Source organism: Cupressus sempervirens, chromosome 4, assembly GCF_028749045.1.
Source record: "Cupressus sempervirens isolate cs-2001-9-10 chromosome 4, ASM2874904v1, whole genome shotgun sequence".
Taxonomy (NCBI): Eukaryota; Viridiplantae; Streptophyta; class Pinopsida; order Cupressales; family Cupressaceae; genus Cupressus; species Cupressus sempervirens.
In genome coordinates, this window is record NC_143121.1 from 184,715,369 (window position 1) to 184,787,457 (window position 72,089).

The 72,089-nt window shown below is 35.2% G+C and overlaps 1 protein-coding gene and 1 pseudogene across 2 annotated transcripts; one reads left to right on the forward strand and one right to left on the reverse strand.

Annotated features, from left to right (window-relative positions):
• Nucleotides 1–28,299: 28,299 nt before the first annotated feature.
• Nucleotides 28,300–33,436, forward strand: LOC149560615 (putative disease resistance protein At5g47280). Of its 2 annotated transcripts, none has more exons than XM_089824748.1 (5): nt 28,300–29,050; nt 30,699–31,105; nt 31,384–31,739; nt 31,827–32,038; nt 32,257–33,436. In XM_089824748.1, exons 1-5 carry the CDS (start codon nt 28,429–28,431, stop codon nt 33,072–33,074), a joined length of 2,415 nt encoding a protein of 804 aa, XP_089680874.1. In that variant the 5' UTR covers nt 28,300–28,428; the 3' UTR covers nt 33,075–33,436. The 2 variants fall into 2 exon arrangements, with proteins under 2 accessions (XP_089680874.1, XP_089680875.1); XM_089824749.1 differs by lacking the exon at nt 28,300–29,050 and adding an exon at nt 30,497–30,586.
• Nucleotides 33,437–40,639: 7,203 nt separating this feature from the next.
• LOC149560616 (putative disease resistance protein RGA3) lies at nt 40,640–49,607 on the reverse strand (annotated as a pseudogene).
• Between the last annotated feature and the right edge of the window lie 22,482 nt (nt 49,608–72,089).

The window sequence follows — 72,089 nt, forward strand, 5'->3', positions numbered from 1 at the left end:
CCAGCAACACTCTGACTATGAATTTTGAACAATGTTAATACATGCTAATTAATTAATTGTTCACTACACATACAAAAAGTGATCAAATTAGTTTATTATAATTGCAATTTACATGTGCGTCAATGCCAAATGTGTCATTCAAGAACTCATCAGTGACTAGCTCATCATCCATACTATCTCCAACATGACTACCCAATGTGCATAAGGATCCACATTATGTGTACATATGATCACGATGCACAGAAGGCTCCTCCTCAACTAATGGATTGGTGCAATGAATGAGGTTCTATGTCAAAGCATTGATAGTCCCTAGAGTGTTGGTCTCTACATGTTCCTTCACAATTGAAGAAAGAATCACATGCTCACCTTGTGGCTTGACAATAGGTGCCCTAACTACATTAGGGTCATGATGTGCCCTCAACCTCTCAAATGATGACCCCCCACCTCTACCCTGAGATTCTAATATATCAAAATAATTGAGGATCTCTCCAAGGACAAATTCACAATACAATTTGTTTAAGAAATACATTGGAACCTCGTGATTATTACAGGGAGGGGCATCAAAGACCATCCACCATCTATCCCAAAAGTTATTTCTAATACCATTGTGTATGCACCACTGGATGGGGAACCTTTTAGTTGTATGTTTAACAGTATCTTGTTCTCCAAGATTTTTAAACAATAAAAAAATGCTACCTTTTTCTATTTCCTTTTTTTTACATCTTGATATGATAATTTGTTTGCATAATATCTTCTTTGTTCATCCCTTTTAACACGCCAAATATCCAACTGACCGCTAACAAAAGCTACATGGGTCATAATGGACTCAAGGGAGGATGCCAATTGTGCTCTCATCGGATTGGTTTTACCACAAGTTTTCAACCTACCAATGAGTGCTTCTAATTCATTTTTCCCTCTTTCTATTTCATTCATTATGTTGTCTTGGGTGTCAGGAGGAGGTCTTCCAATCGATGCAAGTTGCATAATTTCTTGCTCTTCTTGTGGAGGGTTTTGATTTTCATCTTGTGGAGAGTTCTGATTTGGATCTTGTGGAGGGTTTTCATTTTGATTTTGTTGATCCGGCTAGGGATTTGGTGGTTCATTATTCACATTTCCTGATAAGAAACCAATTGCAATCTAAATAAATAAACAAATTTAAAGCAAAATTGAAAAAACCTAATGCAAAAAAAAGAGTAGAAAACATATGACGTGATTACGATCTTGATCTTCCACAACAACGAGGTATTTTGAGGGGGCAAGTAACAAAATTCTTCAATGTTTCCAATTCGTGTGTACGTTGTTGAGGAGAAACAATGTAAAAACAAAAAAATAAAATGGGTTGTGGGTTTGCATCCCATATATAAAATTTTTTGATTTCACAAAGTGCATACGCACTATAGTGCACACGCACTTTGTGAAATTTAAAAAAAAAACTTTTATGTGTCATGTTTTTGGCACCACAACTTTGTGCACTTACCCACTTCTTCTTTTCTTCCTCAATTTCAATTTGTAGTTTCTTGTTAGCAATAGGTTTTTCTTCCTTTTCTCCATCTTTCACTATTTTATTGCCCTATTCTATCTTTTTCCTCTATGTGACCTTAGACTTCTTAGGGAGAGGGCCTTGGTCCTTTTACTTCTTCCTTTTCTTCCTCTTAGCCTCACTCTTTATAGGTTTCTCTATCTTTGCTAAGGTGGAGTCCTTGTAGATATCCTTGTTACACTGACAGGTTTAGGTGTAACCTCTACTACTTTGATCTCAACATCTATAACTTGTACATCAACTACCTCTAGAATAATCTCCTCTATAGGTTCACTACTTGTGCCTTCAATCTTGGTTCTAGAGGGAATTTCGCTCATTTTTTTAATCTCTTCCCACTTTTCTTTTGTTATCCCTTCTTGAATAAAAACTCTTTTAACATTTTTTTCCACTTTTCTCTTCCTTTTACCCTTGTACAATTATTCTCTCACTTGCTTAAAATTCTCTTTGAAAGTGCCCTATTTCTCAAATTATTTATCTCTAACTGATGCAAGCATCACATATGCATAACCTCCAGGTACCTCTTTATCAAATTCATATCACATGGGATAGATGAATATCTCTCTTGGTTCTAATGCCTTCAAGCAAGCTACATCTATTTATACCATGAAACATATATTGTCTACATACTTCTCCAAAACTAATCTAGGGATTCTAAAGCTTTACTTCATTTCTTTTTGGAATCCTTTGAACATCCCAAACAAATCTACAGTAATATCACCTTTGTATTGCATATTATAGTGTCTATATTTAAATCCATGGTACATCTATCATTAGTCCATGCATTATGGTACATGGTTGGGAATTTGTGCATAATATGAAAGAAAATATGTAGAATGAGTGACCCAAATCTAAAAAGTTGGTATTTATCATGCTTAATCCTCCTTAAGATCTCAAACATTAATTGTCTCAAATTTCACACGCATCAAATTTTTCTTTCTTATCAACCATGTTATAGGCAATTTAAATTACACTAGCTTAAATTACATTTTACCTTGTACCACAGTGCATTTGTAACCTAGGATCTTAGCTATGACTCTAACATCAGTTTTCCTTACGTTAGAGAGTGTCATGGCTCTCCTATCCCATTTTGTACAAGTATTTTCTTCAGCTTCTTTCTCAATCATCTTGGTTGATACATGTACAACTCCAACATTATCTAGGCCAGTCACTAAATGAATTAACTCCTTAGTTATCATAGATGGCTTGTCTATAAACCAAAATATTGCTATGACTTCGATCTTTCTGTTGTTGAAAATTTTGAAGGCATAGCTCAGGCATATATAGGTCTTGCCAGGCAAGACACATCAGTGGATAGTTGTAAATGTTGGTCACTTGTGGAAATCAATCAAAGACAGAAACTATATTCTATAAATCGTCCAATGGCCACCTGCTGTGGGAGTAGCCGTTAGTTTAATTCAATTGTACTGTGTGCCCTTGGCTTTTTGCCATGCATTTTATTTAGTGTTTTATTTCGAAAGAACTTGCCTAGGGGAGAGAACCCGATACTTGAACAGGTATTAATAGTTGTGAATTCCATTAAGATAATCTGAGCCAACTACTGTATCAATATAGCCTATTAATTGTACAATAAGACACTAATTTTGTTGTTTGAAATTTACCAACGTTTACTTCAAACTAAATAACTTCAGAATGTTCATGGCTAGATCATTGATTTAGTATATCTAATACCACTTGTGGACAAAAACATTCATTCCATGATTTATATAAAACCCATTTAAATGTTATTTTGCATAAGTCAAACTACTGTGTACACAATATCAAGGTACATGCAATAAATGTTATATTTAAAATGACACAAAATCTACAAAATAGTTGTCCAAACTTATGCACAAGATGTCAACTCATGCCTTGATGTCTAGTTGATGACTAGACTATTGTTGTTCAACTACCAACACATATAGAAATGTACATGAATCAACTTTCTTTAACAACTCATCCCATCTCTGACAATATCTCATCCCAACTCTAACAAAAACTGAAACCATTTCTGACATATTTTGAAACCATCATGTTGGAATTGGAGTCTTCGATCAACACATCTGGAGAAGTTTGCAAGCAAAGTTGGAGTATTTTATAAGCAAAGCTGGAGGAGATGCAATAACTTGGAGTACTCGCAACCATAATGGTGGATTTTTTTGAGCTCCCCAATCCATTCAAATCAAACAATTAATGCAACATAATTCAAAATCTGTTCTTGAAAACCAAAGAATTAAATGAAAGCCAATCAAATTACAGAGTTTGAAAGCCATGGATCAACCATTTCCAATAGTCTTAGAAAAAGGCCAGAGTTTGTAAGCCACGATCAACCATTTTCAAATTTCAAATTCTAATTAGTGGGAGGGAAAAATTTCTAGGTATTAATATGACATGCGATGAAATAGTTCTTTTACAAATGTGTTTGCATTCTCTGTGACTACATTGAACTTAGTTGCTTAGGATATCAGAGGGCCCAATAGCATCAGTTTCTCACAATATTAGAGGGCCTAGTAGCATCAGTTTGTCACTATCAGAGGGCCCAATAGCATCCAACCATCAAGGTATTTTAAATCTGCTATTATTTTAAGGTATGCTATTATAATCCAATCATATAGTCTTTGCTGATCTTCTTTTCATATAGTGTAACCAGTTCTTCTTATCATATAGTGTACGTTGATCTTCTTTTCATATTGTGTATGATGTTCTTCTTTTCATATAGTGTATTTTGTAACTGTCAACTATTAAATAACAGCTTACAACGTTCCAAAAAAATAACAGCATACTTCACTAATTTTGTTATAGTTCTACTATAGAATAGTATGTTGTTATTTATAGATTTGAATCTACAAAATAAATACATACAACATTTTTAAAAATAACAACATACTATAGAAATCTATACAGTCCATCGTAAGATGTTTGGATCATAGTATTATAACAACATACTATAGAAATCTGTATAGTCCATCATAAGATGTTTGCATCATAGTATTATAATAGCATACTATAGAAATCTATACAATCCATCATAAAATGTTTGAATCATAGTATGTTGTTATTCTTTTCAAATGTCATAGTAAGTTCAAATGTAAAAATAACAATGAACTATAACAGAAATATCAAAGTCATTTTTAAGTATGTTGTTATTCTTTTCAAATGTTGTAGTAGCTGAGCATACACTATCACATTACTATTCTAATGTATGTTGTTCTGTTTAGGCATTATGGCACCAGGGAAGAGAAGAAGCAAAAGAACTGCTCGAAAAGTTAGAAATCGTTATCCACGAGGTGTTAAATTACATGTTATTGAGTCTGATGATGGAGATAGTTCAGCCAAGCCAACTCCTGATAACACAATTCCTAACTCTGAAAGCCAAAAGAATAAGAAAAGGTTGCAAGGAAAGCAATGGACAGAAGAGGATATGGAACATGCAATTAAAAATGTCGAAGATAATTATTTTTCAATAAGAGGAGCAACTAAGAAGTGGGGAATCCTTGTTAGTAGTTTATCTTATTGGTTAGCAGGACTCACAACAACAAAAATCAAGGGACCCCCGACAATTCTTTCCTTGGAAGAAGAGCTAGAAGTTGCTGAGTGGTGTAAGGATTTAGCTCAACTTGGTCGTGGACTGGGGGTGATTCAACTGAAGTCACATGTGGCTCACATTTTCCAAACAAGGCCAAATGCATTCAAAAATGGATTACTTGGCAGATCCTGGTGGGTTGGATTTCGCAAATGCCATCCAGATTTGACTATAAGGACTGCAAAGGGTCTAGATAAGGATAGAGCAGTGATGCTACGACCACGTATTGTGGTAGATTTTTATAATAATTTGTCAACATTGTATGATACTAACCATTATGAAACAACACACATTTGGAACTGTGATGAAACAGGAGTGCAAGCAGGTAGAAACTGTGGGATGAAAGTGATTGCAAAGTTGGGAAGTCGAAGTGTGCCTCAAATCTTATCTAAAAGTAGAGAATGGATTATAGTACTATGTTGCATCAATGTTGCAGGTAACAGCATACCAGGGTTTTATCCTTTTAAAGAAAAAAGAAGACTTAAAAATTACATTGCTAATTGTGAAGCTGGAGCTTGCATGGCAGCACAAGAACATGCTTGGATGACAAAAGAATTATTCTTAAATTGGCTCCATCATTTTGCTAGATCTGTTCCTGGTGGTGCTTCACCCAAGAATAGGCATCTCCTTATTTTTGATGGACATGGAAGCCATGTTGCCTTTGCTACAATCCAAGAGGCAAGATCATTAGGCATAGATCTTCTTACATTGGCTGCTCACACTAGTCATTGACTACAACCTTTGGATGTAAGTGTATTTTCTCCATTCAAGTCATATTTCAAATGTGAGAGGTCAAAATGGATGTCTAAACATCCACACATCAAAATAAGGAGAATGGAATTAGTAGAACTAGCAAGCAAAGCTTTCAAACTTTCCCTTGTACCTGATAATATTATAGCCTGACTGGAATTTGGCCATTGAATAGTGATGCTCTTCATAATGACATGAAGCCAAGTGATGCATTCAATGTGGAAGATGAAAGTGTTGCTAAAGGAATTGCAAGCATTTTAAGGCTAGCTAGTTATGATGATGATGCTTTCATTGAAGATTGTGTGGTACAAATGGCAAAATAGCAACAAGATGCTTCATTTGAAAGCCAATATCCACCAGCAAATATTGTGCCCATTGAAGATTAGCAAGAAGATGCTTCATTTGAAAGCCAAAATCCACCAGCAGATGTTGTACCGTCAACTCAATTTGAAACTGGCATGCATGATGATATGAGTTTGCCAACACAGTTTGATCCACTTGATTGGGTTAAAGAAGGAGCAAAAGAATTGAGAGTGCAGATTGACTTTCAAAATGAATACATTTCATTATCCATTCCTTCTCCACCTTCAATGTGAAGAGAAGAGGTGGTTCATTACTATGTTGAAGCAAAAATTTGGGAAACTACAGATCATAACAAGAACGAAGTTGGATGCACTGAAGATGAAGGTGGACTAGGTGAACATACTCTAGATGCATTGAATGGATCTCTAGTGATGGAGACAGAAGATGAATAAATGTTATGCAATCAGGGGTCATTAAGAAGTTTTTTGAAGCTACCAATTGAAAGGGTTACAAAGAGATCTTTGCCATCTGATAATGCTACTCTTAGATTGGGAAGAAAATCTCAAATACTTACATCTAATGAGTACATAATGCCGCAGGAGCAACAAGAAGCAAGGAAGTTGAACTTCAAGAGCTAAAAGAAAGGAAGAAACAATAGTTGGAGGAAAAGAAAACACTACAAACTGAGCTGAGAAAAAGGAAAGATGAGCAGAAACTTGAAAGAAAGACAATAAAGCAACAAAAGAAAGAGGAAAAGTTGTAGCAACAAAAAGAGAGGGAGTTGAAGAAGAAAGAAAAGGTAAATTCTACAAAAGGTAGGTCGGCAAAAGAGAAAGACAACAGAGGAATTGAAAATATATCCCCTATGGAACTTGATTACAACATCAGTATTTCAGAACCAAATGCACACAAAGCAGGCCACAATAGTACTCCAACAACCCCCTTACCTGAGCATCATCAGATTTTGCGGGACATGTACAACATTCTATCCCCTACCTATGCTGCCCTCCATAACATCCAATCTGTTGCTAGCCAAAGCCCCCCTCATTCTCCAATCAAGCAATTCCCAATTGGTAGATTGTTAGATGAAAATATGTTTGAGCGTATGACTCCCATCACCCCACAAGTTGATTCAGCTAGTCCAAAATATCCTACGATAGATAGTACTAAGGGGGAACCTGAACCCTTCCCTAGCTTTATGGCAAGTTAATGATCCTATAGAAATATTTATATGGAGTACCTCTATATTCACAAGCTAGTCATTTTGTTATATACTACAGACTAGTCCTCTTTTACAATAGCAGTCCAATCTTATTTTCCAGTGACAAGTTTGGCATTTTGTAATGTTCTATTGACTAGTCCTTATCTCCTACCTCCTCTACTATTTCCAACTATGTAATTTCTTTTGTCATGCTTATGTTCCAACTACTAGAAGCTGAAAAATGTTGTATTGTAGCACAACAGCAAAAATGTGTTACAACTTACACAACTTAATCACAAAATGCATGTTGTTTGAGCTGCAATGATAAAGAGGGAGCCATATTTGATTTCCATATTCTAAAATGTAGTTTTTTGTGCTTTTGGAGATCTAGACTAGGCTATTGACTTGATTGAAATCAGATGCATGATATGCAATATGCTATCCCTGCCTAATGATACTGAAGAACATTTGTTATATGTTGTTTTAAAATTTTATGATACCATGAATGTGTCATAACATCAAACTCGAAATTTTCATTCATATTATACCATGAATGTGTCATAACTATGTTAATTGTTCAATGTATTATAAATCATCCGATGTTTCTTAATTGAACTTCAATTAGTGTAGTAGCCTAAATTATATTTTTACTTAGTGCTGGCTGTAATGTTAGAATGCTGCACTATTTAATTTCCTTTATCAATGAAAAAATGTGGTTTTCCTCTAATCTGATATCATGAAACTGTAATCAAAGTATGAAGGGGCATTTGACGATAGGGATCAAACTTTTAATAAAAGTAGGGGTGAGTGGAGCTGGTTGTAAATTGCAAACTACATATGCCAGATTATTAAGAATCTAAAGGAAACATACACAATACAATGGTGGAAAAAACCAATGGATGTAGTATAAGGTTCGGTTGGTCCTTTATTCAATTAAAAAAAGAGGTTACTGAATACAATACCCAACCGATTTTAACTAAATACAATACTATTTCATTAAATACAATATCATCAATCAGTTAACTAAATTTCATAACATGATAATATCATGTTCCTAATTGGGGCAAAAAAATGCAACATGATAATAGAGATTTCTACAATTATATGCTACTTTGTAATGTTCCCCAACATGAGTGGTGCCTGTGGATTTTTTGAGGAACCTGTTGGTGTATAAAGCCAAAAGTAAACATTGTGTTGGAAGTAAGGAAGGGTGATAGCCAATGACTATCTTTAGGATAATGATTCCCCCATTACAGAGAGGATAACGATTCCTCAAGGAGATGTACTCATGAAGTGCAATTATATAAACATAATCAAAAAATAAATTGGGGGCAAGGGTTTATAAAATTCCAAAAATGCATGAAAAAATATTATTTACAAAATATACAACCCGTCCGAGCCGTTCCCTTTCAATGCCTAATATAAGCTTTTAAACACTGTAGATCCAAAAAATCACAGGAATACATAACCAAACAATTCTTGGTCACATAGATCCAAACGATCACAGGAATACACCAAATCTCACACATTGAAGCATGGAACAACAATTTGATTAATGAAAAGACAAAACCCCTTTAGATCTGGAATCAGATAATAAAAACTTAGGGTTATGACAAGGGTTAAACTTGAAATATAAACTAACAAATCCATGAAACGATGCAAAAATAAAAATCTATGACCACCCATAATTGTAAAAACGAACAGCTAGGTCACTTTCCCAATAAGGTCTGATAAAGACCTTACCTGCTCGAAAAATGCCAAATCCCTGAGAGTTTTGTGTGTCCATAAACACATTTTTAGAAATCTCCATCTCCTCTGTTTTGCATTTGACTATGAAGCTTCCCTGCCCAAATACAGAGTAAGGCAAAAATCATGAAAAAATATAGGAAATCTGTAGAAAGTAGTAAGTTATAACAATGAATCGCCACTGTTAATTGGTGCACCTACCCTTAATGTGCCATAGTAGGGGCCAAACCCTATTGGAGTAGATTTTATGAACAATATACCCAATCTACTGAAGGCTAAAGCATTTACTATATAGACCCATAAACACTCCATGTCTTCTACAATGGATTTGCAGAGCCATTTTCATGTCTTCTCACATGGAGTTGCAAAGAGAATATCGTGTCTACTCCCCTCGATGTCCATCTTTGCTGCCACACGGCATGAGATTTTAACAACACTGGCCGTGACAGACATTCCATACAAAGTCAAAAACAAAATGCAAGCAAAATGTAAAAACCCTCACCAAAGAAACAAAGCACAGAAGAAAACGCAAGGTTTGGTTTTTCGTGAAAATTAAATCACTTGAAATGTGTCCACTGAAGTACCTGCATGCACCTCAAAATAGCCACATTCACAACAAACTGCATCTGATAAAGATGTAGAAAGATCTAGCGTTAGATGTAGAAAGATGTAGGTTAAATGTTATAAAATAGAATTAGGGTTAGGTTATAAGAGCTTTAATAATATGTTTTTTAATAATAATTATTAGTTCTTAAAAAAAATTTATATGCTCATTTTTGTTATTTAATTAAATATATAATAATTAAATATAGCTCAAAATCATTTATGTATAAATATTATAGTATGCAACTAATAAAGTCGGAATGTTTATATAAGGTCATATATATGGTCAATTAACATGTTGGAATGTTCAACTTATGGGACATTGATAATAAAAGATATGGGGTGGTAATTAACTATGAATGATAGGGGGTCCAAAAAATGGCGAATTGAACACCATACAATATCGAGTTAAATGGACATCAATTTTGATAGTCGTGACTCGAGACCTTAGTTTTAAACACTTAACTACCTGAGGAAGATGATGTAAAAAATTAATCATTTTTTTTTTTCGTTTCAACATATTTTGAACTCTCCAAAGTTAGGGTGCATGACTTTTGGGTCCTCTCCCCTAGTGTCTTATACTGAAATGTGAAGGAAATAGATATTGTTTCTTGGGAAGATGACTTTGGTCAAACTGTGTATGAAAAGTCTAACAGCATAGAAGTCTGGATAACTATTAGCCGCATCTTGTCGATTCACGTTCCTAATGCATTGGAAGAAAATGGCATAAGCCCATAGGTCAGAATGATTAAAAAATAATATTTTTAGATTCTTGAAGATACCAACTGGTATCGAGGAAGCGAGATTGTTGTTTCTTACAATGGGAAGCTACTCAATGGGTTCTGGCTAAGAGACAACTTATTTGCACCCCTTCCCAATGTGTTTTGTGTTGAGCCTCATTTATAAGAGGTGCATTTTTGTGGCACCATAGACTGCTCCTACTCTTTATTTTCTTCTATAATGGTTAGAAATTGCATCTATTTTTTTTTTAGATGGGAAGTTGCTAGATTCCTTCAATATTACACCCATGTATTTTTCAGAAATCATATTTTTGAACTTTCCCTTTCTCATAGAAACTTTTTAGATTTTTAGATTTTATTTTTATTTTTTTTTGAAAATTATATTCATATCTTTTTTTCTTATGATTGGAAGCTGGTAGACTATTTTCATTCAAATATCACAATCATGCATTTTTTGGATATAACATTTATGAACTTTCTCTTTGTATTGAAAAACTATTGGATTCTTTCTTCTATAATGGTTGGAAATTGCATCCATATATTTGCTCTTGGAATGAGAATCTTTTAGGTTCTTTCTAATACAATGGTTGGAGATTGCATCCATGCATTTCCCTCAAATGACTGGAAGCTATTGGATTCTTTCCCTTGAAAGCGTATTCATGCATTTTGTTGAAAATTACATCTATACATTTCCCCTTACATTTATCTTTAGTGTAATACTTAGCATATAAGAGACATCTATGAGAATTTATTTGTACTTGAATCAATTCCATGATCTTACTTAATGACTAGCTTACTTACTAACCCGATCATACCATCTTGTTGACTGATCATATATTGCCATTGATGGAAACATATCTCATTATCATGATTGGTTGAGTTAACAATAAATGTGAAAAATGCCTATGTCCTAGTTTAGGAAATGCACAATATGGTTAGAGAATGCTTGTAAGCGATGATAGTAGACTTATCATTTTATAGTTTTGTCTAATTGTTGATTTAAAAATTAAAATGGCTTCAAGGTATCTAAAAGTTAAACTTATGTGGATTGGATTTAAGTGAAATTTTAAATTAATTATTATGAGGATTTAAGTTTCAAGTATGATAATTTGAATGATGTTATACTTAATGACAAAACTTAATTCATTTCTAATGTGGTAGCCTTTTTCAAGATTTTTAAAAAGCTCTTGTGATTTTAATGATTTTTCTTTAGGTGTTCTCAAAATAAATTAGCAAGTTTTGTGATTTAGTGGCTTTTTGACATCTCAGCATAGCACATTGCATGTATCAGTTATTTTATGAATAAAGAGTTTTGATTTAGTATCAGATCTTGCACTGTTGTTGTGTTTCTATTGTGTGGTTATTTGCTGGGGGTTAGGACATTTACATTGGGGATTATTTCACCTTGTATTGCATCAATACCTCAATTAATTTAGATTACATACCTCAATTTTTTAAAATTCTTTAGGATTCTATATAGTATATAACCTATTTTTCTCCTTCTGCAATTTTACTTCTTTTGTTTGTAATTATGTGATAGCATAAGTCAAGTCCAACTACATGCTCTTGCCTATTGAAGCTACTAATAGTAGTGTATTCAATGTAGCTAGATAACTAATTACATGACTGTATCCATTAATAAATATTTCCTAAGGTATGTAGCAAGTTGTACCTCAACATCGTTATCAACTATGTTGTAATTTACCTAGGTCCAAGAATCAATTGCATAGTACTTTTCAAACATTTGGAAACCTTCAAGCCTAGTTCTATATGATTATAGATATGTCACAACATTGTTGGGAGCTTCATAATATAACCTATAGTTTCAAGTTAACAATCTATTTATTAACAAAGAGGTACTTAATAGATATACAATTTTGTATATGATTAAAGATACTATGTTGAGATACACTTAAGGTGTTCCATAATATGATGTAGGTGGAATATGCTCTTGAAATAAGATCAACATTTGAAAATACTTTAACATTTGAAATCTTCTCTTATTTATACCACAACCCTATAAAATAGATCCGATGGATTTGAATTACATCAAGAAATCCTCAATATAGGGAATGGGATCAGGTACCAAGGAAATCAATTCTTCCTCAATCTAAAGTGCTATGAACTCATTGATGGTGATAATAATTCCATCAAACTTTGTCCATATAGCTTGAGGAGTGAGACACCCATCTAGATGAAAAAATAGATTATATGTAACATGTAAAGATAACAAGCCCATGGCCTAATCCATATTGTTCATCTGATGTATAACCTTTCATGTAAACTAAGGTTGAACCTCATCCAAACATGACCATAACCCTCGTGACCTAAGAAGTCTTGTCATATAATATTTCTAGATGCGATAGTTGTGTAGGATAAGGGGCTCAATAAAAGAGGAGTTTTCCATGTTGTGAACTATGCCTCAACTACTCTATTTTCTTATTACTTTATTAATGATCTTTTAGAACTTGACATAAGATACGAAAGGGTTTTTTTGTGTGTTTGTATATCCCAATTTGTTGATACAAATGATAAAAATAAAGACAAAAAATAACCCCCACAATACAAAAATCCAAGCCCTAGTACAATCTAAAAGAAAGAAAAAATAACAATCTAAAAGCAAGAAAAAATAATAAATTCTTTTGACAATTCTCTGTGTACCTAATGAAATGTTTGAAGAAAAAAACTACATTTATGGATAGAACACTCCAGGACTTTTCCAGTGCCTATTTGTTTGCGCAATATAGAGTATGGACACTAAAAATATGCCTCATAGATTGCAAACATAAAATTTTGTCTTTGAATGTGAAAATTATAAAAACTGCAAAGTCGGGAGATTATAATTGCACCACTGGAAAGTATTCAGAACCACCTTTCTAACAATAACTTGTTTGCCCAATTTTGACACAATATGCCCAAGCTATCGTCAAGACATCATTAATTTTTTATATGAGAAAACAAATCAAATACATGATGGTTTAAAGATCATCAAACTTCTTATCTAAATTTAATAATGTCACAACCTATACATGCAGTCATCCTTGCTTATGTACCCCTGATGTCAATGGTTGTATGTTGATGTAGGGACTATTTTGAAAAAACAAAAGAAAAAGATTTTTAAAGGGCATGCACTTTGAGCTTCTTTTTTAAGTGCATGCAAGAGTGTTTTTTAATTCAATTTGTTTTCCATGATTTAATTTTTTTAACATAAAAATTAAATTTCCACTTTGGGAAGCATGCTTAGGTCATATGGCCTAGGTGCAAAAACAATTGCCTCACTAGTCAATTGTGTTCAAATTAGACAAAATGTATATTAAAATAGGGGTTTCTAGGAACTACAAATCCAACCATATGTTTCTTTTAGGCCCAAAGTGGTTCAAAAAAAAGTTCACCTCCATATCCAATAAAAAAACCTCTAAAACTTTCAAACTCTTGAAGCTCCAAAATTCTTCAAAAAGAAGAACTGACAATAATAGATCCAAGCTCTGATACCATGTAGAAGTCATCAACACCAACTTCATAGAGTCCAAGAATCACTTGCATACAAAATAACATGTCACAAGGAAGAATGGAGCAAAAGGAAAGAAGATGAGTCTGAAAATATGGAAGAATAATTTATCAGAGAATGGAATAAATGAAAAATACAACGGATCAATCCTTATAGAAGGAGATCATGCAACCTTAAAGGGTAAAATATTTAATAATTAAAAACAATTATTAAATGTGAGCAATGCTTAAAGTGAAATCTTAAGAAGGCATAAAAGGTAACTTAATAAAATTATTAGGTCAAAACCTTTTAACCTAACAATTAGAATTTTCTTTATTTATCCATAATTACATTCTCAAATAGACATAGTGCCCCAAGCAGTAGTAAATGTAATCTTGTGTTGTTTTAAATTCTTGACCACCATCATTTGTATCTATAGAATCCATCCATAATGTTATAGGCTTTGGATCTATAGAACCCATCCATATTGCTATAGCCTTTGGATTTGAATTGTTAGAGGGTTGTATTTCTTGTAATAAGATAAGCATGTTTTTCTTTGAGTAGGCCCTCAATACCAAGCCATAATATAAAACAAATAATCAAAAGGTGTAGGAAAAGTATAATGATGTCTACAATATTAATTTAAGTGGTCGATGTAATATTGACACTATATGAATGCTCTCTGAATGATATGGATAAAATTTGTGAATTGGTGGCCATGAGTTTAGATTATTCAGAATAGATGCAACCAAACCTACAATAACTAATTCATCATTAACAATTAGAAAATAATTTTAAAAAAAACATATATAAAGAGTTCAAGAAATGGCGTTAATGATTGTCTTCCTCCAATCTCCTTATAATGGAAAAAATGAATCCTTAAATATCTCCTCTAGAGTTCCCTCAAAAATCTAAATTTATACAAACCTATTATTTTCTAATTATTAACCATGTAGACTTGTTAAATGCAACTTAAGAATATCTCAAAAAATTACTAATAATTCAAAATAACTTTCTAATCTCCTATTAGAATATCTAACCTTGGAAATCATTAAAGTCTCAAAAAAAACAGTAAGATCTCAAAAAGCCACTAAATCTAAAGAAATTATTAAAATTTCAAGGGCTTTTAAAAAATCTTGAAAAAAACTCCTATATTAGAAATGAATTATGTGTTGTTTTTAAATTCATGGAGATTAACAAACTTGTAACTTAAATCCTCATAATAATTAAATATTAAAATTTGTCCAATCTAAATAAGTTTAACTTTTAGGTACCTTGAAGGCATTTTAAGTTTTAAATCAACAACCTAACAAGAACATAAAATGATGAGATTAAAAGTAAAATATAATTGTAAAAAAATAAACAAATTATTGCATGGATGCAATTTCTAGTAAAATCCATGAATGCAATTTCAAGGGAAAGAATCCAATAGCTTCACTTTGTAAGAGAGAAATACATGGATGCAATTTCCAACCATTTATAGAAGAAATGACCTAATAGCTTCTCATTTCAAGAGAAAAATACATGGATGCAATTTCCAACCATTATAGAAGAAAGAATCCAATAGCTTCCCATTGCTAAGGAAAAGTTCATAAATGTCATTTCCAAAGAATGTATGACTACAATATTTGAATGAAAAGAATATCCCATCATAAGAAAATCTATATGAATTCAATTTCAAACTATTATAGAAGAAAGAATCCAATAACTTCAGATTTCAGCGGGAAATTTCAAAGATGTAATTTCAAAAAAATACATGATTGCAATAGTGAAAGAATCTAGCAGATTCCCATCTAAGAAATATACATAGATACAATTACCAACCATTGTAAAAGAAAGAATCAAGTAGCTTTCCAATATAAGAAATAATAATCACCTACCCAATACCAATAAAAATAATTGAGAATATATGAATATTATTAATTTAGATTCCATACATGATGCAAGAGCATCCTAGGGTAGTTGACAATCCTGCATGTTGGAGGGATTTTGGCTTGGATTTGTGGACTTAGTCACCAAAGGAGTGGTGTTCGATCGTTATTGAGTGTAGTGTTGGTCGAGGTGCTTAGCCACTAAAGGGGCTCAATCACTAAAAGTGCTCGACATATGTTATTGCTTGGAATGGGCCATGTCACTCGGCAATGCTTGTGGGAGCTTGATGATGCTTGTGGTTTTGCTAATGCTCAACACTTTGGCTTGCGAGATGGAGTTTTCATGGATTTATTTGGATGATTTGGTGCATTTATTGCATGAGGATTGAGATCTTGATGTGGATCAATTGTTGGAGTTTGTGTGGACCTATTTTTCTCTTGGTTAATTTTCTTGATGTATTTAGCAAGTGTATTTAGCCTTTAAGACATTTGGTATTTAATAATTGTTAGAGGTCAACTTGTAGCTCAACATGTATTTAATGTAAGGGTATATTTAATTTGTAGCTTACTGGGCTAACTTGTGGCTTAGCTTGGTATAAGTAGGGTGTCTTGTGGAGTCTTTAGGGATTAATCATCCAGCTTGGAGAAGAGGATGTGGCAAAGGAGTGAATTTTGAAGAGCTAGTAGCTACAACTTGGGGAACAAGGAGATTTCTTGGTTGGGTTGCAAGCACAAGTTGAGATCTTCCTTAGAGATTTCTACCAGAGTGTAGATCTGGACTAGCTAGGGTTTGGATTGGATCTTGAAGGATCTTGTAGAACTATTACTTACCTTGTATTGGGTTATAACCAGGAAGGCCTTATAACCTGAAACATTGCATGTAATCAATTATTCTATGAATAAAAAATTATGATTTGGTATTAGATCTTGCATTGTTGTTGTGTTTCCATTGTTTGGTTATTTGTTGGGGGCTAGGACATCTCCATTGGGAATTCTTCTACCTTGCACTATATCAAATGATATTAGAGTAAAGGTTTTCATGAGCAAGTCGACAGATTGTCAAAGCTAAGGCAGTTTGCACCAAGACCTGTGGTGTAGATTATTTGATCAAATGTTTGATTTGGTTGATTTTCTGTGGAGGGTTTACAAAAATCTTGGAAGCTGCCTCTAAGACAATTGGAACCTAGGGTGATTGAAGATCTTCATGATGTTGTGGAAGCAACGATCTCAGAGAAGATTAAAGTAGAATCCAAACCTAAGATGGTGTTGATGAAGAGTGATATGATCGTTGAGATCTTAAGTATTATAGGTGGTGTACCTCAATATGTGGGTATTGAAGATGGTTATGAGGAAGTTGCAGAAGACTTTGAGGTTGTTTGATCAAGTGGTGAAGACAGAACTGATCGTGTGGAGAGACCTATGAGAAATAGGGATGCTTAGTTTGATAGACCTAGGGATGGTTAGTTTGATAGACCTAGATCTCAGCTAAAACTATAACATAAGATGGAGGTTTCTAATTTATCAGGTACTTTGAATCCTGATGACCTGATTGATTGGATTTTTGAATTAGAAAACTACTTTGAGTTAGAGGATATTGGAGATTGGCTTAGAGAGAGGTTGGCATAGACTAAGCTAAAGGGACATGTTTTTCTTTGGTGGAAGGAATTGCAAAGAGATAGAGAAGAGGAAGGTGAAATGAATATTGCTAGATGGAGATTGATGGTGACTAAACTGAAGGCTAAGTTCATTCCTCTAGATTATGAACTTGAGTTGTTTAAGAAGTTTCAAAATCTAAAACAGAAGGATATAAATATGAAAGATTACATAGAGGAGCTTTACAAGTTGACTATTCAGTCTAGGCATAGAGAATTGTCCAAGGAGAAGGTGGCTAGATATATTAACGATTTGTGATGCAATATTTAAGATGAGGTTGGTATGATGAATATTGCTTCGGTTGAGGACCCTTATCAATATGATTTGAGAGTAGAAGAGAAGTTGAAGAGGAAAAATAAAGGTAGTTCCTAAGGGAAGGAGAAGCAAGACTACATGACAGAGGCTAAATTGAGTGCAGAAGATGAACAAAAACCTGTTGATTAGAAGAGAACGATAGGTAGAGGTGAGTTTAAGGGTACTTGTTTCAGATGTCATGAAGAAGGACATAGAGCTTATGAATGTCCTAAGGCTAGTGACATGAGAGCTAATGTTATGAATGAAGTTGAAAATCATACCAATGAACCTGAGCAAGGAGAGAATTTACTAGCTTGGTGAATACTGGTTGGTCAGAGGACATTGGAATCTTGTTACAGGAGTAATTTTTCCAAGACTCGTTGTACGTCTGGTGGTAAAGTCTACAATATGATTCTAGATAGTGGTAGTATTAACAACCTTGTTGCTGAGGAGATGGTTCAGAAACTTGGTTTGAGAAGAGTGAGACATCCTTGTCCATATAGGATTGGTTGATTACAATATGAACATGCTTTATAAGTGAGGGAGAAATGTCTTATTGATTTTCAGATTGAGCAGTATAAAGATCAAGTGTTGTGTGATATTGTGGACATGAGTAGTTATCACATATTACTTGGTAGACCTTGGCAGTATGATTGCAGGGCTATGCATGATTATGTCAAGAATGTGATTACTATTGAGAAAGGTGGTAGGAAGCATTCCCCAATTCCTTTGCAGAATGAAGAACTTGGTAGGAGGAACCTGAGTATTGGCAGCTGAGTTGAGCTGAAGGATTCTAAAAGGGTTAGAGATTAGCATGGACAACAAACATTTGGAACACTAAGGATGGATGTGAAGAAGCAAAAGTGGAACAAGGGAAAGAGTGTACAAGTTGAGGAATTGGAGGACATGTATGTGAAGAACTATTTTGGGATTTATGTGTTGAATCCCAGAAGATGTTCTTCTAGCTACTAAGAACATCTTTTCACACCTGGGGTATCTAATGTAGGAGCATCCTAGGGTAGTTGGCAATCCTACATGTTGGAGGGATTTTTGCTTGGAGTTGTGGACTCAGTCACCAAAGGAGTGGTGCTTGGTTGTTATTGAGTGTAATGTTGGCCAAGGTGCTTAGTCACTGAAGGGGCTTGGTCACTAAAGGTGCTCAACATGGGCCATGTTGCTCGATAATGCTTGTGGGAGCTCGGTGATGCTTGTAGTTTTTCCAACGCTCAACATTGTGGCTCATGGGATGGAGTTCTTGTGGATTTATTTAGATGATTTGGTGCATTTATTGCATGAGGATTGAGATTGTGATGTGGATTGATCATTGGAGTTTGTGTGGACATATTTTGCTCTTGGTTAATTGTTCTTGATGTATTTAATAAGTGTTGTAAGCCTTTTAAGGCATTTGGTATTTAATATCTATTGGAGGTTGACTTGTGGCTCAATATATATTTAATGTCAGGGTATATTTAATTTGTAGCTTACTATGATGACTTGTGGCTTAGTTGGGTATAAGTAGGGGGTCTAGTGGAGTCTTTAGCTATTAATCATCCAACTTGGAGAAGAGGATGTGGAAGAGGAGTGAACTTTGAAGAGCTAGTAGCTACAGCTTGAGGAACAAGGAGATTGTTTGGTGGCATTACGAGAACAAGTTGAGATCTTCCTTGGAGGTTTCTACCAAAGTGTGGATCTAGACTAGCTATGGTTTGGATTGGATCTTGAGGGATCTTGCAGAACTATTACTTGCTTTGTATTTGGTCATAACTGGGAAGGTCTTACAGCTTGGCACATTGCATGTATCAGTTATTTTATGAATAAAGAGTTGTGATTTAGTATCAGATCTTGCACTATTGTTGTGTTTCTATTGTGTGGTTATTTGTTGGGGGTCAGGACATTTACATTGGGGATTCTTTTACCTTGTATTTCATCAATAACTCAATTAATTTAGATTACATACCTCAATTTTTAAAAATTCTTTAGGATTCTATATAGTATATAACCTATTTTTCTCCTTCTGCAATTTTACTTCTTTTGTTTGCAATTATGTGATAGCATAAGTCAAGTCCAACTACATGCTCTTGCCTATTGAAGCTACTAATAGTAGTGTATTCAATGTAGCTAGATAACTAATTACATGATTATATCCATTAATAAATATTTCCTAAGGTATGTAGCAAGTTGTACCTCAACATCGTTATCAACTATGTTGGAATTTACCTAGATCCAAGAATCAATTGCATAGTACTTTTCAAACGTTTGGAAACCTTCAAGCCTAGTTCTATATGATTTTAGATATGTCACAACATTGTTGGGAGCTTCATAATATAACCTATAGTTTCAAGTTAACAATCTATTTATTAACAAAGAGGTACTTAATAGATATACAATTTTGTCTATGATTAAAGATACTATGTTGAGATACACTTAAGGTGTTCCATAATATTGGTCATCTTCTTAAAATTATCCTAAATATCACTTTAGGAATCATAAATTTAATCAAATATGGTTAAATCATTGATAGACTATAAGCTTCTTAGGGGTCTTAGTGTTTATAGATTACTAGGATTTGAACTTTTAATTAGCTTAGTGTTAGAGTTATGCATGTTTAGCTAATTTAGAAGTAGAATAGACAATAGATTTTTATAGAAAATTTATCACAAATAAAAGGCATTAATTTATTCATCAATAGTATTATCCTTTCCTTTCATTATACCTCTAACTCCTTTAGTTACATTTTTTATATTCACATGACATCATCATTATTTGGTTTGCATGACATATATATTGCTATAGCCTTTGGATCTATAGTATTAAAGGGTTGTGTTGGGACTAAAAATTGCATGGCTAATTTTGAGTCGCACATTGAAAATTTTGAGATTTCAAGCCCTCTAACTGCCCGTAAATGCATTTGTACCCGACTATCAGTCTGAGGCCTAAGAGGTGTTTAATGCTTCTAACACCTTTCATTTAGTGCATCTACTTGTTCCATAGTGATAAATTGCCATTCCGAGCTATTCTGTAAGATCCCGTTTTGAGCAATTGTTAAATCTGTATTTTGCACCTAAGTGTCAAATAACAATAGGAGGCCATGTTTGCAACTGAATATCTTGCATCCAAAAATGTTTCATGACTCGCCACTTTGGGAGTGTTTAGTGTCCATACCAGAGAGCCTATGTTTCAGATTTTGAGTCATTTTGAGTATATTTACCTAGGTTTTGAATCCCTAAAAGTTGGTCAATTATCAATGTCATGCTGATGCACTTTGCACATAATTCTGAGAAGCCCTGTTTGACGAGCCATAACTTTGACCTAGTTGACCGAAATGTGAAATTTCCTTTTGTGTTACATTCTAGACGTTAGAGACTTGTTATGTTTCAAGTTTTAGCTTATGACGAATCTGTTTGAACAGTTTTCAAATGCAATTTATAACTTTTTACTTGTGTCAACATTTGCAGATTGATTGGAACCCCTTGTTCGTGAAGTTATAACTTGAGATTCGTGATTGCCTAGATTAAATGGATTGTACCACTGTGTTGGACTCTGAAAATACTTTAAGTGTGCCAGTTTACAAGCTTTGACGAATCCATTTGCACACTTTTCTAGGTCAATTCCATTTGTAAAAATCACTTTTCTGTCATTGTCGCCAGTCTGCAATTCTGAGTAGCTCACTTTGACTGCTCACCATTCACGCCCAGTTATTCGTCATGAGCCTAGATCACAAATCCATATTGTCCTCTTGACAAAGAATCAACGCCCCAATTTTCATTCTTCCAAGTATCCATTTGCCCAGTTTTCTTAAGCCGATATTGAACCCAGTTTAGTGTTTTCTGACATGTTTCCTTGCAGGTAGTCCTGAGAGGTCAACTTTGATAGCAAATATATTTTGATTAGAAATTCGTCATGAGACAAAATTTGACGAGATGCAAGTATGTATAACAAAGAATCAGTGTGCCGACTTTCAAAGCTCAGCCAGGTGTTTGGATCAGTTTTTAAGGCCAGTCAAATGACCTCCTGGCACAAAGTCGACAAGCTGCAAGAGAATGATAAAATGAGTTTTTAAAGGCAGTGCATTGATCAAATTCGAATCTAGTCAATGTTGAATGTTCAATAAGGTAGTTTGAGAACTAAGTTGTTTGGAAAGGAAAAAAAATTTAGTCAGACCCGCTTTGGGGCTTGATTGTTTTCATCTAATTACAATTATATGAAGAGTATTACAATCCCTATCCAATACACAATATGGAAGCTCAATAGCCACACAAATGGCAGGGCTAAAGGAATATTAGGGTGTCTAAATTTGAGTATGATATGCCCGTATCGTTGTGCTCTAAAATAGTTTATAATGATAATAGATCACGACTTCTCTCATATGGAACAAGCAAAGAAGAAAACAACTTTGTTGCCTTGCACTAAAATAATTCAGAATTAGATTCATTATCATTCTATGATAATAAGAAGATAAAATGGCAAAAAAATAACAAGATAAAGTCAAATAGATCCAAATTTAATGGATAAAAGCCAACATTAGTCAATGGCCCCAGTGTTCGGCAAAAGAGCACAAAGAATGTTGTTACTTTAAAACATCTTTCTCGCTGATGGAAGATATGATTATTACTGTGGATTCAATAATTATTTGGTAAAAGGTTTGGATTTCTTGCACCAAACTTTTCATTTGCCGTAAAGATGTGTGGAATCTGTGAAAGATGTGGAGCTTGTTTGGTAACAAATTTCGAGTGAAGAGCTTTAATGTGAAGCACAGCAAGGAGAGCTTTATGTCTATGTATGATTATCAGACCACTGAGCTTGTTCATGAGAACAGGGATGGAACATTAACAATGTTGGAGATAGCCAGAGAGTAATGGACAAATACACTTCTAAGATCTTCATGAGAGAAGGAAGACGCATCAGAGGAGGGAGACGCCTTTGAATACACTAAAGAGGATCAGTCGCAGGCATAAGAGAAATAAATCAAAAGGAAATGTTGAAGATCCCTCACAAGGGAAATGAGCAAGCAACCGCTCACGCAATGCTAAAAGAGGCAGCGTTTTGAGTATAGGCAGAGAGACGCCATGAAGGAGCAGAGGCGCCTTTGGACAGTGAAAGGCAAGAACAACGAGACCATCCACGTTTTCAAAGGAGAGTTCAGCAGGTAGTTAAATGGAGCATGTCAAACAAAAGACCCTGCGCCATTTTCCAAGCAAGTCCCCACGCAATAGAAGGTAGCCTACATTAATAAAAAGGCCCGTGTAGATACAGAGCAGCCTCCCAACAACAAAGAAAGACCGCCCTTGTCTGGAAGGTGACAAGGAAAATAGAAGAGGCAACGATATATAAAAGGAAGCATCTACATTGCAGGGGAATACTAGTCAATGACATACAAGGAAAGAGCACGCCAAAAGCAAGAGGCGGCATATGAAGACCAGTGCAGGGGCAGAATACAAAGAGTCTACGCAGATCCAAAGCAAGATAGGAGCGAACAATGACCAAATTCGCGGGTCCCAAATGGCACTACAAGGAACGGTGAAGTTTGGAATAAAGAAGAAGAGCAACTCAGCAAAATAAGAGCCGCAGGAGCAAATAGAAAAGGCTCACGCCAGGCAAAGGCAAGGTCATTCATGACAATGCAAAGGAGACTCCAATATTTGAACTGTGGGGTATCCATATCTGCAGGGTGCAGCAAAAAGAGTAAGAACCCAACACGTGAGCAAGGAAGCCACGTGAAGGAAGACGCAGGTTAAAGAAAAGGTAGATTTAAAAGGCAAAAATCATGGCACCACTCGCAGGAAGGGTCTCCATGCCAAAGCAAAATAGGAAGCCGCCATTGAAAAGAGATACGTAAAGCAGTGCAGTCATTAGATTAGGCCAATCCACACCTTGTTTAAAGGAATCCCCACATGAAGCAGAGGCATCAAAATGCCCACATGTGAAGGAGGTTTGGGGAGACAATGCTAAGAGATCCCTACCTTCACGCAAGTCAGAGGAAAAACTAGTAAAAACAATATATCCCACATGGGTCGTGGGAGAGAGATTTTAAAACTTTAAATACTATTCATTTCACAAGCATAGTGCTTTAAAAAAGGTGCTTTTTGAAAGGGCACCCATGTGGTGGGGTCCACGGCTATGATGTCAATCGAGTGATCAAATGTAAAATTTTAAACAGAAGTGCAATGATGTCGGGGTCGTTGTATGAGATCTTGCCATGTGGCTAGATCAACGGCTCACACATCTCCGCTAGATTAAGATGCTCACGAGTTAAATAATGCGGGAATGCCTCTGATTGACACGTGGTGACAGGTCTCGACTAATGATGAGGTGGTGCAAAAAGAGCATTCTAAGATCGATGCACAGGGTGCTGCCACGTGGCAAATATGATGGATAGTGCATTTTCGCAAAATAGAAGTGCTCATAGGATAAATAATGCAGGATTGCGGAATGGCAACATGTGGCGTGGGTCCCACAGATGATGATGTGGCATCTAATGAGTAGTGGTCGGCCAATCAGAGGCTGCCACATGGCAGAAAGGCAAAGGTCAAACTAGGGTTGACCATGTATTTGAAGGAAAAGGAAAAAATTTAAAGTCATAAAAACTTTATTATTTTAAATTCCTTCTAGAATAGGTCACGTGTGGACTTTTAAATGCAAAACTGGTTTTTTTATAAAGTTTGAACATTAGGACATTTTTTGAAATTTAAAATCAAAGATGTTGTAGACCTAATAGTTATAGCAGGGGATTGTTTTTCAAATTGACTTTCAGGGGGTTTCTTGTAGGAAAAATATGCACTCCAATATACCGTTGGAATCAACAAAAGACGAACTATCCATTTCTAAAGTCAGTTTGTGCATAGGTGCTCACCAGTTTGAGCTATAAGCCAAATTGTAAAATCTGAGGTATTCTCAGCAGAATAGGCAAAACTCATCATTGATTAGCAGAATTGGTTAAAGGATAGATATTAAGGCTTGGTGAGATGTGAAAGTGAAGAAAATCAATTCTATGATGTTTTCTTGGTTCCTAAAGGTCATATAACTGATTTTTCACTTTTTACTTTAAGTTCAAATGCAACATCAGAAATCAGTTATATATTTTTTTACCAAATATCTAATATTCTTTATGCTTCTAAGAGCTAGAATCATGGGGATTTGATTTTCAGTTACATAGAGAAGGTAGAGAGAGGCTTTTGATCTTCTTAGGAAGGAATTCAGAGGGGACACTTGTCAGTTGCAGATTCAATCCGAGAATTGCCCTCTTGATATTTATTTCTTTCTTCTTCTCTTTTGTAGGGTTGGAAAATTTGGAAAGTTTCTCTAGTATGAAGATAGTTAGTAGGACTGGCCCTGGAATTGAGGTATTTTGAATGGAAGACCTGGGATGTGCTGGTTCCAGACCATGAAGCTCTGCTTTGGCTATGATACCCCCTTCCCATCCTATCAATTTCTCATTCCCGCCATTTTCTCTCTTGTATAACAGCATATGTTATTGTACAGTCTGGTTTATTAGGTGATTGTGAGTCTTTTCATGTATTTTCATGTGTTATTTCAAGGAAATTAATACAATGAGCAGTAGGTGTTTAGTTTCAGTCTAAATATTGTCTCCTTTCTCTGTTGAGCTATGATGTTTTATGGTCTTTGAACAAAGAGCCTAGATCATAAGTGCAGTCCCTTAAGGCTATATGTTGCTTTATTGTTGCTTGTAATTCAAGGAATTATGTAAATGCTTCAGAGATTTAACAAGGTTGCAGTTTTATTGAGGAGGATATCAGGTAAGAATGAGATTTAGATTGAACATTGATGTCTATTTACAAGGTGAATGGATAGATCATATATCTGAATATATAAATAAGTATTAGATATCCAAAATACATGAGGGAGATTCATGAATTTGCCCAATGGATCAGGCACTGATCAGCTACAAGGTCATTAAGTTGTTGTCTATACATGGTTTTCATCCACTTTCCCCACCCACATAAAATCAAATCAAATTCAAATCATCTTTACAATTTTATGTTGAAGAGCTAGAACAAGTTAACCCTCACTCATCTTATGAGATTCATAGATCTGCATTTAGCTATTGTAGATTGATGTTATTTCATGAGTTACTAGGAGATATAAGGGTAAAATCTTCTTAATAGATTCAGGGATATGTTTTTGCACTGGTATGGTATCGATTGAATCTTAGGTCCACCCGCCTAGGTTTTGCAGACCTTGAAGTAGAAGAAGAGTCAAGCCTTATAGTTGGCCCGATGTTTGAAATGACATGTTGAAAATGGGATTTAGTTGCCCCTAGATATGTCATATTCTCATTGGGATAATTGAAAACCCTCCAGCGTTTTCAAACACCAATAGTTTGTATTTCTTTTAATGCGATGAGAACGTTCTCCTTTGAGTAAGCCCTCAATACCAAATCAACAAAATAAAACAAATGATCAAAATGTGTAGGAAAAGTATAATGAGGTTGGAACAATATGAACTTAGTGGTTGATGTAATATTGATGCTTTATTAATGTTGTTTGAATGATATGAGTATAACATGTGAATTGATGGTTGTATATTTAGATTATTCAAAATTGATGCAACCAAACTCACAACCAATTCATCATTAACATTTAGAAAATGTACTTTAAAAACAACAAATATAAAGATCTCATGAAATGAGATTAATGGTTTTCTTTCATTATTCTTCCTCTAAACTATTTATGACAATACAAATCTTTATATCTCCTTAAGTTCCATTAAAAATCCAAATTGATACTTGAACCTATTGTTTTGTAATTATCAACCTTCTAAACTATTTACACACCTTGAGAATATCTCAAGAAATCATGAATAACTCAAAAAGCCTTTCTAATCTCCTATGAGAATATATAAGGAGAACATTGAAATCTTTAAAAAATCATTAAGATGTCAAAAAGCCACTAAAGCACAAAACTTGCTAATTTATTTTGAGAACATCTAAAGAAAAAATCATTAAAATCATGAGAGCTTTTTAAAAATATTGAAAAAGGCTACCACATTAGAAATGAATTAAGTTTTGGCGTTAAGTATAACATCATCCAAAGTAACATACTTGAAACTTAAATCCTCATAACAATTAATTTAAAATTTGACTTAAATCCAATCCACATAAGTTTAACTTATAGATACCTTGAAGCCATTTTAATTTTTAAATCAACAATTAGACAAAACTATAAAATGATAAGTCTATTATCATCGCTTACCAACATTCTCTAACTATATCATGCATTTCCTTCTAGGACATAGGCATTTTTCACATTTATTGTTAACTCAATCAATCATAATAATGAGATATGTTTCCATCAATGACAATATATGATCACTCACCAAGATGGTATGATTGGGTTAGTAAGTAAGCTAGTCATTAAGTAAGATAGAATTGATTCAGGTACAAATAAATTCTCATAGACATCTCTTATGTGCTAAGTATTGTACTAAAGATAAATGTAAGGGGAAATGTATAGATGTAATTTTCAACAAAATGCATGAATACACTTTCAAGGGAAAGAATCCAATAGCTTCAAGTCATTTGAGGGAAATGCATGGATGCAATTTCCAACCATTATATTCGAAAGAACTTAAAAGCTTCTCATTCCAAGAGGAAATATATGAATGCAATTTCCAACCATTATGGAAGAAAGAATTTAATAGTTTTCCATTACAAAGAGAAAGTTTATAGATGTTATATCCAAAAAATTGCATGATTGTGATATTCGAATGAAAATAGTCTAGCAACTTCCAATCACAAGAAAAAATATATGAATGTAATTTTTAACTATTATTAAAAAAAAAAAAAAACAAGGGGGGCATGTACAAAAGTTCTTGCCTTCATGTTTTTATGGTTGACTGAAGTAGCTTTTGTAATAATCTCTATCTTGTTAACGCCTCTGTGTTTTATTGATGAAAACTTATGGCTCAAGATTAGTTTTTTGTGTTTAGTGAGGAACTAATGGAAAATGTTGAAGTGTCTTTTAAAATGGAAACGTTCATAACATTTTTCTGTAAATATACAAATAAGTTACTCGAGTAGGTTCCCATTGTAAGAAACAACAATCTCGCTTCCCCGATACCAGTCGGTATCTTCAAGAATCTGCAAATATTATTTATTAATCATTCTGACCTATGGGGTTATGCCATTTTCTTCCTACGCATTAGGAACGTGAATCGACAAGACGCGGCTAATAGTTATCCAGACTTCTGTGCTGTCAGACTCTTCATACACAGTTTGACCAAAGTCATCTTCCCAGTAAACAATATCTATTTCCTTCGCATTTCAGTATAAGACACTAGGCAAGTTCTTTCGAGCTAAAACGCTAAATAAAACGCGTGGCAGAAAGCCAAGGGCGCACAGTACAACTGAAATAAACTAACGGCTACTCCCACAGCAGGTGGCCGTTGGACGATTTATAGAATATAGTTTTTGTCTTTGATTGATTACCGCAAGTGACCGACATTTACACCCATCCACTGATGTGTCTTACCTGGCAAGACCTATATATGCCTGAGCTATGCCTTTAAACTTTTCAACAAGAGAAAGATCGAAGCTATAGCAATATAACCAGCTACAAGACTGAAATTTCGCTGAGTTACAGAACTCCTTAGCATAATTTGAATCTTCTACTGACTGACTTTGTAGGTTTTAGGAGTATACAGAATGGAGAGTTTCAATAACAAGGCTGTGTGCGGTAGAACCGATGCTCTGCTGAAATCCCTTATCCCAGCAATCCAACAATTTTGTGAATGTGACCTGCAATTACCCAAAGATCAGCAAAATCCCACTTTTCACCAGTTTCTAAACACTCTTATTAGGGGCTCAGAGCTGGTTAAATCTTGTGAGAGCATTGGCTCTTCAAATATATTTTGTAGACGTAGATATGCTTCACAGATACTCAAGCTAGAAGTGGAGATCAATGGCTTCATGAGTTCCATCCCAGCCCAAATCGAGTCAGATGCTAGGAATCTTGTGGCAGCCCTGAAAGATATGTACAAGGAGTTGCAGCCTCCAGATAAAAGTAGTACGCTTAATAACATGATTCAACAGCAAATGAGTTTAGGTAACCTGTGTCAAACTACTGAAATGGAAGAGTCTGATAAATGGTCCGCTCTAAGTAATTTTCCTGTGAAGTCTCGGTTTTATGCGGGATTGGAGAAGCCTGTTGAGGATTTGAAGGAGATTTTGTTAAAGAGCGAGGTGTCGGTTGTTGGGGTTCATTGTATGGGGGGTGGTGGGAAAACTACTTTGGCCTCTGCTCTCTGTAGTGATCCCCATATCAAAGGTAATGTTTCTTTCTTCTTTCTTCTTATTTTTGACGTTTTTCTGAAGCCGCTTAATTTTTTTAGGCCTATTATAAAAGAATGCATGAAGATTCTGGGCAAAGGACTATTATGTTAAGGTCGTCAAGGTTAAATTGATCTGTGCTATTTTAAGGCTACTATCATCTTTTAGGGCAATTTCTCCACTGTTCATTAGTTTCAATGGGTACAGAGTTTCAAAATTAGTTCTCATGACATTTTATATAGGGGGCATAGCACTAACTATGTATTGAGTCAGATAAGTGAGAAAAGTACTATTGTTTGTCGAATTGCATCATTTAGTTTGCAACCTCACATATTTTCTGTTCCCGAGGTGTTCATGTGGGTAGGCCTACCATTTCCTCTGTTTAATTTGTACACTCTTAAATCTTCAGTCATGAATTTTCTTGTCGCTTTTCACTATTATTCCAATCCTTTGAGGAGACTGTTAAATTGTTTTTGGCCCATCTCCTCAATGCCTTAGATTTTGGGCAAAGGTTTTTGCTGTTTATGTCATCGAGGTTAAACTGATCTGTGTTCATTTAAGGCAATAGTGGACACGCCTAGGCAGTTGTTCCCCTGATCTTCAGCTTCAATTGGTATAGGATTTCAAAATTAAAATCTCGTGGCGTTTCATATAGAGTGTGCAATGGCTCTGGATATTGTCATATAAGTGAGGAAAGTAGTTGTGTTTGTTGAATTGCACTATTTAGTTTGTTATTCTTTACGCATTCGCTCTTCCTAAGGTGTTTCTCATGTGGGTCGGCCAACAAATTCTTGTGTTTAATATGTACACTTGGATTTTCGATCATGACGTTTCTTTGTCATTTTTACTAATGTTCTAGTCCTTTGAGGAAATCGGTGAACGTTTTTGGCCCATCCCATCAATACCTGAGATTTTGGTTGAACGGCTTTGGTGTTTAGGTCATCGAGGTTAAACTTGATATGTGGACTTCCAAGGCTAAGATCGTATTTAGGACATGTAGTCTACATGCCTATATGATTGTTCCACTATTCGTAAGTTCCAGTGGATATTTACTATTAAATCTCTTGACATTTCATTTATGTTGTGCGTCAGATAAATGAGAAAAGTAATAGTGTTTGTTGAATTGTACCATTTCGTTTGTGGCATTTTCAAATTCTCTGTTCCTGAGCTGTTTTTCACGTGGGTCAACCTAACATTTCCCGTACTAAATGTGCACTCGCTTAGATTGCCAATCATGATTTGTTTCCTTGATTCTCTGGTTTAGGATACAGAGCGATTATATATTATTTCTGGTTTTGATTGTAATGCAGTTTTTTCATCAACATGAATAATCTGAAATGTTGATTAACTATTGAGCAGCATTGTGAATTGTAAAAACTTATATGTTATGTTCCAACATACTGAAAATTTATTGATCTTTTCTGTGGGCAATGCTGCGCATCAGGAAATGTACATTTCATTATTGTTTCGCATATTCAAATCTGAAGGAAATTTTTCGGACATCAGGTTATTGTGGAAATGTACATTTCATCAGGTTGTGTGGGCCGGCCTACCATTTCTAGTGATGAATTTGTATGCTCTTAAATTTCCAATCATTTTTGTTTTGCAGCCTACTGAAAAACAATTGTTTTCTTCTGTGACATCAGGTTATTTTGGAAATGTACATTTTATCACTGTTTCAAAGTCTCCAAATCTGCAGGGAATTATAGAGAGAATGTGGGAGAAGATCGTTGGAAGGAAGAAGCCCGAGTTTCAGAATGTAGAAGATGCGCGCATACAGCTAAAGCAGCAGCTTTCTACTCAATACAAGCGGACCCTGATGATATTAGATGATGTCTGGTCCAGGGCTCACTTGGAGGAACTACTATTTGAAGCGCCAGGGTACAAAACTATTGTCACAACGAGAGACAGTTCTACCATCCCCCTAAACCCCTGTACTCAACTGTATCAGTTGCCATTGTTGGGTCACAAGGACGCTCTCTCGCTTTTCTGCTTCTCTGCTTTTGGACAGACATCAATTCCAAGTACGGCAGATGCAAATCTAGTCATGGAGGTATAGCCTTTTCTTACCTTGAAACTAAAAATATTAAAAAGCCTAAAGCTTCTTAGAGAATCAAATAAGTCCAACAACAAAAATAGGATGAATAATATGCTTTTTTTTTTTTTTAGCTATAAGAACTTGCAGTTATTGATTGTTCAATTAGACTAGTACTTGCAGGAAGTTATTTATGCAGTTAAAATCACAAAAATATCGGTTTCTTTTTCGTTCTTTTCATTTTTTACAGAGCTTCCTTTGGACGCTAATAAAAAACCGATCTAAATGAATGGCAGGTGCAAGCTGAATGTAAGGGCTTACCCCTTGCTCTAAAGGTGATTGGGAGCTCTTTAAATGGGGAATCTCATATGGCCTGGTTGAATGCAAAGAATAAGCTTTCACAGGGGCAGTCCATATCCAGTTATCACAAAGAAGGGCTGTTTAGATGCTTGGAGACCAGTATTGATTTCTTGGATGATGTTGCGAGGGAATGCTTCTTAGATTTAGCCATATTTCCAGAGAACAAGAAAATCTGTGCTGATGCACTGCTGGGCATTTGGGTTTATGTTCGGAAGCTGGAGTGGCAAGATGCCTTTATCATGTTATTGGAATTTGCAAGCAAAAACCTCTTGAACTTAATCAGCAGCCCGGGGTATTTGCCTAAGCTTTATATATGTTAAATTTCTTACCATCGTTTTGTTTTCAAACTTTGAGCTAATATTGTTTGTGGTAATATCAGAAGCCAAGCAACAATCTCTTATGGAGATGCCTCTGAGCTGTACTTTTCCCAGCATGACATAATGCGAGATTTGGCCATATATTTGGGAAGCCAGGACAGTATAGTCCATAGGAAAAGAATATTCATGCCCAGGAAGGAGCTGAGCTTGCCAGGGGAGTGGGAGATGCATAATGATAGACCATTTGATGCTCAAATTGTCTCTATTCACACAGGTAGTCGATTCAGACCAAATATTCTAACTTGTTGAGTGACATAATATGCAAGCTATTTAAACTATTAAAATGTTTTAGCTTTTGTGTTTTGTCATAATGAATAATGATACTATTGAAACAGCAATAGCTTTGATATAAATTCTTTACTTTAACTGCCGGTATTCTTGACCACTAAAACATTTTCTAATTCAATTGTATATATGATTGAACTATTGCAGGTTCTATGGCTGAAAATCAGTGGTATCCGATGGACTTTCCAGAGGCAGAGGTTCTGGTGGTACACTTTTCTGCAAGCGAATACTTTCTACCACCATTTCTTAAAACCATGAAAAAACTGAAATTTTTAATGTTGTGTAATTTGAGTTCAAAGAGAACCACAATTAAAGGTTTAGATGCTCTATCTTCACTCGTTCAGCTCAGGACTGTTCGCTTGGAGAAGTTGGATGCGCCCTCTTTTTTAAAAGAGATTAAAGTAATACAGAAACTAGACAAACTCTCTCTGAGTTTATGTGAAGGGTTTGGAAATATTTCCACATTCAGCAACACCAATCTACAAGAATTTAACCTAGACCACTGCAGCGATTTGGAGAAATGGCCACTTGACATCTGTCATATGCCTTCTGCTCGCATATGGTCTATAACCAACTGCCATCTGGTTCAAAAGTTGCCATATGATCTTGAAAATCTGAGTTCTGTAAGAATGTTAAGATTATCAGCATTACCAGGCTTGAAAGAGCTTCCTGCATCCGTTGGAAAACTTGGGCAGCTGGAATTTCTAGACATTTCACTCTGTGAGGGCTTGAAAGAACTTCCAGAGGAAATATGTCAACTCAAGAAATTGAAAGAGTTTGATATGAGGGAGTGTTCTCGTTTGAAGAGGTTGCCTAAAAGTGTTTGCGGACTAAGCTCTCTGAAACATGTCATCTGTGATGAGAAGATTGGGCACCAGTGGCTGAGAGTTGAGGCCTCTTCTATCCCTGATCTTAGGGTTGAAATTGTGGAGGCGCAATTTACTCTGGATTGGCTTGATGATTGAGAAACACCAAGCAACTTCACATCCTGTTAAATTAATGAGTGTTCTCTTTCTTAGTTCTTGGAGATGGAGCATACTGTAGGTTTCACTTATAAATTGTAAAAGTTTGTAATGTATATATATATCATTATGTACATTTGTAAAGTCTATGTCAAAGTTTATCTTTACAATGTATATATATATCATTATGTACATTTGTAAAGTCTATGTCAAAGTTTATCTTTACAGACAATCTTCTTTTCCCAATCTTTTGAGGGGCCTTCTTTGGTGGAAGGAGAAAATGACAAGCAAACTATTTTCCGTTGTCATTCGTTACTAGTGTGCGTGACAATGAATACCGTATTTTAGAGGAACAATTTTTAAAATTTTGTGCAAGTTTCTAGGATTGAAACCATATATGGTTGATAACCGAGTGCTTCATTAATGGCTTTTGCGATTTTGAATGCTAATTCTGTCATTACACTACACGTGAAGTTACATGTCGGGAAAAAATCTCATGCAATTGCATCTTGACTCTTCATATGGATCGCTTATAATTTTTAAACGGAAGAGATCTAAAGAGCAAAGAGTAGAAGGTCTTATTCAAGACATTTAAATTTCAGACATTTTTTGAGGCTGAAGTTCAGGTTGCTACAGGTACGCCACACACAGTTTGGTACCATGGAAAGCCGAATAAAATTAAAACCTTTGGGAAGAAATGTTCCTTATTTATTTTTGCTTTGAGGAATTTCTAGGCCTTGAAGTGAGAAAATCACCAAAGACTGGGTGGACCATGCACAAACCTCACTTCAGGCCCTGGTTTCAAATGCATCAAAAATTACTTCAAATATCATTAAGAACACATTTTTCCCTACCAGTTATCGATGCTAGATACAATGGAAAGATAGGTAGGATTCCATCATATGAAGCCGATATTCAGAAGTAAAACATAAAATCCTTAATAATAAACAGTGTTTCACACATTTTGGATCGAGGAGATATTTAATCGGGTGGAATCAGATTACCTTTACCTTTATCTGCCTAAAGATTTTCTTTGTACTGACAAGACTGCTACATCACGGTACATACTGAGTCTGATGAAATAGTTCTATATGGAACGGCTTAAACATCACACTAAAGCTTTATTTGTAGATTAAAAGTGTTAAATACTCAAAGTTGACTTATTTTTTCAGGTCTGACTTTCATTTTCGTTTGTGATGTTTAAGAATGACTGTCCTATATTTGAGAAATGATATGCTAAAAATCTCGTCAAATATTTTGAATTTATGTTTAATAAGATTTGGTGATTCTCTCATCCAAGAATTAGCCACTTGCTAAATCAGGAAGGAGTTATATTTCTGAATAATATGAAATGGGTCTATGTATATTGCCACATAAACCTTGACACTAATTCATCTCAAGTGAAGGGAAACACAATGACTTTGAATCCCAAGAGATGGTTAATGTTCATCTACTATTGTATGCCTAGGTGTAGTGTTTTGTTTTGTTTCACATCATAATATTCGATGATACAAGATGATTTAAGCATGACTTACTTAACACAAAGTGGAAGTAAGAGATATTAAATCCCTTGCAAGTAACCGAAAGATGGGGGTATGGCTCTTAGAGATCTTGCTATTTACAATTGCCTCAATTTTCTTCTTTAGGGAAGGGTCCCGGTGCTTGTGGGTCCTCATTTATCTCATAAATTTGATGAACTTGTTGAATGGGATAGAGTTCCTTGTTGAGTTCTCCTTTTATATTTATTTTTATCTTTATAAACTTTTTACCTCTTTTAGTCAAATACATTGTTTTTGTTGCATACAAAGAATATATAGATACTAGATGTAAAGCATGCCACGTATTTCATCTGAGCTAAATCTTATTGCACCGAGCCAACATGTAAAAAGTTCACTCTTATAATTTGTAATGTATATATCGAAGTTTCAAGTTCAGAAACATTTTTCTAATATCCCCAATTTCTTGTGGGTCTTCTCTTTTTTAGTGGAAAGGTGATAGGAAAACATTTCTACTTACATTGTTATTTTACATGATTTTGAATTCCTGCATAAAAAACAATATTTTTAAAATATGTGCAAGTTCTTGAGGGTGATCAATTGTAAGGTGGATAAACACATGGATTATACCACAATGCTATTAATGATTCTAACTATGTCATTACAGTACATGCAAAGTTGCATGGCAGGTTTCATGTTATAATGTCTTCAAACTTTAAGAATCTATTTTTATGTTCACAAAAACTTACAAAATACTTGTGATCAATTGACTTAGCTGCTTGTGACTTCCATTGCTTGTTTATACATTACCTAGAAATCACCATTCAATGTGAGGGCTTGCTTAAACCTTTCCTAGTGATCACTATTTTCAAATCCTTCTCAAGCAACCTATTTATTTATATACACAATACTAGTTGAGCAATTTTTAGAATATTTTATGCAACATTGAAAATTCAGTGTGCAACTATGCTACTACCTTGACAATTGAAGTCCTCATTTTCGAGACATCAATTCCATTTAAATATTACTCAAATTTCATCAATTGATGCGTACATAGCTGCCTTGAGACTTCCTATGTACTCAATCAGGATCCCCTTAAACATCGCCTTGTTTCATTCTCAATCAAATCCTTTTAAACATCACCAATTTTGCTTGCAAGAAGTAGCTTTACCAATCTATCAATTTGTGCACATGAATTGGTAAATAGTTATCGAAGTAGAAAAATGAATTTAACCAAAGTGGATGGTAATAAAGCACAACCTAATCTATCTGATGCCTAAACTCAAGAAACACTGCAACCTAGTAAGAGCAAAATTAAAGAAATGTAGGCAAGAGCAATAAACGAGAATTGTTGCTTAGAAATGGACATTCGTGATAGGAAGCCTATTTCAATTATTGAAACACGAAACAAGGGTCTCCCATTGTGTTTCTCATAACAAGGCTTTTGAATACTACCTATCTATTGAAAAGGTTGGGGTTTTCTAATATTACTATCAAGATTCAACTGTAGTATTTGAGTCATATTTCATTAACTGTAGTAGTTCATAAGAACCTATTTCTAATGAAAACTAAAGAAACACTAAGACTCATCCTATGTGGGTGATGCCTATAGTGGTGAAATATTGGAAAACAAGGGTCTCCCATCGTGTTTCTCATAACAAGGCTTTTGAATACTACCTATCTATTGAAAAGGTTGAGGTTTTCTAATACTACTATCAAGATTCAACTGTAGTATTTGAGTCATATTTCATTAACTGTAGTAGTTCATAAGAACCTATTTCTAATGAAAACTAAAGAAACACTAAGACTCATCCTATGTGGGCAATGCCTATAGTGGTGAAATATTGGAAAACATGACACTCATGTGAACCTCACCTAGATGCAATGAGTGCTTAAATTTTAATTCATTCTCATGAGGGATGGGCTTTTGTGAACCACTACCCATGAAACATGGGTCCAACTATTTTACTCAAAAAAAAAACATAGTCGAATCCTTATAGCAATGCTGCAATTTGATTTGTTGTGGAAATTATCTCGTACTCATCAAGTAAGAGGTATCTTTCATGTTGCCACTCAAATTTGTTAGATGTAAAGTGCCAATGCAATGACCTCAAAGCACCATTGACAATTAACCACTTGAATTATAAATCTCATTGTTGATCTGCTACTTTATGCTTGGGTCTTTTTTTTTTTCTCACACTAAAATTCCATGAGTGAATTGGGGATGAAAACTCATGAGCTTAGAAATTTCCTTTGACAACTTAGAGGTGAAATTTTGGAAGGAAGATTTATTTTGAATTGTCTTCGTAAGTTACAAGCTCTAGCTCCAAGCTCCAAGAAACTTAACATCTTCATGACCAGAGTTGTTGATCTAAAGACTACATAGTTTTCTCTCGGAAGTGCTATAAGACTATTTCATAAACTAGAAGTGTGTTGTCTATAATCTTTGTTTGTGATCTATTCATTATCTGTATTGATTTCAATATATAAGAGAGTATGATCTCATGGGTAAACCTATGGTCTAATCTCTTTGTACATGTAACTATCACTTTTAGATGATAATGTGCTATAAAGGAGGTGTGCATTGTTAGAGTGGGGTTGTTTTTGCACCAAAAGATTGAACTATCAATGCCTGATACAACCACTCAACTTATAGTACACAATAGGCAATTAAGCTCTTGTCACAAATCTCGAAAGGAGCACTAAACAAATTCCAAACAATCTCCCCCTCAGTTTTACCTGAGGGTCTGAGGATTCAAACCTATGACCAAGCTCTAATACCACTTGTTAGAGTGGGGTTGTCATTGCACAAAAAGACCAATCTATCAATTCCTGATACAACTGCTCATTTTATATTACATAGGAGGGAGTTAAGCCCTTGTCACGAATCATGAGGGGAACATTGTTCACAAATTTCTAACATGCATACCTTGATCCCTATAAACTTTGAACTTCTAACCTCTCTTTAACCGAGTTGGAAAAGTGAATATACCACATATAACATGTATTGAGTCCCCACACGATACTTCCTCTAACATGAATTATTTAGAAGAAACTACTGAAAAATAAGCTAATTTGCAAACAATGTTAGGAGATATGGATATAGGAGATGTAGGAGAAGGTAATGTGCCTATATTTTAGATTTGGACAATCCTCAAGAAGTAAATCTCTCAAAATTGCTTCTCGAGAAATGAACAGAGACAACCATTTAGAAGGTACAAGCCTAATAGGAGCTATCCGATAAAGGGGAGTAAAGTGAAGATCCCAAGAGAGGTGATTGTATTGTCTCCTCCTAGAGTTATCCCTAGGATATATACTTGACAAACAAAATTCCAATAACTAAGGTTAGACAGGTATCTTACCAAGTAAGATGTTTTGTCCCTTGTGCTTTGAACACACATGTACAATATCCTAGCTAGAGATTATGTATTATAAGATAATAAATATTTAAGATAACGGAAGAAACATACTTGTGGTACTTAACTCTCATGACCTTAACCATAATGGAGAATAAGATAATGAAAGACATGATGAGGTGCCCTCATTTTCCCTAAGCACAAGAGCAAAAAAATTGGTCCCTTCATGCCTCGTGATTCATGGGTTTGGTCTACTTAATAGAACCTTTACATTATTTTTGTCCATCGCTCTATTAGCTCACATGATTAAGGATTCTTTCCTTAGCTATCACAATAATTATCCCATTTAAGTTGGTAGAAGAATTTACAATAGAGTTCTTTTAACTCAACCTTTTGACCAAGAGCATAATATCTTGTCCACCTAGTAAAGCATAATCATTCCCTTTGATTGCAATTACTTCCCATCACTCATATGATTAATAAGTTATATTGGAAAATGTGGTTTTTAAAATACCATAAATACATAGTTCCAAATGAAGCATACAAGGACTTGATCACATAAGTAGTTAATATTAGGAAAATATTTTTGAGAACCTTGATTAGAAGTTGCATGTTTGCATCGAGGTTTGACTCAAAGATTATTGTGTTCTATATCAAATAATTTTCTACTTGTGGATGTATTTTAGTTCTTTTCTTTTCTTTTTTAAAGCTCCAATGTTTTATTGAATCTAGCTTGAATTGGTAAGGAGCCGAATAAGAGGTATCCACGAGTCATATCAATGCCTAAAATTACTTTAGTAGCTTGGGTATGCCATCCCTATTTTGAACACGTTTACATGTCGTGTGTAAAGGGTGTTAGCTAAAGATAATGACCACACACTTTTTTATGCAAATTAAGTCCCAATATTTAGGAGACATAATTAAATTGATCCAAAAACCCACATAAGCTCTTCATTTGAAAAAAATGATATCTTTATTGTTGCTTATTAATTGGGTTCATGTGTATTTGAGAATGTTCTTCAAGGTGTATATTATTTTTTTGCACAAAAATCCCCCTATTTATTTTTCTATAATTGTTTAATTTGATATGTTGAACACTATTAGGTTGATTATTTGCTTATTATCAAACTAGTTAACACTACGTTTGACATTTTCAAATTGAGTTTAAATTTACTTAGACTAGTTGAGTTAGTTGTCTCACCTTATGTGGTGTAGATATGATTCCTCACTAGTGGAGACACCCTGTCCATACACACTTGCGACTTTCTCTTACACTAGTCAAGCGAGCTACAAAAGATGCATGCTTGTATAGTTAATGGTTGTATCCAACAATCTCACCTCCTCCTCCTTGCCTATTTATGCAAGGAATTGTTCTCATAATAATTGAGAAATATATGCAATCTTAATACACAAGATTGACTTCAATTTTGTTTCTAATTTATCTCTCTAGATTCTAGAAATTGTTTCAATTTTGATTTGAAGATTCTAAATAAATTTAATTTTGGTAGCACTATTCACTCTTGACATTTAAGTTTCTAATCAATAAGTTTGTTAATAATTTTGTAAGATTGTATGTTTCATTAGCTTTAAAAGTTTCTTTCTTTGGTTCACTTTTCTTTATGGGATTTGATTTTGTGAAAGTCTTGTAGCTTATAAATATCCACATGGTGTAGATTTCACCGCTTCTAGGATTTCATGAGAGAAAAAAAAGTTATAGAAGAAGACTTGTTGGACATAATAGATAGAAGCAAAATACATAGCCTAAGGATAATGTTATATAATTTGATAATTAAATATCGTTTTGGGTTTTAAAAAAAAATATTTATTAGTTTATCAAAGTATATGTTGTATACTTTGATAAAATTAAATGTCATTTTTTACTTACAAATGTATATATATATTTTTGTGTGGATGGGGCATGAAATTCATATTGAGTATTTTAACGTATACAATTTAGTAATCTTTAATTAATTTTTCGGAATTGCTACAATTAACAGAGTTTTTATTACATGATTAGTTTCTAGGTTGTTGTTGCACTGAACAAAGTTGTCCATCACAGTTTAGTGCATATTGTCAGTTGATTGTACTACATGGGGAGAAGCAACAAGATCCATATAAATTTGAATTGATTGATGTCTATTGATTCTCAATGCAGACAAGGTGGGAAATTGTTTCTGGTTATTTGAAGATAGATCATTAATCTTGTTATCATTTTTTGCCTAGAATTTGGTTTAGCATGTAGTATAAGAATTATAGCATACCATATATGAACCGTTTTTTTAATGTAACATAAGAATAATTGCATACAACATGGTTGTGAACTTATTGCATAATAGGAACCTTGTGCATGTGGATTGGCATTTGGCTCTGGTTATTCAACAGATCATTTAGTTATGCAATTCTTTGAATTTTGTGTCTTTTATTCATATCCCTCGTGAGTGGAATGGTGTGGCTGATTGTCTCGCTAAATGGGCCTCTGAGCAGGGGCCAACTTGGAACATTCTTGATCATAGGATGCTTCTCCTTGATTTATTTCAGATGCTGGTTCAACTTGTGGACCAGGGTAAAGCTATGTAGTTCTCTTTATTTCTTGTGTTGTTCAGCTCTCTTTGATATTCAATAAATTTTTTACCCCTCTTAAAAAAAAAAAACAACATCTATTACTTAATTTTTACTTAATCTTTATAAATTACAATCAACATAAACCTCGCACCCATTAGTAGAAGTGCTAATATTTGTCTTAAATCTAAAAATTTAGTATTACAACTCAAACAATCATACACAAGCATTTACATCATGTCTACAAGAAATGGAGCCGCTACCAGAAGATAATTTCAACGTGTGGATTCTTTTCTTTAATTGTTTTCCAATCCTCTCCACCTTCCACTAACCTCTCCTGTAATTGGGCACTTGCCTCCTGATAGACTTCTATCCTCTTTAGCATCTTGAACTGCTCCAATCCCTTTATAGCTCTCTCCACTCTTGTACAATTACTTATTTCGAGTCCATCCATATTTCACATTGCCCCCTCTTCTAATTCCTGCAACTTTTCCAAAAGAGGGAAGTTTTCAATCTGCAAGTTAGCCAGGTTAGGAAATCCTCCACTCTTTCCAAACTCCTTTGGCAACTTTCTACAATTCAAGTCATTCTTCAACTTCAAGAGTCGTAAGTTGGGCATCTTTTGAAGAGATGGATAATCACTACACTTGTCAACGGAAAGGTCTGTTAGATATTCCATCCCACATAACCAGCTTGGTATAGAGAAATGAACAATTTCAAGTTGTTGAAGATCCTTCATAACTTTCATCTTTTCTGGGAACACAATTTGTCATACTCTGTTGCACAAATAATATTTTATACTCCTAGAATTCTCATGTTGACCAAACAATCAAGGACACCATCATCTGTACTTCTCAACCTCCTTGCATCGCTCAAAGAGAAGTGTATTACTTGGAGATTAATCAGATTGCCAACATCTTTAATACTCAGTAACTTGTTGTCTGCAATAGACAATGTGAAGAAATATGATCTCAGTCTCCTCAAGTTCAACAATTGAGATATTCCCTTGGGCATATCAATGATCGTATTCTCATTTGAGATCCACTCTACATTGAGATAGGAAAGACGTTTGAGTTCCCCTATCTACTCAGGTAGACATTGCAGGCTTTTGCAATAGGAAACATCAAGAAACTCAAGACTCCTAAGTTTTCTTACACACTCTGGCACCTCCTCGATCTCTATATAAGATAAATTCAAAACCTTGAGAAGTTTCAAATTCCCCACACATTTTGGCAATGTGGAGATGGTAGTGCGGCTGAAGTCAATTACCCGGAGTAGTCTCACATGCTCAAGCATCTGCTCTGGAATACTTGTAATGCCAGGATTTTGAGAAAATGACAGAGTGCGGAGAGATCAATGGCAACTGAGATGCCTTTAGGGAAGATCAAATTCACACTGTTACTCTTTACACATATTTACAGCCAAATCAAGAAACATGTCATGTACAGTGCAACAACTTAACACCCTATTTACTTCCAGCAAACATAAATTAGCGAGCTAGTGTATATAATCTAACCCAATATCCCACTGTTCTCTACCTTTTTCTTGTGGAATGAATCCCTCCGCCATCCACAAATATATCAAATAGTTCTGGTGTATAGCTCTGTTAATTTTGAAAGTAGTATAAGAAATATATGTGTCCTCTGGAAAGAAGGAAACATAAGGAAAACAACATTTCAAATAAGGAGGAAGAGAATCATAACTAAACTTTAAAATCTTCTTTTGTAGTCTTCTCCCTTTCCCAACATTTTCAATTGCCCCAGTTTTGCCTCCCAATCTGATGTGAGGAGGGACTTGGCCATGGATGCTGCAACTGTCTTTATGGCTAGTGGTAGCCTCCTACATTTCTCTACAATTTTATCAGTAAAGCTCTCCAAGTGCTCAGGTGGGCTGTTTCCTACATGATCAGGGAAGGCGTAATGACAAAACATAACCTAACTTTCATCCTCTGTGAGGTGCTCCATTTCATAGATGTGGGCATTGCCATTTTCACCAGCATCTCTACTTCTAGTAGTAACCACTATTTTGCACTGGTTATTACGAATAGTGGGAAGGCCAAGTCTAGAGATCAAGTTACTCTCTACACTAGTCATCCACACATCGTCTAGAACAATTAAATAATTTTTGCCCTCTAATCCCTCATATATCAATTCAACTGCCCGCACATCACTTATTTTTTGATCAATTCTAAACCAATATTGGACGCTAGGTCACATTGCGATTTCCTAAGAGAACACGTCTATGGAACATACATTTAGGTAGAACACTCATACCTATGTTTTGATCCATTGAAGACATGTTGCAGAAGGAATGTTTTACCCAACCCGCCCATTCTGAGGACGACAATGAGTCTAATTGCAAGACTCTCTAGCAATGCTTGAATCTGATCCACCTTGTAGTGAACAACCACTGCTGGTGCATCTTTCTGCAAGATATTCCCTCTTCTCAACTCTGCTCCTCTATCACTTTGGGATGTACTTGTTGAGGGCTGACTCAAATGGGACACATCATGCAAAAGCTTGAGTTGTTGTGCCTCTTGAATAGAAGCCCTAATCCTCTCTTTGATGTCTTTAATCCCCTTCTCCATCTTATGCCAAAAGCCCAATTCACTAAAATTACAAACACATGATTGGCTAATATTTGTATACAGATGCTTAGTGACACATTCATCAATTATGTCTTCTGCACCAAAAGCAATATTTGTCACTCCTGCCAGCCATATTTTCACAGCATCAGTGTGCCATGTTTGCTGGTTTGCAACTTATAGAGAAGCAAATATGAGGTTTAGTTGTTTCTCCAACCATTTAAAGTTAGTTTTGAAGTTGAGGAGCAGAGATGCCTCATTCAATGCTTTATCTGTTGCGATCTCATTGAGCTTTCCCACGAGGCCTTCCGCAAAAGCAAGAGTGTTGGAAAATAAATTAATTATACCAAGTAGATTCCAACTATTTTGACCACTAACCAAGGAGGCTTCTAGACACTTAAAAAATCAACACTATCTAGATGATTCTTCCAATTTCCAACACTTTCTAGAGTATTCTTCTAGTTTCCAGATTTCTATCAATGTACAAATTAATTATAAATGAATGAAATAGGCCTGTGATCTATGAGCTCAATTTGGTTTCCAATATGGTATCAAAGCACATTTTAATTCTTGGGCAGTAACACTTTTTATTTTTGCAAATTTGGAGAAAGCCAAAGAATATGACTAAGTGTGCATGATAATATTGTGAAGAAGTGTTCAAATTCTGACCTGAGAAAAGAATAAAAATTATTAGATTTGGAGTGATGGCTATGAGAATTATTAGCATACAGAAGTTTCTTTTGCCATATTTTCTTATATCAGAAATTTCTTTTTTCTCGTGAAAATGCAGGTGTGTTGATATTGTGACCGTAGGAAATGAGGACAACAAAGGCATTGTAAAGCTGGATGATTATGGATAGAATGTTACATGTGGCTGAAGACAAGGACAAGAACATCTGCAGACTTGTGCTTCAATAGTGCGGTGCAAGACTATTTTCAATCACCATTCTATGCTTAATTACTGGATTTCAAGGTTTCTCAACGGGCTTACTTGCCAAAGCTTCTTTATTGATAAATCTAGTGAGGCTATTCTTCACTAAAAAAATTATAGTACTTTTTGGTGCAGTAATGATGGGAACAATTCAGTTTACATTCATAGAAATTTGCAGATTTATAACAAATTAGATCTGTGTGCGAATGAATTATATGAGTATTTGGTATTATAAATCGGTTGCAACAGTTAGCATTGGTTGTTTCTACTATAAAATTATCTATAGCAGGTGAGATGTTGTGGTAAGAATGGTGTCATGATGTAAATTTCTGTGAGAAAGTGTTTATCTAATTATGAACACTATGTTGGTATCAAAAGTAGTCATGTAATAGAAGAGTATTGATTGATGTCCCCCAACCAAGTGTTGAAGATTGAATTACAGAATATTTTTAATGAGCTATGTGAATATATGGGGTGCATTATCAGTAGTACTCGACACCCTAAAACATTTGGTTTTCTTTATTGATGAATCATGTAAAACATTCCTAGAGAACTAGAGAGCATAGTGGCTGGTTACCTATGTGTCTCGGTAGATGGATTGCTTTTCATATGGACTCAATAATTATTGTGTAGCTGAAAGATGGTTTCCCATCATTAAAATGATATTTTTGTTGTCTTTGAAGAGTTTGTGGCAAGCCAAAACCACTTGTTTAGGTGAAAACCCTAAAAGTTTGTTGAAGCATTTGTGGTAAAACCACTTGCTTGAGTGAAAAACCTAAAGCAAAAGTGATTTTATTAGTTGGGAAAATTCCACATGGTTATAGGTGAACCGGTTAAAAACCCAAAGCATAATGATGAGGAAATTCTTTCCAAAGTGATAGTGATAAGGGGAACCAAAGTTTAATGTTGTAAATGGGTACCTAACAAGACTTAATATCATGACCCATCCTATTTGGATCATGGGGGGATAGTTTTTTTAAAACTAAAAGTGGGCTAAAAAATTTATTGAATACCAAAGAGAGCAGAACAACACAAGAAACAAAGAGAATTGCAGAGTTTTATCCTTGTCCACAAGTTGAACCAGCATCTGAGATAAATCAAGGGGAAGCATCCTATGATCAATAAAGTTCTAAGCCGGCCCGTGCTCAAAGGTCCATTTAGCCAGAGAATCAGTCACACCATTCCACTCATGAGGGATGTGTATAAAAGACACATAATTGCATAATTGAATGATCTGTTGAATAACTAGAGCCAAATGAAAATCCACATGTAGAAGGTTCCTTCTGTTCAATAAATTCACAACCACCTGCGAGTCAATCTCACAGATAATTCTTTTCCAGCCACATTGATAGCACTGCTCCACTGCATCCAAGATAGCTAGGGCTTCCATGAGATTATTAGTATGGTAACCTTTGTATATAGAAAACAAAAACTAAATATCACTAGAATTATCATGCCCAACTCCCCCAATACCAGTCAGACTAGGATTTCCCCGAGAAGAACTATCAATGTTGATTTTAAGAATCCTTGCCTTAGGAGGAGACCAATGCCCCTCACGATTAACACGCTGAGAGTGTTGCCTAGCTCTATTCCCAAAGTGGTTTTGGGGGACCGAGGGAGTGCAGCCTTGAAGACGAAAGGAAAGGCATGAGTAAATACCAGCATCTCTAGGATCCAAACCTCCACCAATGTCACATTTAGCTAGGAGTGTTTCATGAAGAGAACTAACAATTTTCCCCCATAGGTGCCTGATCTCATACTGCACACCATAAAAGATCCTCCTATTGCTCTCAAGCCAAACATGCCATAAAATAAGGGAAGGGCCAATAGTCCACGCAACTTGAAGAAAAGAAGTCTTGGAAGGGGGATGGCCCAAATGGTCCCAAAATTTAGACAAAGAGGAAACATTCCAGCACGTGCATCCCCACACACTCCACCAAAAGTGCCAAATTTGTTTGGCAAAGGGGCACTAGAAGAAAAGGTGAGAAATAGTCTCTTCACTATTGCAACATAAAACATAGATGAAAGGCCCCTGGGAGCCTTGCTTGCAGAGATTCTCCCAAGTAAGACAATGACCAAAATCCAGAGGAAAAAGTTACACTTAGGCCATGAAAAACTATTACATACTTTCTTCCACCAAGAGACCTCCACCTCGCCAAAAAGTTGCTTCATTAGCATAAGGTACCTTGAAGAAACAAAATATTTGCGAGAAGAAGCACCTCCCCAAGCCAAAACATTAGGTTCCTGCAAAGAGTTGTACTCCCTAGAAGCCAATATTTGAGATAGTTCCAACCGATCCTCTAGAGAGCCACCCAACGGCTAATCAGAAGAATTCTTCCATCTGTAACCCATAGCAAGGCCCAGGTTATAAGCCTCCTTATAATGAGCCACTTTATTCCATCCAACAAAAAGAAAAAAATCACAAAGAGACTGCAAGTGTGGATGAGAGGATAAGAGAGGAGGATGCCCATTCCAAGAATCACTCCAAAATAGAGCCTCAGTGCCTCTGTTATAGATCCAAAATAAACTACTCTTCACCAAGTAAGCACCAATCTTGACGGTATTCCACACCATAGAGCCTCTTACCTCAAGAGAAAACTTAGAAATATCTGACAGTTCAACACTAGGTAAATACTTGTGTGATAGGATACGAGCCTAGAGCCGAGATTGACTTGAACACCAGTGCTAATAAAGCTTGGCAGCAAGAGCTTGACTATACAAGATAGCAGAATGAAGGCTGAGGCCTCCTTCTTTTTTAGGCCTGCAAACGGTATCCCAATTAATGAGGCTCCATTTGGTATTTTGCAAATTGCCACTCTAAAGAAATTGGCATGAGAGAGAGCATCAAATTCCTTAAGAAAATACACCGGGGCAGCTTGAACCATGCTTCTGTATATGGGAAGGGCCCGAATCATAGATTGTAGGAGTGTCACCTTGCCAGCAGTAGAGAGCCACCTATGAGTCCAATGATTGACTTTTTGTCAAATCTTGTCAAGCAAGCTTTGCTAGAGAAGCCTATGCTATCTACCCACCACAATAGGGACCCCCGAGTAAGTCAGAGGGAGATACTTAATCTGAAATCTCAGGATATTAGCAATCCTCTGCTAGATAGGCTCAGGAGTTTTGAAGAAAAAAATAGAGGACTTGTGGTCATTAATTTTCTGCCCAAATGCAGCCAAATAAGTATCCAAGGTGAGCTGAAAGGATTTAGCTTCTTGAATTTGAGCTCTCCCAGCAAGGGCCATATCATCAACAAACTGGAGGTGGGAAAGAGTGGGCAAACCATTTCCCCATTGCTAGCCTTGAATCAGATTTTGGGAGACATGAAACTTGATGTCTACCAAGTCCCTCAGCCATAATGATAAACAAATAAGGAGAGAGGGGATCTCCCTGGCGAAGACCTCTAGATGCACCAAAAAGCTTTGAGGGTTGACCATTAAGAAGGACCGAGAAGGAAGGAGTAGTAACACAGCTAAGAACCCATCCAACCCAATCCTGACTAAAACCAAAAGCCAGAAGAACTTTTTGCAAGAAATCCCAATTGATTCTGTCATAAGCCTTAGCCATATCAAGCCTAATAAACATGGCACATTTTTTGGAAGTACACATAGAGTGAATAGCTTTGGAAGCAATAACTACCCCATCCAAAATTTATTTTCCCACCACAAAACCCCCTTGTTCCTCAAAGATATCCATGGGAAGCCAAACTTTAAGCCTCTCTACTAGGAGCTTAGTAATGATTTAATATACCACATTATAAAGAGCAATGGGCCTAAAGAAGTCCAACTGATTAGCCTCTTCCTTCTTCAGAATAAGGACCGAGAAAGTAGCATTCAAGGCCCAGAGCATTTCTTTGTTGGAATAGGACTCTTGAACCACATCCAAAAGGTCATGATTGATAATATCCCAAAATTCCTGAAAGAATTCAATAGGGAAGCCATCAGGCCTTGGAGCTTTGCCTTTCCACAAGCTGAAGACCACCCCCTCCAAGTAAAACATACTAATTGGCCTCATAAGAGAGTTATTCATCTCCCTAGTCACAATAGAGGGAATATATGACAAGATTATATTCTCCTCAATCTCTGCTAGAGGTAAATCATCTAAAAAGCTTCCTTGGATACAGCTTGAGAGGAGGTCAGACACATCCCATCAGAAGTAACAAGAGAAGAAATGTAACTCCTGTTATGTCGAGCCTACAAAGATTTATGGAAAAATGTGGTGTTCTTGTCCCCTTCTTGAAGCCAGTCAACTCGAGCCTTCTATTTCCAATAAATTTCTTCTCTAAGATCCCACTCAGCTAAACCAGTAGAAGCTTAGGATTCTACTATGCCAAGAGCTTCAAAAAAACCCAAATCCAAAATCTGCCTAGTAATAACATCAAGATGATCCTGAGCCCTCTTCTTCATAGTGAGGAGATTACCAAAACAATTCCTATTCCAATGCTTCAACTTCTTTTTAATATATTGAAGTTTTTAGAGAAGGAGAACATAGCAGTGCCATATGCAGGGCCTCCCTATCTCCATCAGTGAGCCATTAAGTCATGAAGAGAAGAGTCTCAAAGCCACATCAACTGAAACTTAAAGGGAGGCTTCTTGTGGACAACAACATAACTAGATGTGAGCTTAATAGGCTAGTGGTCAGAACCTCTCCAATCAAGAATTTCAGACGAGAGAGAAAGAGAGCCACAATTCCAAAAGCAAGAAACAAGGAACCCGTCCAAGCGTTCTGAGATGGCATCATTTCCAACCCTTTGATTGTTCCAAGTAAAGAGCCTGTTGAGAGGTTTGACATTAGAGAGATGTAAAAGATCAACATTTTGTCAAAGAAGCTCAGAAGAAGGACCCAAGCGAGCCAGCCCACCCCTCTTCTCCTCTAGACTGAGAACAGAGCTAAAATCTCCAACCACAATCCAAGGCAAGAAAGGATGATATCTTTTGACATGCCTAATATGTTCCCAGAGCATAAGCTTGCTAGGAAGATCAATAGGAGCATGCACATTAGTAACAAGAATCATCTCTCTAGTTTTTAGAGAGGATGCAACCATGGAGAGAGTTGAGAGGCAAGAGACCCAGTAAAGTGGCGTAACTTTCTTAGGATCCCAACAAATGACAAGACCACCAAAGCTCCCGAAAGCACCAAGACACTGACATTGGCCTAGAAACCAAATTTTAGGAGCACATCTAAACATGGAGTCCACTGAAAGCTTGGTCTCTTGGATACAAAGGATATCTGTAGAATGATCAACCATCAGCTTGTGAATAGCTTTTGGTTTGGGGATGCTATTCAACCCCCTCACATTCCATGAGAGAATAATCATTGAGTAGAGGGGGGGAAATGCTCATACAAGGTCCTAACAACCCCAAACTCTACCAATAAGTCTCTTGTAAGTTTAAATTTTCCCTAATCCTGCTTTCGCCCAACTCTTGTGGGAGTAGCAAAAGAGACTTTCTTAAATGGTCTTTGCATCAAGCCCAAAGTAAGAGAAGATCCCTTTCCTTTACCAGAGGCAAACACATCTTTAACTAAATCTGCCAGAAGAACATCCTTTTCTTGTGGAGCAGGAGAAACCACAAGGGCACTAGACTTAGGGCCAATAGAAGTCTCTAACATTTGCTAAGCTACAACATCCTGGTTGCCAATAAGAATAGAACTCCTCCCCTCTGAGCTAGTAGCTGCACACTGAGCCTCTGCAGGAATACCTTCGTCTATGACCATGTTGTCAAGAACCTCAAAACGATTGAACCCTAAGTCCACTTGTTGATCTAGTTATAAAAATTGGTATAATTAATTTTGGGGGGATGTTGGAAAATAAATTAATTATGCCAAGTACATTTCAACTACTTTGACCACTGACCAAGGAGGCTTCTAAACACCTAAAAAACCAGCACTTTCTAGATTATTCTTCCAATTTCCAACACTTTCTAGAATATTCTTCTAGTTTCCAGATTTCTCTATCAATGTACAAATTTTATAAATTAATGAAATAGGCCTGTGATCTATGAGCTCAATTTGGGTTTCAATAAAGAGCAAGTCCAACTTCCATCTTTGATATGGTTAGAGAGTAAAATGAGGAATGCTAATGCAACTCAAACTTTGTTGAATGTGAGTATGGAAATCCTACAACTCTCAAGAATTTATAACAACAACTCGAAAAAAACTAATGTTTTATGCCACTACAAATGCATGGGTCTGTAGGAAAGGCTCAAAGGAAGTAACGACTACTTTGTGTTGTACTCACATTTTCCACAACCAACTTTTGAAAAGATTCCAAACATTTGTATTATTTACTGAAATGAAACATTAAAAATTAAATGCAAAGTTTGAACAGACTGATTTGTGAATGGAGGCCACAAGGGATGATAGTGAAAATAAACATTTTATTCGAAAAAGTTGAAGAAAGGAATGTAAAGAGAATAATCTTTGAATTGATTGAGAGGGAAATAATTGTTAGTCCCTGCCTATTCTATAGGCAGGGAACTAATGTTCTCATTGAGGGTCACAATTATTTTCTCTAATTAAACTAAGTATATTTCTAAGGTTTAAAAATCATTGTATTTTTAAATTAATTTTCAATCACTTAATCCTATTTTTTGATTGGCTATGAACAATTTTGCTAGGGGTAAAAATTATCTTTTGATACTAAAAATTATAGAATTAAACCTCTAGAAAGTTCCAATTGGAAGCTTCTGCCCACAGTTCCAGTAATTTCTAAACATGTAGGTCAGTAGCTACACCCAAATGAATTGTGGCCACTGGCTTTTAACCGAAGCACCAGATCTCCAATTTCATCACTATAACTATAGTGCTTCTTGACCAGTCAAATATTTAGCCTCATCCTCCCACGCCTGTTAGTCAAAATATTTGCAAGGTCTTCCCTCTTGAATGCCTTCTCTTTGAAAAGATGATGCTTAAGTTGATGGAGGGATGGAGGGTTCGAAGCCTCTACAGCCAGTGAACATCAATTTGGAGAAAAATTAAACTTGGTAGCCACAAAATTTACAAAACCCAGTCCCTACAATTGTATGAAGATTTCTAAATAGATTAGAAAGGGGATTTAAGATACACCAATTGCAAAGTGGTACAACAATTTATTAATCTAGTCATGCAAATCGTCTCACCTGGTGTATAAATATTTTATGACACCTGTTCTCCATGACAGGTCATATTGTTGTCCAATCAGCACATGGCAAATTGATGCACCATTTTTTTGATGCAATCTATGATTCCTCCGAAAATGTTTTATTGATGTATAGATATTCTACCTTTCAGTTGTTAAACAAAATGATGAGACCCCATAAAAAAATGAGCAAATGGTAAATTTTGAGTTAAAAATAATGTATCCAATCCATTTGAAATTGCTTTTTCTTTTCTAATTTCAATGACAATCCCCAATACATTTGCATCTATTATCTTAATGTGTGTGTAATAATAATTAGGTACATGATAACATCAATTTTTAACTCTAGAAAGTGCTGCAATGAATAATAAAAGTTTGAGCTTATATGTAGAAAACAAATCATGAATTATATGAAATAATTGAATATAATTTATTTTAAAAAAAAAATTATTGATGGAAATTTTTAATTACAACTAAAAATTATATTTGGAAAATTAAAATTGCTATAAATAAATAGATTATTGATTTCAAAATGATATGAGACAAAATCAACTTCAAATCAAATTGATTAGCATATTAATTAATTATTTTATAATAGAAATTTACCAATGTCTAAATTTTAAACATAAAATAAACTTATTTATTTAGTTTTAAAAATTATCAAAATTGTCTATTGTTTATTTAACTTTTATAAGCAAATTATTTAACTTCAAAATATCTCCTTACAAAAAGAAAAACTATATTTTAATTTTAATCTTTCTAAATGCATTTTATCTAAACAAACTCTCTAACAATTTATTTTTTACTCATTCCTAATACTAATCACACCTTATTTTACAACAATTGTTTGTTATTGATGACTCATAGTAGTTGTCTTGATGACTTATTTACTCTTTTCTATCACTATGGATTAACTATACAAAAAAACAACCTTCCATTTCTTGCAAAAGTTAGGGACTCTAGCTCTGTCAAAGCTCTTGATTTGCTACCGGATGGAGACGTCGACACAATTAAAACTAATAATTTTTCAAAATAAAACAATTTGAGCCAATGAAAGTATCATTGACCGATTTAGATCCGTTCCAGCAGTAGAGTTAAAATGCAACCCACCCATGTGATACCTTTAGTGGGATGGCAGATAATAAGCGATGGAGACTTTGATTTGTATGTGGACATATTTCAATTCTCAATAATGAAAGCAAACATTTGAAGGTGCCATTGGAAGGCACTAGAATTTTGGAGTCACATGTTTGCATGGATATGAAGATTTTTTTTGGAAAAGTAATAATCACAAAGAATTTTGCAATTTGATCCTCCCATAGCCAACACTCATTTTGAATGTATTATTTCATCAATATGTATTACAAATTTATTTTCATAACTTTTATATCATTGTAAATTTAAGTTTCATTTACTTAAAACATATCTTATAATAATCTTATTTTTAAAATGTCAAATTTTCTTAATATTGGCATTATTTATGTCAATTACTATGATGATTTATTTCTTATGATATAGTAGAAGTGATGTTGCCGGATATAGTGATATATAGTATAGATGTATAATATTCAATCTTAATATTTAATTATTATATTTTGTAATAAAGTATATGTTACAATGTAATTTTTAGGTTTAAAAATTATTAAATTTTCTTGGGAAGAAAACCATTAATTTAATATAAAAATAGGACACATTATGTATCTTCTCTATGCCAAAATAAAGATATTTGAATTTGAGAACGGTGATTATTCTACTAGCTAATCAAGAAATCCTAAAATTTATCATAGCGAAAAACTCGACCTCGCTTGGAAATGTCTATGAAACAATAGTAAGGGATGCAAAATTAAGAAGTGATGAAGGAAAATGAAGAAATAAATAGTAGGGTTTTACCAACAAGTAGAATTTAGCCTTCAATAGCAACAAGATTCAATCATGGAACATGGTAGGTTGGTTCTAGTACTGACAAAATAAGCAAGCACAAAATTGGAGGAACCCTAGGTTGTCCTCCTTAAGTTGGAATGAGGAATTCATAGTGAGTTGCTCGATTTGTCAATTTTGTAAGGTCCACTTCTCTATCCAATGGATATCTTTATGCCAAACGTGTTTCTTATATAAAATGAAGGACCTGACTATTCCATTAGATAACATGGAGTGCTCAAGGAGGGAAGCAAGACAATTTAAGTTGTCTCAACCATTCATCATTTTTCACATGTCAGCATTGATCATTTCCCAACAATGTAATTAAATTTTATGTGAAGATGAATGGGTATTAGGTAGCTTTCTACTCAAATTACAACATGTGTTGTCAAATCTACCATTTCATGTTTCAAATTTGCTATAGAAAAGGGTTGCAAAAGCTAAAGTCCAAGCTACCTATGAAAAAAAAAAAATATTACTCCCTTGTGAGATTTGATATTCAGATCCAAAAAAGTAAAACTACCCCTTGAAGTGATTGAAATCTCAAGAAAGCAAATAAATTCTTTCACCCATTGCCTTTCAACACCTTCCTTTTTTCTTGAAAATGACAATAAGAAATCAAATCTCCTTTACCATACAAGTATATAATTCAATGAGAAAATCTCCTCTATAATTCTAGCTTGAGAGATAGGATCCATTGGCATCTTGCCACATTTACAACTTCTCAGAGCTCTCTAAGCTTTTTGAACTTTCCTCTTCCTAGATCTAGAAACATAACAACTTTTAGCTCTTAAGAGAGGACTGAAATGGATTCAAAACAAAGAGATGCAATAGAGATGATGAAAGATAGATACAAACTTGGAAAAAATATTATTACGGTAGCCTCCAAAAGCTTCTATAAGGGTAAAATTATTTGGAGGATAGGTAATTTCTTGGAAGGATGAACAACAAGAGGAATTATTGTTTATGAGTAGTAAGGCCTTATCAAAGCCACTAAAAGTGATATGAAAAGGGGTTCCAATCACAAAATTCTACAGATGAATTTGTAAAATAAATTTAAGATCTTGGTAAAAGAAAGAAGCAAAACTTATAGGAAAAATAAACAGAAGAAATAGAGGGGTATGTGCAGGATCATGGTCAACCAAACTATGGCGTTAGGTGGTAATGAAAAATCAACAAATCAGGGTTATTTCAACTTGACACATTATTTTGAAGTAGTTATGAACTTTTTTTTCATAGGTAATCAACCAAAGCCTAGATTATTATTATTATATGTTAATCTCAAGCAGATTCAAACCCAAGACCTCTCCAATGAGAGTCTCACAATTTACTGATGCATTATAGGCTCTTGCCTAAAGTAGTTATGAACTTTCTATCAAAAAGTTAAAAAAAAAATCTATAGGAAATTGATTATAGTTTGTAAACTACTAGGCCTTATCTGAAGAAAAAAATTATTTGGTCAAAATTTTAAATTTTAATGTAATAATACAAAAATTTCAGGACAAAAATAAATAGTTTGTGTATGTCTGATCATCTTAATCGAAACCAAATGATAATATTTTTTTATATAATTCTAGATATAAGAAGTAGACTCATGCTTGGATGTGACACATATTTTTATTTCAAATAAATAATTAATTATAAATTTTCTACTATAACATTTTTTAGAATAAAAAACTCTCATGTTTGATCACCTTAACTAATCGAAAACTTTACAATTTTTTTTTTCTTTTTTTTCTTTAGTAGGTGAAGTGTAGAATATGACACAACTTTTGAATTTCAAAAATATTATATCATTTGAAAGTTATAAATGTTTTGAACAATCATTATGTCAATCAACACTTTACACACAACTTCATTAGATATTAACTAATAAATACTTACCGAACTCATAATTTGACAACAATTATATTGATGGAATATTGAGATTGTTCTCAAGAAACCCTTTTCATTTCATTGAATTTGGATTAAAAATGAGTCATCAAATGGTTAGTCAAAGTTTGGATGTTAGATAAACATGGCTCAACATGTTTATTGAGTTCACCTAATAGGCTTGGTAAATACCAAGCGTAATTGAGTAACCAAAACCAGATTAGGTACCTAAAATTTTTGGGTACTTGATCAAGTTTCATATACCCAAAAAGTGGTGACAAAATTCAAATTTTCAAATTTGAGATATTTGGGACCACATTGTACATTTAAAACCAAAAGTTTTACAAACATATTTAAATGTTTGAATAGTATTCGCATTTAAGATATAATAACATGTGAATATTATTATTTCATCTTTTATTAGAAGAAATTAGAAATTGGCCATAAAGAAACTATATTCATAAGTCAAAAGGAGGTTTCTATATAACAATATGAAAGGCTTTGGATTTAGTGGGCAATATATGAATTGGACATTTATAGATGAGCCAACAATTTATAGATGACATTGTGTTATTTGGGGTCACCATAAGAAAGAAAGATAGACAATATCTTATATTTTCTCAAAATATACTATATTTTCTCAAAATATACTAAAGCCTCATGATAGGAAGTAAATTGCAACAAATTATATATTTTCTAATATCAACACAACCAAGGAAAGATACAATAGTTTCAAGATTTCTTAATTTCAGGAAATAAACTTGATTATGCAAATACATGAGTCTAGCTATAGATAAGGGGTTAAGAAATGAAATGTTATTAGATCCTTCAAAAGGCTAGTCAATAAGAGGATGACCTCATAAAAAGGAAAATGATTGCCATGGGTAGGAAGAATATTATTGTTGAAAATTATTATTTGCCTATTTCCTATATATCTTTAACCCTATCTCACCCTAAGAGTTAGGGATAATATTGACATATTTATACAAAAAATGAGGGAATAATTTTATCAAGGATTGGCAGATAAGAACAAACTTTCTCTAATCGACTAGGTTTCCTCTTTTGGATCTTGGATTTAAATGCTTGACTACGAGGGCATCCCCTTTTGATGCCGAAAATGCCACAAAACTGGACACCTTGCTACTCATTGTTGTTCTGATATTTCTAGACCGAAGAAGTCTCCCTCTTGGTGGAAAGTGGTTTCAGACGATCACTACATGGTTCGGAAGGCCTCACTTGTTGGGGATGTTAGCTCGCCTTCGATTTCTTTGGTGGCTGACTCGACTGGTGACGTTGTTGCCCCGGTTGCATTCTCATCTGGTATTGTTGATGCCCCTTTGGTGGTGCCATCTTTTATTCCCTATCCTCCGGCAGTGAAGTCCCCTCCTTCAGTTCCCGCCTCGGTTGTGGGATCCTCTCTTGCAGTTCCTTCTGCTGTGGATGTTCCTGCCTCATTCCAGTGTCCTCGGATTGCAAGGTTTGTGGGGGATGACTGCGTAGATGATGACTTTGCTTGGCAGAAGGTTGCCAGTTTGGTGGAGGACAGATGAACTACTGTCAAGAAGAAAAAGGTCAAGTTCTCCAACCTAGCTTTTGACATGGCTTTACGTTCTCAAAAGGTGGGACCAAAAGGGAAATATTGAGTCCCTGCCTCACTTTCTGTTGTTATGGTTCATGGTTAGGGACTTAATGCTAATCTTTTTTAACCATGGGGTTCCAGGTGCCCGGTCAAAACCTAGTGTAGTGGCTGAGTTGTATTGTGTTATCTTTGTGGCCACCTCAGTCATCTTTTTGGTTGGTGACCTATCTCTCCTTTGGTCTGTTTTTACTATGTAATGGGGTTTCAGGGCCCTTTCAAATCCTATTTTCCTTAATTTAAAAAAAAAAATGAAAACTAAAAGAGTATATTGAAGTAGAGATTAAAAATCACTAATGGAAAAACAAAGCTATGAGAGAAAAGAAAAAATGGAAAAATCTTAGAGAATTCAACAACTATAATGGGGGACAACTAAAATGGGTAAGAGTTCTACAACCCATGTATCTAAAAGAACATTGGCAAGACTGATTTTATCAAGGCATGCAACCTGCCAAGAAATCCAAAGCCTTGAACTTTGGAACATATGTCATGGGATAATCATGATGAAAAAAATTCTATCTTGTGGGAAGATTTGTGCTAAGTTACCCCAACATAGATAGCTTGATTAACATTGAGAAACTAAAGCATATCTAAAACCTTTTTAGGGTAGTGTGGTCAAGGATTCTATTGAGCTATACAAAAATGACCTACAGTCCTTTGATGGGAATGAAACAAATTTAAATCACTACCCTTTCTAGAATAGGAAAATGTATATTTTACAAATATCATTCAAGAATAATAATAATAATTTATATTTGGGGAGGGAAATTTGATTTTTGAAAAAGGCTAAGAATGGGGTATACTTATATGGTTCTCTAGGTTGAAATCCATAGATTAAAAAATGTTTGTAGGGTTATATCTAGGTTGAAACCTATAATTCTATCTTATACATCATTAAATGCAATACATGTTTTTATATCTAACAATGCACTAGCACTATCATAGACCCTATACCAATCAAGAATTTTTGATAAACTGATTGAGCATAATATAAATATGATCAATCAAAACTCAATATATCCTCTTTGTCCGCATATGCAAAAGAATTTGTCATTGCTCATTATATAAACAACATTAATGAACTTATGCTCAAAACTGATGCCAAAGTGAATTCAAACTCATCCTCTTAAGTGATATCCATGTGTATCATGTCATGCCTATGAGTTGACATCATAAACAATATAAAATTATGAGTCTTTATTTAAATCAAAGAATAATTTTTTGACATGAAAAAATACTCTTTGTTTATGCTTGTTCACAAATTTTAGTGTTTCTAAATAAAACTTTATACTCCCACCTATCTATTGTTTGGTTAGATTTTAAAAAAATTGTATGTTTTCCTTTAATCTCTATTATACAAACTATATAACTTTAACTAATGTGTTCCTTTTATTTTAGTTGCCTTGAATATCTTTAATTTTGGGGTTCCACATCCCTTTCAAACTTGTTTTGAAAAGTGTTCTAAGGTTCCTTCAAAATGCCAGTATTTTCTTACTCATGCTATGCATCATGAATAACCGATATACTAACATATCTTATGAATTTTATAAATATATTTAAATCATTTTCCAAACTCGAATTAACCTTGTAAACATATTTAGCCAACACATACTTTGCTCCATGAATTCATCAAAAAAGATGTACACATCCCCAAAAACACACTCTGGGTCACAAATAGCATGATCTAACATGCATGAGGACCACCATAATGAAACATGTATGACACAACCCTTGCATGGATGATATTAAGCAAAGACATATGCATGATCACCACTTGACAGAGTATATGTGTTATCAAAATATTGATTTAAAAAATGTATGCAAGCACCACATGAATGAAATTTTCCAAACCCACATTAGACTATGTGCATGTGACAGTAATTGATAAAAGTATATAACAAAATAGTGACTGGAGTTTAAAGAAAGAACACAACTGAATGCAATGTGGGTAATAATTGTTATACTATTAGTTGACATTCATTTCACTAAGTCATTCAAATGTAAATGCACAACTTAACCACAAAAGAACACCTTTTAAAATATATGTTTCGAAATCAAAAACTCTTTATAAAGAAAAATAATTAGTAAGACCCAAAACACCCATGACTCAATGCATTAACATAAACAAAATACAAACATGTATCTTATAATTGAACTTCGGCATTTAAATAAAAATATTTAAAAAACATTAAGCACTAGAGGTCAAGATGATAAAACCTGTGAATTACCATGTGCCAATTTTTTTAATAGATATCTCATTCATTTCTTTACTTTGCACCTCTTCAAAATTCCATCAAAACCTCTTATCTACTACCATAACCTCCTTTACACCGTATTACTCAAAAATCAAATTACATTACTAAAAACTTCAATGATTGTGTTTCCCTAACATGGATAGTGATTCCTTAGCTCTCTCGAGCTAGGGTTTCACATATCATTACCACATTGTTTTTGCTACGAAAGCACCAAAATAGTGTAACTAAAACATTTTTTAAGTTTTGATTTTAACAAGCACAATTTATGCCCACCAATGTCCATAGATGTGCCATTTTAACACATTTTTTTAATCAAAGCTAAAATTAACATAATAGAGGATGGCTAGGGGTGATCAAAAGGCCTTCTGAACAACACAACTTACAGTCATGTCATGGTCACAACATTCACCAATGTTTTATAATTTGCAACACTTAAACCTTCATGCCAAGGTCCTAATATGGATCTATCAAACCTTTTATTTTTTTAAATCAAAAAATGAAACTTCAATTTTTTGTTAATCACTGCATAGAATCAATACAAATGAAGTCAATACATATCCCAGTAGCCAATGTGTGTGTATCAACTGAATGGTAGGTACAATGATCATAACTAAAATATGAAGACCATTGATCGATATGATTTCACTATATATGATCAAATTGTCTAAGTAATACTTAGAAAATTATAACCAAACTAATCATAATGCGAATATGACTAGTATAAATGATTGTAATGATTATAATATAGTTTTTCATGATGATGCCAAGCCAATATAACTAAACATGAAACAATGCAAACATGTTATGCCATAACAGATTCAATCATGGTGATATTTCCAACATGGTTAGTGTGTTTGGAAAAAAGACAAAACAAAGAGGTGAGAGAAACATAATCTATATGGCATTTTGGTTCTCATCTATCTAAATAAGGGCCACGGGGAAACATAGTTCTTGCTTTTGGGTAAGTTGATTAAATGTGGATTAAACTAGAATGAATTCAATTTTCACTTGAGCATACAATTTAAGATTTAATTCATCAAATTGGAAATCATTTTCGTAATTTACAGATTCATCAAAGCCCATATGTCAAATTAGGTAGAAAATATTTATGCCCAAGTATGTGTGAGTTGTTCGACAAATGATATTTATAGCCTCCTAATCCCCATAGTAACCACTTCGAGAATTGGAGAACAAAAAAAACATAGAAGAAATGGATAATGGAAGAAGATTTTAAAGTGGGACTAGATATTTTGAGATTGCAACTTCATTGGTATTGATAGATATTTTGAGATTAAAACATCGTTGGGATTGATGGATTCGTCGTCAATCATGAATGCATTACTTCAATGAAATTTGTGTATCAAAAGTTTAAAAAAGTTTATTGTGCCTATAAAAGTACAAGACTAGTAGATGAAATTAGAGACAAGAAGTGTGACCATTTTACTTTTAGAGTCCAGTAATTCTATTTCCATAGAGTACTTACATTATTGTGTATTTGGATTATATTCACAACATTAATTCCATCACAATATTTTTCTACCATTATTTACTATCAACAATAGATTGGTTGAGATTGAATCCAACAATAGATTGGTTCAAATTCAATCCATTTAAGTTGATAGCCTTCTTGAACTAGGCTTATATGACTTTGTTTTAAGATTTCATAATTGTTTCCTAACACTGTCCATATGTCTCTCACCTTGACTATAAAACTTGCCATACAAAATGAACTAAAATTTTACTTAATATTACTCCAATCTTTGGAGAAATACTATTGCCAAAGTAAGTCTAGCAACTCTATAGGTCCTTGCCCTAAAGCGTACTATCAACATTGGTTGCAACTCTAATGTTTCTCTCACTTGTCAAATCTAGTAAAAGTTACAAGTTGTCTTACTTGGATGTCACAAAACTTGAACTTAAGTTTCCTACAATTAAAATATAATAAGAAAATCATTATATAGTAAAACTAAAACAATACAAACTTGTACTGAATCAATAACTCATTAAGATGCATGTGTTTTCATTAGGCTCAAGCAAAAGCACAATATCCAATCTAGGAATATTTCAGTAATAAATTATCATAGTTGTGGCTCCCTCTAAATGCAGAGCATCTCATAGTTTTTTGTCCTTGCTTCTAGCCTCCCTAGCATGAAAAGTCATTGTGCATAGGGCAATGCATATTTTGCATTTGAAGCTTCCATGACTTACTTCCATCCACTTCTAGAGCCATTCACTATGAAAGTTGAGTGATTTCTAAAATACTTTTCATTTTCTTAAGCATTTTTTGTCCTATCTTTGAAGTCATATTGCATAGAGACAACAAAAACACCGAACATGGCTAACTTGCACGCCAAAGAAACATGCAACCATGCCAAGTGTTGTCACCATGCAAAGATGGGAACCTACCAAAATGATAAGTCCTAAACTTCAGTAGTCTGCCCCTTGATACAGAAACACACCAACTTCACCTGCAACAATGGTAACTTCAATAGTCATTTCGATTTTCATGCCTTCTTTTGCACTGAAACATGTGAGAGCATTGATTTGGGCCCAAGAAATGTGACAACGTGCATACTATGGACAGTGCTAGTAATAGTCGATTATTTCTTTCTATTAAAAAGAAGAACTATTTAAAGTGAATTTTGAAAAAACGATAATAAAACAATCTGATTGGTTGTGGAAGAGAAGATTAATCACTAGTTGTCTTGAAGCCCTAGGCATCAGTTCTCTGCTAGTAGCAGGAACTAATAAGTTTGAACTTGCATGTATTTTGGATCAACACATTATGATGGATTGAAGTTGGACTATTTTAATATCTACATATTTTGAAGATGTGTGTACTTGTATTTTTCAAAATAGCTCTAGATTTTATCTACATACTATTGACAGTATATGTGTATAATACAAAGATCTATAGTGATAGTGGTGGAGGTGATTTTTAGTTTTTTTTTTATGTATCTTGAGCTTTTAAAAACTATTTAGATTTGTATGTAATTGGATATTCTAGTTTGTTAGCCTTTTACCGTCATGAAACGTTGTTGAGGAGCTATGGAGATGGATGGTTTGTTAGCTTTTTTTGCATCATGAAGCATTGTTTGATGGGGTAGGGAGACAAATGATTGAGGTGGTCTTTTAGAGGCATCCTGTGTAAAAGAGATGATTAGTGTTTTGAGCATATGAACCGTTACATCATCAAATTATCTACTTGTGATTACAATCTCATGTAGGATTTTGTAGAAGTACATAGTTATTTGAGATCAATCATATTTTAGTTGGAAATGTTAACAATGATGTCATGAGAATGTTCTATGCATGTGTGAAATTTTTGCACCAAATAGTTGTGTTTATGAGTTTGTCATACACATGTCAAAATTCCATATGTATCTACATATAATACTATCAGTGGAACATTTGGCAACTATTTAAAATATATAGTCTTTTGGTTTTAAGGATCAACTTTATTGTACCATGGTAGACTCTAGATTAGAAATCTATTTTAGTAAGATATGGTATCTTTTAAATATTTGGTCACTAGAGGTGGAAGATATTTTAATATTAAGAAGCAAATCATCAGTCCAAAAAGTCATGTAATGAGGACATCGGATATGAATTTTAAATATTTTTTTGTTGTCAAGCATACTTGTCACTACCTCAAAAGACACCATCGAATATTTTAGTATTTATATGTATATAAGTTTGGAATATAGTTTTGTTGGGTATGCAATAATTACAATGCACCAAGTATACAAATTCATGTGAGGTTAAAGATCTCTTGGGCTTTGTAGTTCGATTCTCGAAATAGATCTTTTGATTTAGAAGCTTTTATATTCTATACTTTTTACCTTAAGTTTGAATAATTAGATCTGAAGAGAGATTTTTTTTAGACATGGATATTTGAGTTGAACAGATTTATGATACACAACCATAATATTTTTACAGATTTCGAAGGTGATTATGGTCTACAACTCTCTTTTACACTAGTGAGATAAAGTGTATAACCTATTTCATGTATATGAGTGTAGTGATACTCTTCTACAGTTTGCACCAAACTATTCATTACTCAAGAAATGAATCTTGAGAAGATATAAGTTTTTGCATTTGACAAAAAGTGTTGGTTCATCTTTGAGAAATGTATGTGTTTAATTTTCTACCTTAGAAGACTAACCTTAATCAAGACAATACATGTACTAGGATTATATGGATAGTCGATTGTTGGCAAAGAACATAAGCTTTCATGTATTGTGATGTAGTTGGCAGTCCTATTGTCATTATCATGTATTGTGATGCCTGCAAGATATCATGGCAACCAAGAGTTTCCTCCTATAACTAGATGAAGAGATAATATGACAAATGGTTGTGTTGCAACATCCTTACACACATTTCTAGGTACGAGGAATAAATGCAAGGTATTCTCTTTCACCATTATGGTCAATAGGCATGAAAGATGTAGCTTCAATGTTTCTGCAGTTGCTGGATGAAGAATTTAAATTTACAAAGATGAGTCTCTAGAGGAAATCAGGCTTGCACAAGAGTTGGATGAAATGCATCAGTGGCACATAGCACATATGTGTTTCTTGGTACAACTATACAACTATTATTGTTGATTCATTTGTGATATTTGACACATTTTATTTGGTACTTCTCTTTGAACATAACATCACAGAGCAAGATGTACGACATTCTGTAATGGGCACCCCTGGATGTCCCAAAAAACTAAACAAATTTGTTGAAAGGAAATTTTGTCAAATAGTTTGCATTCAACCTCTTATTTCTTCGTTTAATGTTTTAAACCCCTTATAACTTTGGAAATCAAACGTTTATTTGTTTGTTGTGTTTTGTGCATGGAATTGGTATCATACAACATAATCAAGAAAGAAACTACAATAATATGCAAAGTGGAAATGAACTGCTGCTAATAAAATGTTATTTTCAGAATTCATAAAACCAAATACATGGCAGATTTATCAATTCACTAATTACTTCAGTAGTATTGACATAATACTCTAGCCCATGCTTTTGAACTTGCTACTATAGTGCTTTGTCCTTCAATCAGCCCACTACCTTCATAATATCATTCCCTCAAAGCAGCATAAGCGTCGGAAAAGTAGTGAAGAAGATATGAGCAAAATACCAAATCTGCCTGTAGCTGGAAATGCAACTAAATTGCCTAATAATGAAGCCAATAACAAAGAATTCCAAAGGCCAAACCCCAAGAGAATGACATCTAGAATGTTACAAGAGAGGATAGACGTCTTCAAATGCCAAGAACGAAGCTACAACTCACACACCAATTTCTTCTCATATTCAACCTGGCTAATAAAGCCACAAATGCTTCCTTTTATTCTATTTCCAAGGGTCCGCTCAACTCATATGGGCAATGTGGAATAAAAGATGTGTAGTATATAAAACATATATTAAAATACCCCTTATGTCTCCCTTGGGTACACATCCCCATAAAATAAATATTAAAGTAACACTTTAATATTTTACAATTAAATTAGACATTACTTTAATAAAACTTCAGGCATTAAAATGTATTAGCAATCGGACTCTGAATAATGCGAGTGATAGCTCATCAGAAAGCTCTCACCGAGGAGTATCAAATCCAATCACCAAAATTGACTTGCACTGTGTCCTGTCGACTTACTAAAAATAGTAAATATGCCTGAAACTGAGTAAATCAACTTCGTTTTGGCCCAAACTGGAAATGACTAGGCCAAAACACTTCAGGATCCCATTAAATCCTTCATTAGCCCTCGGGACCATGTAGAACAAGGCTAACGCACACACACTTGGTCAACTACTAAAATGGGGACATTACAGTCGGCCCCCCTTGAAATTGCTTGTCCTCAAGCAATCTCAGTCCAGCTTGCTGAATAACCTGCTCACTCTCCCATGTAGAATCTTCTTCCGGCAGGTCTCTCCATCTGACCAAATACTCCTTCACTATCCTGTTTCTAAGCTTCCTCTCTTTGGTGTCTAGAATAGCCTCAGGTACTAACACAAGCTTCCTCTCCTCATCCAAAGGGGGTAAATCTGCATAAGGCACTACATTCTGACCAATGGCTTTCTTAAGCCTAGACACATGAAACACATTGTGCACTTGATTGCCCTCTGGAAGCTCAAGCTCATAGGCGACTTTTCCCACTTTGCGAATCACCCTGTAGGGACCATAAAATCTAGGTTTCAACTTTTCAGCTCCGCTCTTCTTGAGCGATGACTATCTATATGGTTGTAGCCTCAAGTAAACCATATCCCCTACCTCGAAGCTACGCTCTATTCGGTGCTAATCAACATACAATTTCTGTTGATTCTAGGCCTTTGTATATTCTCTTTGAGCACTTTCAGGATGTCTTGACTATCCTGCAATAAGTTTTTGGCTTTGGGCACTCTACTGTCCCCCAAAACTAAATCCATGAAGCTAGGTGCTTCATAACCATAGAGTGCCATGAAAGGAGTCATCTTGATGGACATATGATAAGTGGTGTTATAACAATACTCTCCCATATGCAACCATCTAATCCAAGCCTTTTGTTGCGCAATTACATAGTTCCTCAAATATCCTTCCACCCATTTATTCACAATCTCTGTTTGCCCATCTATTTGTAGATGATAACTAGTGCTAGGTGTAAGATCTGTACCACACAACCTAAACAACTCTTGCCAAAAAACACTCATAAACTTACTATCCTGGTCGCTGACAATGAATCTGGGCAGCCCATGTAACCTAAATATCTCTCTAAAGAAAAGATCTGCCACCTGTGCTGCTGTGTAAGTAGACGGAATAGCAAAGAAGTGAGCAAACTTCGTCAAGCGGTCCACCACCACATAGATGCAATCTCTTCCTTGCACTCATGGTAAACCAATGATGAAGTCCATCAAAATACTTTCCCATTTCCTATCAGGAATGGGCAAGGGTTGTAATAAACCTACAGGAAATGTGTGCTCTTCCTTATTCTATTGACAAACCACACACTCCCTGACATACCTCTGAACATCATCCTTGAGCCCTTTCCATGAAAACCGCTCTCAGATTTGCCTGTAGGTCTTTAAGACCCCCGGATGTCCAGCTGTGGGTGCATCATGAAATGCCTTCAGTATCGCCTCTCTCAAATGTGATGACGGAATCAAATAAACCCTGTCCTAAACTCTGATCAATCCATCTATCACCTCATAGTGATCATCTTGTATGGTACCTGAAATCAATCCAAAAGCCCAAGCATCTCCGACATACTCTGCTATAATCCAATCTCTCCAATCTCCTGAAATCTCTGCCAGAGCACATAAGTGAGGTCTCCAAGATAAGGCATCAGACACCACATTTTTCTTACCTTTGACAAACTCTATGTCAAAGTCATAAGCCTGCAATTTAGTCACCCATTTTTGTTGTCGGTCATTAAGATCACGCTGGCTCATGAAGTATTTAATACTGTTGTGATCAGTCTTGATCACAAAACGTCCACCTACCAAATATGATCGAAATTTGGCCAATGCATGCATTATGGCCAACATCTCCCGGTCATAGACAGAATAACTCTTCTCAACTCCTCGGAGCTTCCTACTCTCGAATGCAATGGGATGCTTCTCCTGCATCAATACTGCTCCATTCCCATCACCTGATGCATCACAATGAAGCTCAAAAGGCTTCGTGAAATCCGATAGAGCTAGAACTGGACATGAAGACATTACTTGTTTGAAATGCTCAAAACACCTCTGAGCTGCCCTTGTCCACACGAAGGCTCCTTTCCTGGTAAGATTTGTCAAGGGTGTAGCAATCTGTGAGAAATCCCTTAACAAACCTCCTATAAAAACCACATAAACCAAAGAATCCCTTAGGCTGTGTAAGGTTTGTGGGAGTAGGCCACTCTACAATAGCTCTAATCTTTTCGGGATCAACCCAAACGCCATCTGCACTAATGATATGCCCAAGGTAAAGGAGCTCAGTCATGCCAAACTCACATTTAGATTCCTTGGCATACAACGACTCTCTCTCCAGAATAGATAACACCTCCTCCAGATGATGTAAGTGCTCCTCCCAGGTCTTACTGAAGACCAAGATGTCATCAAAGAAGATCAAGACAAATCTCCTCAACTGCTTCCTGAATACTTGGTTCATACAACTTTGAAATGTAGCAGGTGCATTGGTTAGACCAAATGGCATAACCATGAACTCAAAGTGGCCATAGTGACATCGGAAGGCTGTTTTCTCAATGTCCTTTGCTTTCATCCTGATCTGATGGTATCCGGATCGTAAATCAATTTTGGTGAAGAAGCATGCCCCATGCAACTCATCAATCAGCTCATCAATCCTAAGAATGGGATACCTGTTTTTAATTGTTTTCTTATTCAGTGCCCTGTAATCGATGCACATGCGCATCATCCCATCCTTCTTCTTTACCAATACTACTGCTGAAGCAAAGGGGCTCTTACTGGGCCTGATATGCCCCATCTCCAACAAATCCTTAATTGCCTTCTCTATCTCATCCTTGTGTTTCTTAGGATGACGATAGGGAGTAATCATAACTGGTTTGGCTCCCTCCTCGAGCTCAATAACATGTTCCATCCCTCTGTCAGGAGGAACCCCATGAGGAATATCGCTAAATACTTTAGCGTGTCTATCAAGTATCTTCTGGATATCTGGTGGATGACTCTTTTCTTGTGGCTCTGGTGAAGTTGGCATAATGTAGCACTCTGCCGCCCACTCTATGTCATCATGACGAAAAAGTCTCTGCATTCTCCTCAAGGACACTACTCTGCAACCTCCATCTGAAAGACCTCTAAGTACCACCGTTCTGCCCTCATGCTGGAATCTCATCTCCAATTTCACTAGGTTGAGTGTGAACTCCACTAGTGAAGCCATCCATGTCATGCCGAGGATGACATCATAATCTCCCATGTCCACAACATAGAACTCATCCTTCAACTCGTAGCCATCTCCAAACCTGCTGTGAAGATTAGATATCTTTCGAGTGCATAATAATTTATCACCGTTAGCCACCATGACTCTAAACCCATCATGCTCCTCTGTCTGTAACCCTCTCCTGGCTACCAACTGTGCATCTATGAAGTTATGTATAGCCCCAGTGTCAATAAGAGATATCACTTTCTGCCCCTGGATAGTACCCCTGACCTTAAATGTGATTGCCTTTTGGGCCCCTGTCAAGTGTGCCAATGATCTATCATCCTTAGGAATGCTGCTCTCCTCTATAGTGTTACCCTCATCTGAATCGGAGTGTTGATCCTCCCCCTCTGACTCTGAATCTTCTGCTGAAAAATACTCCATTTGATTTGCCTTAGCCTTGAGAGAACATTTATGAGACAAGTCCCAAGGCTCTCTACAATGGAAGCACAACTTCTTCTTTCGAAGTTCATTCAAGGTTTCATTGTCTAGTCCTTTTGATCCTTCTTTGGGTTTGCTATACTCTTTCTGAAACGGTTTTTTGTCTTTGTCCTTGCGGTAGGAAGAATTTGTTGAATGGTTTTTTCCTTTGTATACTGAAGGGGCTAAATCTCGTGCCTTTTTAGTTGCTTCAGCTAAGGTGAGTGGATCATGTCCCTTCATCCAACCTCGTAATGGATCAGCAAGACCATCACAAAATAACACCACCAATCTCCTAGGAGAGATATCAGTAACAAGTACAGACAAGTGTTGAAACTCGGCAATGTAAGCATCCACAGAACCTGACTGTTTTAACTGTGCTAGTTCCTTGAAATGTAACTCGGGATCCCTAGTGTCAAATCTCTCAATCAATGTTTCGGTGAATTCCTCATAGGATGTAATCTGATTATGCCCCAAAGTCACCATGCCATGATGCCACCATTCATGTGCAACGCCATCCAAGTGCATAGCCGCATACTTGATAGCCTCCTCCTCAGGCATAGGATTTAGCTGCAAGTATGTATCTACCTTCTGCACCCAAGCTCGTGCAGTCATCTTCTCTGAAGCATCATAATAAGGTAAGGAAAGTTTTCCAACTTTCTTTCTCAACTCAAAGTTTTGATTCCTTCCTCCTGCTCTAGGCATGTGTCTCATCCTCAAGTCCATATAATCTCTGAGGGAAATATCTGCCTGAAACTCCGGTCCACTAGCCTCCCAGTCCCTCCTGAACTGATCCTGTAACTCGGTAATCTGCGGTTCGTTTACTGGTTGAACCGGATCTCTGGGTGGGAAGGTGGGTAGAAGAGGTCTCGAGTTTGCAATTCGCACTGGGCATGCAACGTGTCTAAAGTTATCAGCCTCATTCCCATTGTTGTCGTGTCCATTATTACCATGAATGTTATTCTCAGGACCATTGTTGTTGCCTTGGCCTCCATGGTTATTGTTTTCCCCATTGTTATTGTTTCCCTCATTGTTATTGTTTCTGTTGTTGGCATCACCTGAATTAATATTGATACCCATCTATCTAGCCATGAGCTGCAACATCATGTCCATTCGCCTATTCTGCTCCTGCTGCATACGCTGCCCTTGCTCTAATGTATCCAGTAATTGTCTGAACATTACGTCCCCCTGATCTGGACCGGCATTCCCACCTCTGCCTAATCCTGTATTCCTGTCATCTCGATCACCCATATTGTTGTCCTGATCAAAGAATATCTCCTCTGTGTCTGTATGGCTGGATTCGATGTCCCCCTGCACGAATGTACTAGACTATTTGCTTTGCAAGTCTGAAATCCTATTTTGTCTTGCTCTGGTATCGCAGAAATTATAACGCCCCTGTCGCATGCTCAAACATAAATGCTTAGCCTGTGTTTTTTTAATTTTTGATTTTAATGTTTTGACATTTCGTCAAACACTTTTCCCTCTATCTGGCTGTTCCAAATTTCCTATAAGACCTCCACAGGATGGCAGGACTTATAGCTCTAATACCACTGTAATGGGCACCCTTGGATGTCCCAAAAAACTCAACCAATTTGCTGAAAGGGAATTTTGTCAAACAGTTTGCATTCAACCTCTTATTTCTCCGTTTAATGTTTTAAACCCCTTATAACTCCGGAAATCAAACGTTTATTTGTTTGTTGTGTTTTGTGCATGAAATTGGTATCATACAACATAAAAAAGAAAGAAACTACAATAATATGCAAAGTGGAAATGAACTGCTGCTAATAAAATGTTATTTTCAGAATTCATAAAACCAAATATATGGTAGATTTATCAACTCACTAATTACTTCAACAGTATTGACATAATACTCCAGCCCATGCTTTCGAACTTGCTGCTATAGTGCTTTGTCCTTCAATCAGCCCACTACCTTCATAATATCATTCCCTCAAAGTAGCATAAGCGTCGGAAAAGTAGTGAAGAAGATATGAGCAAAATACCAAATCTGCCTGTAGCTGGAAATGCAACTAAATTGCCTGATAATGAAGCTAATAACAAAGAATTTCAAAGGCCAAACCCCAAAGGAATGACGCTTACAATGTTACAAGAGAGGATAGACATCCTCAAATGCCAAGAACGGAGCTGCAACTCACACACTAATATCTTCTCATATTCAACCTGGCTAATGAAGCCACAAATGCTTCCTTTTATTCTATTTCCAAGGGTCCGCTCAACTCATATGGGCAATGTGGGATAAAAGATGTGTAGTATATAAAACATATATTAAAATACCCCTTATGTCTCCCTTGGGTACACATTCCCATAAAATAAATATTAAAGTAACACTTTAATATTTTACAATTAAATTAGACGTTACTTTAATAAAACTTTAGGCATTAAAATGTATTAGCAATCAGCCTTCGAATAATGCGAGTGATAGCTCATCGGAAAGCTCTCACCGAGGAGTATCAAATCCAATCACCAAAATTGACTTACACTGTATCCTGCCGACTTACTAAAAATAGTAAGTATGCCTGAAATTGAGTAAATCAACTTCGTTTTGGCCCAAACTGGAAATGACTAGGCCAAAACACTTAAGGATCCCATTAAACCCTTCGTTAGCCCTTGAGACCATGTAGAACAAGGCTAACGCACACACACTTGGTCAACTGCTAAAATGGGGACATTACACATTCAATAGGGGATTGTTTTCACATTCAGATAATACGGTGGTTTTCGTACATTTGAGATATGCTATAACAAGATGAAAAGGGAATGGTGAATTGGAAGACAAGAATGCACGTACAACATTTAGAGCTATAAAGAGGTTTGTTTGCTCTGTGTTTCTTCAATGATGATTTTCCATTCTTATTAAGTTTTTTAAAACAAATTCCACATTGATTAAGTTCAGGAACATATGAAACTTAAGTCTTTATCTAATTTTTCTGAAGCATATACTTTCTTGTGAATATTCAAACAAGCATAGTGAAGGAAGAAATATTGTTTTGTCTGTATTGCCCTAAGTAGGAATGCCTTGGACAATGAGAGAATCTCTAAGATAATAAGATGTGCTATGTGATGTCATTGGTTGAGTGTTAGCAAACCTCATTAGACTGTCATCAGCCCTAAAATAAGCATGCAAATGTAAATGCAAATGACGAAGTGATGTAAGAGGCTAAGACACGAAAGTCTTAAAGAAAATAGAGCTACAAAACATGAAATGCATAGTCATGGCCATTTTCATGGTAAAAAGATAGTCATATAGAGGTATCAAAAGATATGTGACCTTAAAAGAATAATACAGATAGTGAGCATAAAGAAGGAAAAAGAATAGGTCTACTAGTATGGAGAAGGGAACGACATAAAATACAAAGAGAACCACTAAACAACAGAAAGGTGTAAGAAGAGTGTAATTAATTGACGGTCCAAGAATAGGCCACTGGTAGTATGAATTGCACTCAATATTGAAGAGGATAGTAAGAGGATAAGACAAAGTTATACTAGAGCATGATAGGCAAGAGATTATGACAAAAAAAGCAATCAAATACCCTATCTTACAAGTGAATACCCATATCATGAAATGCAGTTATATCAAGTAGACCATTATATAATAGAAAGGAGCAAAGGATGATATCTCCATTTCATGATTATTGTGCTAGTAGGTTAAAAGGAACTAAAAGAATCGAGAAAAGAATCATCATGACAACTCTTTTACATTGAACATTTTGTTTCCCTTGCCACCATTCATCTACCACCCACCCAAATAAATATGTCGCCCTTCCCTTTTCATGTCACCCACTCTTTGACAACAACTAGTTTACTCATCATTCTTATAAATAATTCACTCAAGCTTGTGCATAACCTTATTGACCTTGCCAACAACTTTTTCACAACAGCTAGTTTAGTCATGGTCTTTCCTACATATAACTCCACTTGTAACCTCATTTGACCCTGCCGACAACCCGCCATTTAGACT

Coding starts and splice junctions, on each gene's coding strand:
- LOC149560615 (XM_089824748.1), top strand. CDS start 28,429: ATGGAGAGTTTCAATAACAAGGCTGTGTGCGGTAGAACCGATGCTCTG. Junction 31,740..31,826: donor AACTTAATCAGCAGCCCGGG/GTATTTGCCTAA, acceptor TGGTAATATCAG/AAGCCAAGCAACAATCTCTT. Junction 32,039..32,256: donor AATTGTCTCTATTCACACAG/GTAGTCGATTCA, acceptor GAACTATTGCAG/GTTCTATGGCTGAAAATCAG.